This window comes from Nannobrachium achirus (assembly GCF_963921795.1).
Source record: "Nannobrachium achirus genome assembly, chromosome: 9".
Classification (NCBI taxonomy): Eukaryota; Metazoa; Chordata; class Actinopteri; order Myctophiformes; family Myctophidae; genus Nannobrachium; species Nannobrachium achirus.
Window position 1 is genome coordinate 48997484 of NC_137818.1, and position 70588 is coordinate 49068071.

Sequence of the window (70588 nt, forward strand, 5' to 3'; positions counted from 1 at the left end):
TAGGACATGAAAGAGAAGAAGCTGTTTACCTCACTGAATGCTGGGTGCTGAACATGGTCATAGCTGGGAGGGACACAGTCATCTGAAGTGAAAGTAATAGTTGGCAGGCTGGGAGGTTGATGTTGCATCATTTCCTAGCAAACAAGAACACAGTTTGACCATTTTAGTTTTTTTTACAAAGTCAAGCCGTGATCAGGAGTAAAAACAAAATGAACAGAGAGAAATCCCATGTTAAACTTTGACCGGGGTCCAGATATAGTGTTAAGAAGAGACAATGCATGCACAATCTTTGTCCCTGGACAGATGGTAGAACAACAGTCAAAAAATAATAAAGACTGGTTCACTTTAACGTAAAAGTATACCTCCTCTATCTGGTTGGAAGCCGGACGTGGTTCTGACGGACATGGTTCTGACGGACGTGATTCTGTAGATGACATCCATTCTTCCAAAGAAGATCCCATCCAGCCAAAACAGCAGAGACAAATCAGCAGAAATATGATGGCGAAAGTCAGCTTCGCCGTCATCCCTATCACAGGCTCGTCTAGAGTGGGGAGTGAACCATGACATAAATCACTTTTCTGCCTGTGTGCTCTTTTGAATTATTCCTTGGATTGTGTTATGAGGTAAGTGCAAAACAACCTACTGAACACACTCACATATTGTCTAACATTTATCTTGATACTTAAAGGAGGACTTCACCACTTTTCAACCTGTCTTCATATAGGTCCTCACTAATGTTCATGAAAAAATATCAAAAAAAAATTCCTACTCAGTCTGTCGGTCTTATAGGAGAGCTGTGGGCGGGTCAAATCCTTCCACCGGTGACATCATCGTTTGACAGATATTTTTTAAACAACATTTTTGAAAAAAATGTTTCGATTTTTATTATTGGCTTCCACTTTAAAGCTATACTGTGTAAGTTGCTCAACTGGTGGTCTGTAGCAGTATAGCAAACCGCGGTCGCGTTTGCTTTTTTCGTCCGTTTTTCGCTCGCGGACCGGGCCGTTAGACCACCGCGTCCGCCTCGCCTCGCCGAGACGCTTTCAATGAGGTCTCCCGTGTCCTTCTACGAGCAGTGGTTGGAGAGTTACATGCTAGACTCCTCCAGTGTAAACACTGCAGTGTACTTCCTGATGGCGTGTTTCCTAAACCCACCAGAGAGCCCGGCAGTGTATGTTCTGCGCTGTGATTGGCCGGCAGTGTATAACCCTCGCTGTGATTGGCCGGTAGTGTGATGACGCAATTTTTCCGCGAAAACCGGTCCCGGGCAGGGATCATAGAAAACATATAAAGAGAAGGCTTTAGAAGCTGAAAATAACGGAGTGGGGGTTCTAAAACTTTAGCGATTTAACAGCTAGGACCATTTTAAGATTTGTTTTATAAAAAAAGTTACATGGTACAACTTTAACATTGCAACTTTTTAGGAATATAAAGCCTGCAGTTTCTATTAGCTTGGATTCCCCATTGATGATGTCACCGGTGGAAGGATTTGACCAGCCCACAGCTCTACTATGAGACCCGGACTGAGTAGAAAGAAAATGTGAGATTTTATCATGAACATTAGTGAGGACCTATTATATGAAGATAGGTTGAAAAGTGGTGAAGTCCTCCTTTAAAGCTGCACTATGTAACCTTCCTGTTCTACCCTGAATTTGAACCTGATTCTCGTGTGCGAGTGCTGACATTCTTTACCACAGAGCTAATACTGTAGCTGCTGGCTCTGGGGAGAACTAGACCTACCCTTAGGTCAGCATTTGTGTCAAAATAGAAACAGGATTGTGTCAAAAGTCATGTTCAACCTAGACGCAGGATCTAATGTCCCAATAAAAGAGCCGGGAGTCCAAATACAACCAGTAAAAGTTATATTGTATTAACATACTCTTAGATAAATCACCAGCACTGACTTAGTCCTTTTAGGATTTCTTGTTTATTTAGTCAAAAGCCCCAGCAGCAGAGACAACGGACGTTTCGGCCAGCGGCCTTCCTCTGCGTGAATCTTAACATACTCTACCTTACAAATTGGACATAATAGTATTTTAACGCCTCTCAAGAAAATTACATAATACAGCTTTAATGACATGAAAACAATTGGAAACACTTCATTTACATTGTTAGTTGTTTTGTCATTGGCAAGCAAATCAAGCATTTAAATTAAAGCAATTAAATATAGATTGATTTGAAATGTCTAACTGTGGCCTAGGCTGGACAGTGTGTTGCGGGTTTGACTCCCGTTCCCAATGACCTTTGCTGAGTGACTCATTACCCATCTCTCGATCTCTCCCCATTGTCCGTCTCCTGTGTAATATCTATTTGTACTATCAATAAAGTCAGAAAAAACAAAGAAAAAAAAACAATATAAGATATAACTTAAAAAAAAGTCTAACTGCCATAGTCCTTGGCTTGGTGGAAAGGTTGTTTAACGGAGGGAAATTCAAATGTCCATGACTTGCACAGTTATGTTTGTTCATACAATAGTATGAACAGAACTTAAACAAAGACAAAGTCTTCAAGCTATCAACAGGAAAATGGGGTCCAAGGAAAAAAATGACCATGTCTCATACCAATTTGAGGCACATCCTCCAGACACTTTTCAAAGTGGGACGACGTGCATTCTGCTGCCTGGATGGTGTTACCATCCACAGTGACAGAGAGCCAGATTCTTTCTTATTGTCCTCCAATATCAGCAGAAAAGTACATAATTCTTGGACGTATTAGGCATGAAAGTTTTGCAAAATGTTAAGATTATTCATCAGGTCTATTGAAGGTAGCCTGTGATATCACATGAAGCATTCTCGCCTTTAGGGCATCTTACTGGTAATAAGGTGATATTGTGATGTCACGTGAAGCATGACCTCACTTCCCACATTGACACACCAATGGTGGCAGGCTGACACCGACCCACTCATCGGAGCCAATGTAGGGTTCAGTGTCTTGCCCAAGGACACTTCAACAAATGGACAGGAGGAGCCAGGATTCGAACCGCCAACCCACAGATCACAAGGGGTGAGGAGGTTTCTGTTATGGTGGCTGGCTAGCACCATTGATTTACTCCTTCTTACCTGCCTGAGTCTCAGTGGGATTCCTGGTTTTATTCTTTTTTTTATTCTTCACTGAAAGATAAAAGATATGTTACAAATTAACATTCTCTAGCTGTTTTAGTCAAACTGGCCAAATATGTATTGTTCAAGTGAACTCTGACACCCCATAAGTATCATCAACCAGCCCACAAGTGAGAAACTCAGTGATTATGAGTAATAATGTTCAAGCACAGTTCAAGCACATTTTTACACATTTTTACTATATGGATTCACCTGCCATGTAATGAAATTGACCTCTATAAAGGACCTATATAGTAGCTAGGTTTTGGTATTCACTGGAAAGAGGATCTTTAAAGTAACTGATCTTTAAAGTAACTAACTATATGATTTGGTGTTCCTAATAGGACATTTACAATAACTCAATGGTGTGGTGTTTTTAATTTGGAACAGAATTTTACAGCAACTCTTTCTGGTGTGTGATATAAGACTCAGTGTTGTGATTACCTTGCACAAAGACCTGGAACTTATAGATTAGCCTGCCATCTTCTCGCCGGACCACATACATGCCCTGGTCTTTTTGGGTTGCTCTCAATTTCCGGACGCGCCAGATCTCTCCTTCCCTGTTCCTCCAAGACAGTCCAATCAAATCAATGGTTCTCCATTTGATGCCATTTTCAGCCTTAACAAACCAATGGCAGTCCAAGTCTATTCCGGTACTACACCCTTCGAGGGTGGGGAGACTGTTAGAGCTCCAGAGCTCGATCCCCTTTGAGGTGTCATTGGTCGGGTAGAAGTGATGTTCGTTGGCGGGGTAGAATAACAAGCGGGTGGGTGCCACTGTCAAGTTGAAGTCTAGCTGATCACCGTAGTTCACCGTCCTTGTGTCTGTGCATTCTGTGGAGTGCAAGGAACATCAGCGTACCACATTGATAGAGTGAAAAATATGTATTCATCACTCTGATATAGAAGATATATTTCAGTTGTATGTGCTTGTGCATATTAGGGAGACAGCAAGCCTCTATAGCAGTGTTTCTCAAACATTCAAATTTCAAGGACTACCCTTAACTCTGACAGTGTACAAATGGAACCAAATGAACCCTAACGGGCAATATTGAAATGCAACTTCTTTTATGTTTTTCGACATTTGTCTTTAATGGTGTACATGTTCAGTCTTCACTTGCTATTTAGGTTAAATACATTATCTTGAATTAGTTACACTGAACCTCCTAAGTCCTGACACTTACAGTAGATATCCATTGTTTCATATAGGTCGGAGAGGTGTTATCATCCAGTGCGTATAGAACCCTGGGAGATAGATTGCTGGGGTGGAAGGGCAACACGACTTGCCGTGCCATTCATACGAGTTGGTGGTACCCGGGATGGGACCCAATAACATGTGGTCGAAAGGCGAGTATTCTACCGACCGAGCTCCCTAGACAATATTGCTATATTTTTTTATAATCTTTTATTGTATTTAATAATTTTCATTTCTCCAAAACATGAATTGAAATCAATGAAAATTGTTATCGAAAAAACACGGCCTGCTCAAGTATTCGGAGGGTGTCAGGAGTCACCAGAAAAAAGGACAGGTGTTTTAATTGAATCTATCATGGTTAAAATGGAGTTTTAAGTTATAATGGGTTTGTATAGGAAGGTCCTGGAAGGGGGAAAATCGGGGGGGAATGAATATCAAATATCTAAATACTGAATGAAGACATTCAAAAGCTGTCCAGGGTGTTCCCAAAAGCCTGACTAGATGATAAAATGACAAAAGGTTTTTTTTTTAAGTGAAATGTCCCTTTAACATACATTTTACAATACCCCTCAAAAAGGATGCAATTCCACAGTCATCTGGTCCGAGACTGAGACCTTCAAGCTGTGGTCTTGACCTCGCTTGGCTCAATTAACAGTGAGGATGTTACTTTATGCCTACCTGTAACACTGAGTCTTAGGAAGGTAACGGTTTGGCGCCAGGTTGATCCGGACTGTAATTTGTATACTCCAACATCCTCTTCTGTTACATCTTCAATAACAAGTGAGCCATCATCCTCCCACGAACAACCAGGCTTCTGGACACGCATGCACAAGCACACACACGCACGAACGTGTGCGCACGCACGCACGCACGCACGCACACACACACACACTCAGTATTACTGTGTTTAAATAAAGAGAAGGAGATTAATTAAGAACATCCATTGGTAGAAAGTAACTAAGTACAAGTACTCAAGTACCGTAATTACTGTAAGTACAACTTTGTGGTACTTTACTTCACTGGAGTAGGCCTATTAACAATTCTCTATACTTTTACTCTTACTCCACTCAGAGATATACGTGTGTGTGTGTGTGTGTGTGTGTGTGTGTGTGTGTGTGTGTGTGTGTGTGTGTGTGTATATATATATATATATATATATATAGTGGAGTAGTAATGAGTGGAGTAGAAGTAACACTTGTATATATGTGTATACTTTTGTAGATATTATTGTAGTGTGATACTTACGGTTTGGTGTGGATATATCTCGAATGATTTATATGATGAATAGCTTGGAACAAACCACACCTTTTGTATCACGTCCCACGTCCCTCTTTTTCTTACTCTCATAACATGAGTAGAGCCATAACAGACCGTTTTAATTCTTTGACTAAACTTTTCAGACACTAAAGAAAGAAAGAAAGAAAGAAAGAAAGAAAGAAAGAAAGAAAGGACATACCTGTAACAATTTAGTAAACAATTCCTAATATGCAGTATGCAAATTTACTGTAGAATTGTATGGAATTAAACATAATGCTTAAATAACATACATACATAATACTACGAGTAAGACTCCCTAAATCAGGAGATAAGCGACCGTCAGGTTGCATACACAAACTTTAAAAGGCAATGGTAGGCAATCAGGACGGAATATGGAAAATGGGACAGATCCATGTTGATGACATGACTGTAGAGATACTGTGTACCGCTTTGCGTGATTTTGGGGCAAAAATTGTAGGAGCCGTGTCCAAAAATGTGTTTTGCAAGAATTGGCCTCATGGTGGTGCTAGAAGAGGTCCATGTGAGAATTGAGGGTGGAGGTTTGGCAGGCAAGGAGTGTGTGTGCAAAGTTTGGCATCGATAGGGGCAACGGTGGCGGAGATATGAGTAGGGGAAAAGTGTGACGTGTGATGTGAATGACAGACAGACAGACAGACTGACTGATGGACAGCCAGTGGAGGTTGTGATAGTAACTGCGACCTGACGGTCGCAACAAATAATACATAATATAATTGAGGATATTTCATTAATGCAATCCCTGACTGTACCATATCTCTATCCACTTTACTTACCTTCGGACGTCATTGGGACATCAACAACAGTAGCACCCACAAAAACCCATGTAAGTGTGGCCTAGAGAGAGAGACAGTAGTTAGTCATTGAGAGTGAGAGAGAGAGAGAGAGAGAGAGAGAGAGAGAGAGAGAGAGAGAGAATGACAAATGCATGAGTCCTGCAGCTGAAGCACACTGCAGGGGACTGGGACCTAGGGGGCCCTCAGAGTTACTACAGGTTGTTGTCCCCCGCCCCCCCCCCCTTCCCCCCACACCAATTGTTATTAGCAAAGATAATTTGAAGAAACAAAAAAATATATATAGGCTATATATATTTGTGCCTTAAGATTAAGGTGCTCTACAACTACATTTTTAATTAAAAATAACTTAAATATTGTATTTATTTTCACTCAATAGGGGCCGCTCCCATCATGTATGGTCCAGCCCTATGGAATGTTATTAGCATGTGCTAACTAAGCAACTAATATTCTTCCTATAGGCATCAAAACAATATTTTAAATACTTTTTTATTTGCACATGCATTCCAAAGATTCCTCAGGGCTGGATCAGAGTTTTCTACTTCTCTGGGCTGGACGGGGTCATGCTCAATTTCCCTCAGCCCTATGTTCCCTCACTGAGGTTAGGGTTAGGGTTAGGTAGGCCTATTGTGGTTTAACATTGAGGGAACATAGGGATGAGGGAGCTGACAAATGTCATCATCAACTTGCGAGAGTTGTCCCTTGAGCAAAAGATGAGCTGTCTATTTCTGAAATAAATAAAATATTTATTAAGGTGTTTTTAATTTTCAATCTTAGTTATAGAGGGCAATTGTAATGCATTAAGATAACGGAAGATTAGCCAGGGATCCTTTTAACAAAGGGGTCCTTGAAAAACATTCCAATTCTACTAGTGAAATCCCATCCTGTCACTCGAAATTGTATTGAAGAAACCTGAGACCAACAAATGCAAATCAGCTCAAGATGCTTAATTCATTTACACTCCCAGACTGAAAGGTCTACAAGCTCACAGGACTACTACATAGTTCTTAATAGCCTATCTATTAGACTATCTATTAGGCTACTACAGTGACAAGCTGACATCATACTCACGATTTGAAGAATGAATGTCTGGTACATCTTGTGCTGGCAAAGTGGCAAACCAAACAAAACATAGGTGTTGTGCCGAGATCTGTGACCTGTCAGGTTGTGTGACTCCAGATGTCACTGTTTTGCAGTCATTCACATGCACGAAGTGGTGAGACAATCATCCTTGGTGGGAGAAGTAGGCTTTTGCTTTGATTGATTGAAGACTTTATTAGAAGTTTGCATAGGAAAAGGTACAGTTTCATGACGGTACAGTTCACTGGTACAAGGTCTACTAAAAGGAGATCCATGAAAAGACTAAGCTTATTTCCACTGGAAACCATTGAAGTATCTCATATAACATTGAATGACAGACAAATAGAACACAGTACTATGCAGTAGATATGTAAAGAAAAACAAAATAGAAGACAGTAAGTCAAAACAAACAGTATATACAAAGAAGGGGCAGGGGAGGGTAGGGTTGGGCTAGATTCTTTTTTACCAGTTGCGAACGGCTGCTGCCTGTAAGTGGTTTTTCAGGGCAATTTTAAAGGATGCTAGTGATCCACACTCCTTTGTGGCCTTCGGTAAGGCTTTCCACATTTTGGTGGTATAGCAGAAAAAAGAGTTTGACCCTTTGTTGGTTTTGACTCTGGGTTGAAAGTGATCTGTGGCGCTGCCTCTGGTGTTGTAATTATGGACATCCTTAATGTTTATAAAGTATTTTGACAGGTACTTGGGTATCATAGTGGTGTAGTGTATCTTGTACACCAGGCCCATTGCAAGTTGCTGTACTCTGTCAACTACTCTGAGCCACCCCACTCTTAACTGGTGAGTAGCGGTGAGGTGAGTCTGATAGGGAAGTCTAAGCAGGACCCTAATTAGTTTATTTTGGGCTGTTTGTAGTTTAGTTTTCAGGGCTTGTGGGGCGTCACAATACCATACGTGGACTCCGTAGTCAAAGAGGGGCTGGATTATTGCACCAGCTATGGTCTTCAGTGTGTTGGAATTGACCATCGGGGCGATCCTCTGTAGGAAACGAGTTCGTTGGTTGATTTTATTTATTACTTTAGAAGTCATCTTTTCACTGGAAAGATTAGCTTCAAGGATACATCCTAAGTAAGAGATTTCGTTTTTTCGTGTTATGACCTTGTCACCCACTTTGATTGTGAAGTTATCAACTTTTTTGAGGTTATGATTTGATCCAAAGAGGATGGACTCTGTACTCACACAGGCCTACTCAGTACTCACACATCAGCACTTGAGTCAAACTACAGATAGGCCTACTCCTTGTCAAACATTTCTCAACTATTTTATGTCAATGTGACACCGAAAATGTAATGATGCAGCGTTTGTCCAGCTACCTAGCTACATGGTGGAGAAAATGTATTAATTAATTAAAATTACTTTGAAACGTTTTTAAAAGTAGTGAAGCTACCTACAAGCTACCGGGAAATCATGCCACAAACTGTAACAGTGTAACAGTGTGATGTGACATCATGCACCACTTAAACAACATTGGAATGGGGGATAGGCCTGAGGCATTCTACCGAATTGGTGCAAATTGCAGTCCCCCTATGAAAAACCCATTTTAAAAAACATTTAATATGTAGCTAAAAGAGTTAAGAATATTTGCTATAGGCCTACTGTATTGTTACGGTAGTGACCATATTGTATTAATTCAATGCTATGGTCACTACCGAAACAAAACAGTCACTACCGAGGTCCGAAACAGTAGGGTCACTACCGAAACACCAGTTGTTTTATCAAAAATAAATAATAATGAATTATCAATTAATATTTAATGATAATGATTGGTTAGGAGTATGTGTAATTTCAACTATCCTTAAAGGTGAAATAAATTTTATACATTTTACAAAGAATATAGAGTTTTGAATTTGATGAGTCCTAAAAATACAACATTACAAAATATGTTAACATATTAATTTAAATGTAGTTAATTGTGGAAACCACTTACATTAATTTTTAAAAATAGCCTGTACATGGGGGAATAGAACAAAATATGAATAGATTAATATAATTATCTTAATTCTGAAGGTAAGTTCATGTTTCGGTAGTGACACATTTTGGGAGAGGAAATATATTCCAAAAACGTATGAAAATACAATATGAAGATTGACTGTGCTTTTACTAAATATGTGTTCCTTAGAACTGGTACTACATGGATATGGTAAAAGTTTTTAGCCTACAAATTTCACACAATTTCCAACTCTGAATTTGAACAAATTCGGTAGAATGCCCCACATACAATATGTAAACGTTTTTTCTTTTTTTTGCTGAATTGGTACTTGGTGCTTAGTTTTTCTTAGATAACAATTTCTTTGCATTTGATGATGTTGATATATTAGCTTGCTATTATAAGTCACTCTGGATTAAGAGCATCTGCTAAATGCTAAATTGTAAGGGGGGGCACTAATAGATAGATAGAGATCTCCATATATGGTCATAAATGGGGCCTGACACATTCACACAGACAGATAATTATGAATTTTCGGTTCTGTACAGATCCAACAGACTTACCCATCAACAAAACACCTCAGTTCTCTTAATACACACAGCAAGTAGAAACAACACACAGCGATGGGTGGCAGTTATAAATACCTTTATTGATCACATGCTCATATAGTGAACATAGAGAATTCAGTGCAGACAAAGGTCACATTCACTCCAAATAAATATAAAAACTGGCACTGTTGGTTCACATGATTATGCCTTGTTTGGTGTGGTATCAATGATGTCATGAATGTCATGTGTGATCTATCCCTATGGAATGTGCAAAAAAACACAAACACATTTAATATTGATTTGATGCTCATATTAACCATAGGAAATATTACGTTTGTTTTTATTTGCACATGCATGCCATCAATTCCATAGGGATAGATCACACATGACATTTATGACTATCAACTTGCGACGGGCATTTTCCCTATTGAGTGAAAGATTCGCTATTTCTATAAGAAATAAAATAATTGAGGTGTTTTTAATTTTACATTGTAGTTATAGAGGACAATTATAATGTATTAAGGCATATTTGTCGTATTAGCCAGGGCAGATAGAGTCTAGCTGCGCTAGGCTAGTTTTCACACCACAATCACCATAAATGTTGCAGCTGATTTTCATCATAAAGTACATCCGTGCATGCATATATGTCAATATAACATTTTAGGAGCAGGTTAAATGTTCTCGTTGCACTATGGCCCAAATTGTCATTAAATAAACAAAGGAGAAGACACTGCAGTGTTGGCACAGTCTCTGATTACCTCTCTGTCTTTTTACAAGCTCTTCTCTTCAGAAAACAGACAGCAACTACGCTGACCATGCAGACTTGATGTTTGTCATGCATGGGCCCCATTTCTCTACTGCTCACACTAGTCTAGTGGACTGCTTACACCTACTGTACACATATTCACACAGCTATATGACAATGACACAAATAATCAAGTGTGGTCAAGGTTCTGAATCATGAAGGACAAGTTAATTTCTAAACACAGAGCAACATGTTAATAGTAATACATTATTATGTATGTCAGTGGATCACTTGTGAATTTTGATTTAAGGCATTTAAGTGTTAGTGTTATAGTTAGTGTTTGTGTTAGTGCAATCTTTTGTCTACTCTAGAAGTATAGCAGGTCTATGTACAACATCTCTTGAGGAATGAATGCAGGAGTACTGATGCATTTGGTTGTGGTGGAGGTAGCGCAATGGTGCTATTCTTGTGCACACAGAACTGTCTCTTGACATTGCCGCTGATTTGGTGTTATGCGTGAGGGCAATGGGGGAACTAATGTTTAAAGGATGCTGATCATTATTACCCGGCTTGGTTGAACGCTTGATTCTGATTGGTCGAGCGCTAAAATCAGCTGTGAATTATAGGCGCGTATAATGACCGCTCCGCTCTATAATTCACCGCTGCTCATCAGCGGCTCAGAGCACCTGCTGCAGTCAGGATGCACTATGTGAATTTAGTACGGTATCCAACATGTCAGCCATGTAAACAAACACACAGCGTCATTTACAAATTACAACTAAGCGTTGCTCTCAAGATTGTTTTTAAAAACATTTGAGGCGAGAAATAGACGACGTAGTAAAAGAAAATGGATTTATTTGATCAGCACTTCCTTGTTTTCCAAGGCGACCCGTGGGGGGACGCCCAGCGCAACACTTGTGGAACACTTTCAGCAGTCTGTAAACAAGGAAATACTTCATTTTGTTTTTAGTTTTGAGTCAAATTATTAATTGTATTTATTAGCCGAGTAATAAGTGCTATAAGGTCTTGCTGCTTGGTCATTATGGCGTATATGGACACTTCAGGCTGATAATTCCCCTCGGCTCCACCTAGGGGAATTATCAGCCCGTCGTGTCCATATACGCCATAATGACTGCACAGCAAAACCTTATCGCATACTTAATGACTTATGTCAGTTATGTTTGTACAGGTCAAGACTGGGAACACATCACGGCAGGAATGAATAACTCCAACTTTGATCTCCATAGAGCAATGTCTCTGTGAAAATGTCCACCTGAAAAGATTGATGCTTTAATGCCTGGTGTTAGAAAGTCTTCAAACAGCATCAAAGGTGTGATTTAATTACCTTTTTTGTGAGAAAGGTCCTTTGGAAAGGTCCGGTTCAACTACAAAAGGACATCACTCGCAACCTCTGAAAGCATTACCCAATACTGCATGTCAGAAAGTCAGACCTTTACGACAAAAACGTTTGGTGGTCGGAGACAGTATGTACAGACCTTAATTGTCCATACTGTTATATGTAATGAATGGTTTTCATGTTAGTATATTTGGTAACCATTTTATAAAAGTTGAACAATGCCCCTTGATAATAGGAAGAAAACAAAATAGCAGTCAGAGGAGCGTAAAATTTGGAGATTTCTGCTCAGAGGGATTATTTCATCATTGGTTTATCTCATTATTTGAAGCTTTGGCCATGTTCAATATGAACATCCAACATTGTCCCCTTTAAAGGACCTACACCATGAATTTTCACTTTTTCTATTTTAAATCCTTTTTTTGGGGTCCCACTGGCACCTTCTATCCTCACAAAGTCCTATTTCTGACCATTGTGTCTTTCTCTGTTTTTGGGAAGGCAGAGTTGAAAAGCTTTCCACGGGTTCTCAGAAGCACTGTTCTGAGAGTTGATCCGTGTGACGTCACACGGATCCCCCCCCCCCCCCCCCCCCCGCCCTTCGGGTAAAAACCAGAGCTACTGTTGTAAACCCAGCCCCTCATTTGTTTCTAATTTGCTTAGCCTCCACCTCCATCTGCAGCTGGCTTACTGTTCTGGGGCCGCCATTACTGCTCACTCAGTGCTCTCTCACTCTGCCTCCCTGTATAGTAGACAGAGTCATTTCCTTCTTTTATTCTATCAACATTTTTGCTATGAACATGTCCAAGGAGAAGTCTTAACGTTCCTGGATTGCACTATAAATGTGACGTTATAGACTGCGAGGACCCAAGCTTCGTCCCTTCTAACAAGGAAACAAAAGACTATTTTTAATGGCAATGGTCCTGTGGTTGTGAAGAAAACCCTACCATTTAATTTTGGACAGTTACCTTTCCCACAAACCACAAACCAGCCCCGGCCCGCGGGCGAGCTCCGGAGCTCAGCTCGCCGCAGTGGCCGAGTGGGTGCTCGCCGCAGAGCGAGCCGCGGTGGCCGGGTGGGTGCTCGCCACGGGGCGAGCTCCGGAGCTCGCCGCGGTGGCCGGGTGGGTGCTCGCCGCCGAGCTTGCCGCGGTGGCCGGGTGGGTGCGGAGCTCCGCAGCCAGACGGAGGTCCACCGTCTCGGGCTGCGCGAGCAGGGCGAGTGCCCCGGAGCCCGCGGTCAAAAAGTTTGGGAACCCGGCTAGAGTGAGCTAAAACACCCTGGTCCTCCCTTCACTATCCCCGGCTATAGAGAGCTTAAACACGCCGCCTCTTCTATCACTGTCCCCGGTTAGAGGGAGCTGGCCACTCCCTTCACTATCTCCGGCTAGAAAGAGCTCCACACCCGCCTCTCCTCTCACTATCCCCGGCAACAGAGGGCACACACACCCCCGGTCTTCCCTTCACTGTCCCCGGCTATAGTGGGCTAAAACACCCCGCCTCTCCCCTCACTGTCCCCGGCTACACAGGGCCGCTGCTGCCCGCTGCGCTGCGGATGAAAACGCTCCAGACAGGAGGAAGAGGAGCGGGTAAGCGACCAGACCGAGCGACCAGACACCGGAGCTCGCGGTCAAAAAGTTTGGGAACCACTGTTCTATACTAGGCTATGATGTCCTTGGTTCATTATCGCCAAAATAAACATTGTTCTACCGTGAGTGATACGTAGTATGCAGTGAAGAATATAGCTCAGCCATCGCCGATTCTGAACGTACTTTACTATTAAATGGATGCTTCCCTCTGTTTCCCAAACACTGGGTCGGGACCCATTTGTGAGTCGCGGAGACAGTTTTATGGTTTATGGGCTGTTATATTTCATACATTTTTATACATTATACATAAATACAATGCGGGTGGGGTTGATTGTCTAATGTAGATTAACGTTCTCTAATGTCTGGTCTAGCAACGGTCGCCCTGTGTCATTTGACAGTAGGCTTATATCATACAACATAGGCCTACAGTAGGCTATAATCAGAGCTGCAACATTATCCTATTTTTGTATTGGCCCAATATTAACATTATTTGTTGTCAACGTTGGGTCCGGGGAGGAGTGGAGAGGAGAGGAGGGGAGGGGGAGGGTGGAAAAACCCCACTAGATGCGCCCCTGAGCAAACAAAGGCCGTTTTGGTATTGCAGCTGGAGAGCCTCATTATAGTAGAGCTAGAAGAAACTATAAGGAATGGTCAGAGTGTTTGTTGGGGGTTAAGACCTGTCTAAGACTCAATTTTGAGCATATATTTATACAAAAAATATAGTTTTAAAAGCATGGTGTAGGCCCTTTAAAGCACATGCCAATTCCAGGTCTGATATCAGAATGGGTTCATTCTCTACCAATCAGTGCAAACTCTTGAAGAGACTTTTTAGGACGGAGGAGACTCACATCGATGACACTCCCACAAATTCCGAGCCCTTAAAGGAAGTTGAATTTGTCTGAGGTGTACACGTCACAAGTGGGAGCACTTGGGCTGAGGGGGACCTGAAAAGTTGGGAGGTCATCCGGCTCAGGGGCAGAATGCATGGTGTAGCTGGGACCTTCGTCATGCATACCTGGATCCTGTGCATCCTGAGAATCAAAACATAAATAGAGCTTCACGATTACAGCAAAAACTATATTCCTGATTATTTGGGGCCATACTGAGATCACGATTATCAGTAAAAATGACAATCTTTTTAAACAAAATTTGGGTCATGGGTTTTGGTTTTATCTCTACTTATATTGCTTAATCTTCTTTTCCGACAGTATGACAGTATTAGACAGACCTTTTTATTTAAAATAACAACATGCAACAACTAACAAGAGAGAGTGACCCAAGGATTTGAGGTAAAGACTTCCATTTAAAGTGCAGGTGTCCATTCATAACAACAGATATCCCTCTTAGATTGAGTGTTAAGTGAGATGGGAAGGTTAAGGAGAGGGAATGATAGGACAATGAAAGAGAAGAAGCTGTTTACCTTTAGCCGTTTACATTTACTGAATGCTGGGTGCTGAACCTGGTCATAGCTGGGAGGGCAACGGTCCTCTGAAGTCAAAGTAATAGTTGGCTGGCTGGGAGGTTGATGTTGCATAATTTCCTAGCAAACAAGAACACAGGAATTTTAGTTTTTTACAAAGTCAGGAGTAAAAACTAAATGAACAGAGAGAAATCCCATGTTAAACTTTGACCGGGGTCCAGATATAGTGTTAAGAAGAATGCATGCACAATCTTTGTCACTGGACAACAGTCAAAAAAGAATAAAGTCTGCACACTGGTTCCTGGCTACTTTTTCCCCCCCTTTTTTTTATTGCTGTTCAACGTTTGGTTCTCTCAATCTTGACGAGAGATCAGCAAAAGCTCTAATCCATATAAAGCTAGAAAAGAATTAATATCTTTGTTGTTTTACATGCAGGCCAGGTGTTGGAAAGTAAATCAAGTGCAGTGTTCACTTTAACATAAAAGTATACCTCCTCTATCTGGTTGGAAGCCGGACGTGGTTCTGTAGATCCCATCCAGCCACAGCAACAGCACAGACAAATCAGCAGAAATATGAAGGCGAAAGTCAGCTTCGCCTTCAACCCTAACACAGGCTCGGCTAGAGTGGGGAGTGAACCATGACATAAATCACTTTTTGGCATGTGTGTTCTTTTGAATTATTCCTTGGATTGTGTTATGAGCTAAGTTCAAAACAACCTACTGAACACATATTGTCTAACATTTATATTGATACTTAAAGCTGCATTATGTAACCTTCCTGGTCTACCCTGAATTTGAACCAGATTCTCGTGTACGAGTGCTGAAATGTTTTACCACAGAGCTAATACTGTAGCTGCTGGCTCTGGGGAGAAATAGACCTACCCTTAGGTCAGAATTTGTGTCAAACTAGAAACAGGATTGTGTCAAAAGTCATGTTCAACCTAGACGCAGGATCTAACGTCTCAATAAAAGAGCCGGGAGTCCAAATACAACCAGTAAAAGTTATATTGTATTAACATACCCTTAGATAATATCACCAGCACTGACTTAGTCCTTTTAGGATTTCTTGTTTATTTAGTCAAAAACCCCAGCAGCAGATACAACAGACGTTTTCATGAAAACAATTGGACACACTTCATTTACATTGTTAGTTGTTTTGTCATTGGCAAGCAAATCAAGCATTTAAATTAAAGCAATTAAATATAGATTGATTTGAAATGTCTAACTGTGGCCTAGGCTGGACAGTGTCGCGGGTTCGACTCCCGTTCCCAATGACCTTTGCTGAGTGACTCATTACCCATCTCTCGATCTCTCCCCATTGTCCGTCTCCTGTGTATCTATTTACTATCAATAAAGTCCAAAAAAAAACAAAAAAACAATATAACTTAAAAAAAAAAGTCTAACTGCCATAGTCCTTGGCTTGGAGGAAAGGTTGTTTAACGGAGGGAAATTCAAATGTCCATGACTTGCACAGTTATGTTTGTTCATACAATAGTATGAACAGAACTTAAACAAACACAAAGTCTTCAAGCTATAAACAGGAAAATGGGGCCCGTCCAAGGAACAAAAAAAATGGGGTCTTCAACATACCAATTTGTGGCACATCCTCCAGACACTTTTCAAAGTGGGACGACGTGCATTCTGCTGCCTGGATGGTGTTACCATCCACAGTGACAGAGAGCAGGGAGCAGCAGGACATGGAGAGACACTGAGAGGCAGGGGTCATGGAAAAGCTATAAATGTACAGTGGCAAAAACTGCCTGTCTCCCACCCAAGTCCATAAAAGAGGTGAGGCGGTTTCTGTTATGGTGGCTGGCTGGCACCACTGATTTACCCCTTCTTTCATGGACAACCTACCTGACTGAGTCTCAGTGGAGTCACACTTACATATAACGGTCAGCTCCAGGGTCAGAAACAGGTAGCCCTCCGCGTCAAAGGCTTGGTACGTCCCAGAGTCCTCATACTGAACATTCTTGAGGGTCACCACAAAGGGCATTACATTAACGCGGTCCGACGTTGGCATGCCTTTCTTCACCAGTTTTATTATGTTTTGTGGCTGGTCCTTTGGGTGGAATATAAGATCATACGTTCTGACAAAGTACTTAAATGTTATTATGACGTCCTGGCTGTCGGTGACTTTCCTGGTCACTGGAAGATAAAAGATATGTTACAAATTATTAACATTCTCTGTTTTAGTCAAACCGGACAAACCCTACAAGTATCATCGACCTTGCCCGCAAGTGAGAAACTCAGTGAGTAATAATGTTCAAGCACATCCGCTTACAAAGTAACACATATAGTTTTTTCTATATGGATTCACCTGCCATGTTATGAAATTGACCTCTTTAATTAAAGGACCTTTATATAGTAGCTATGTTTGTATTCATTGGAATGAGGATATTTAAAGTACGGTAACTATATGGTTTGGTGTTCCTTACGAGGACTTTGGCCATCATCTGCAACACTATCATTCTGATGCCGTTCTTGAGAGTGCGGTTGGGATATGTTTACAGGTGTCTAAGCAGCATGACAGGTGCTCCTACTTTCAGTTTCAGGTTATGGTCAGGGATTCCAGAAGTCGTCTGTGAATTTAGGAAATCTATAGTTACAGATTCTTTCTTATTGTCCTCCAATATCAGCAGAAAAGTACATAATTCTTGGACGTATTAGGCATGAAAGTTTTGCAAAATGTTAAGATTATTCATCACATAGGTCTATTGAAGGTAGCCTGTGATATCACATGAAGCATTCTCGCCTTTAGGGAGTCTTACTGGTAATAAGGTTATATTATGATGTCACGTGAAGCATGACGATATTGTGATGTCACGGTCCAGTTGAGACCAGCGTCCTCACTTCCCACATTGACACACCAATGGTGGCAGGCTGACACCGACCCACTCATCGGAGCCAATGTGGGGTTCAGTGTCTTGCCCAAGGACACTTCAATAAGTGGACAGGAGGAGCCAGGATTCGAACCGCCAACCCACAGATCACAAGGGGTGAGGAGGTTTCTGTTGTGGTGGCTGGCTAGTACCACTGATTTACCCCTTCTTTCATGGACAACGTAACTGACTGAGTCTCAGTGGAGTCACACTTACATTTAACGGTCAGCTCCAGGGTTAGAAACAGGTTTCCCTCTGCGTCAAAGGCTTGGTATGTCCCAGAGTCATAATACTGGACATTCTTGAGGGTCACCCCATCAGGCTTTACATTAGCAACAACACGATTCGACAATGGCACGCTTTTCTTCACCAGTTCTGTTATGCTTTGTGGCTGGTCCTTTGGGTGAAATGTAAGATCATATGTTCTGGCAAAGTGCTCAGATGTTATGTTGACGTCCTGGCTGTCGTTGACATTCCTGGTTTCATTCTTCCCTGAAAGATAAAAGATATGTTACAAATTAACATTCTCTGTTTTAGTCAAACTGGCCAAATATGTATTGTTCAAGTGAACTCTGACACCCCATAAGTATCATCAACCAGCCCACAAGTGAGAAACTCAGTGATTATGAGTAATAATGTTCAATCACAACCGTTTACAAAGTAACACATTTTTACACATTTTTACTATATGGATTCACCTGCCATGTAATGAAATTGACCTCTATAAAGGACCTATATAGTAGCTAGGTTTTGGTATTCACTGGAACGAGGATCTTTAAAGCAACTGATCTTTAAAGTAACTAACTATATGATTTGGTGTTCCTAATAGGACATTTACAACTAGTAAGACACCTGAGGGTGGAATGCGACCTCAGGGTGACATGCGACCTCGCCCTAACTAGTAAGACACCTGAGGGTGGAATGCGACCTCAGGGTGACATGCGACCTCGACCTAAAGGGCGAGGTCGTGCCAATTCTTGACTATCTGGCCAACCACAGCGTTTCTCTGACGATTCTAGTTAGTGTGGTTGCCAGGGCAACCACATTATTACTCTGGGGAATTTTGCAGTTTTTACAATTCTTAGTCTCATTGACTTGAATGGGAAACTCCATATATAGTGAGTAACTTTTAGTGATGTAAGAGTAAGGTAACTTTTTAGGCAACCACACTCGCAATTTCCCAAATTGCAATTTCTCTAGTTGTTATCATTCTGGGGGGAGTTTGTTCATGTTTTTGTGAGGGTATCCTAGGAGACAGAACATGCAAACTCCACACAGAAAGGCCCTATCGCCAACCCCACCTAGGGTGTGAGCGATAGGGCCTAAACATGGAGATGTGGAGAACACTATATATGGAGATAGTCCAGTCCATCATGTCATATGGGACTACCGTCATAGACAGTAGCCATTGTTAGGCCGGAGTCAATGGCTGTCTGTCTGACTGTCTGTACAGGAAGTGATGTCACATGACATACTTTTTATGCCCATATATGAGTCATTCTGTACCACATCTCCATGTTTAGGCCAAACAGGTTCGCTCCATTTCTCCATGTATACTGTAGGTCCAAATGACCAACGTCGAGCTTGACAAGGAGGATACCGCACATTGTACCTCATCCACCCTTTCTTCTCTCTCCTTTTGGTATCTTTATCCTCCTCCTCCTTTTTTTCTTTTTTATTCTTCTCTTTTTTTCACAGCCACCCCCATATTTACTTTAGAAAATATATATTAAATTCTAAGAACGTTTCGAGTACCAGTTTGATACAAGAGCGAATAAGCGCTACACTTCTGGAATCCTGTGTGTCGACTTAAAGTCGGATCCAGGCCTAATAACTTTATCTAACCGGCCCCCTTGCCACCTCCTTTTCTTTTCTGAGACACACTGTACCTCATCCACCCTTTCTTCTCTCTCCTTTTGGTATCTTTATCCTCCTCCTCCTTTTTTTGTCTTTCTTAGTCTTGTGTAGCCTTCTCTTTTGGCTACTGTCTATGACGGTAGTCCCATATGACATGATGGACTGGACTATCTCCATATAGTGTTATCCACATTTCGTGTAGCCGCCCCTTACAGGAAGTGATGTCACAACTCGCTGACATCACACTGACATCACAGAGGTTACGGAAGGAAGGAAGGAAGGACACTCAAGCGACACGGTTTTTCAGAGTATATGCGACCTTCGGTCGCAATAACTCTATGGTGTGGTTTACAGCAACTCTTTCTGGTGTCTGATATAAGACTCAGTGTTGTGATTACCTTGCACAAAGACCTGGAACTTATAGATTAGCCTGCCATCTTCTCGCCGGACCACATACATGCCCTCGTCTTTTTGGGTTGCTCTCAATTTCCGGACGCACCAAATCTCTCCTTCCTTGTTCTTCCAAGACAGTCCAATGAAATCAAGGGTACTCCATTTGATGCCATTTTCAGCCTTAACAAACCAATGGCAGTCCAAGTCTCTTCCAGTACTACACCTTGTAGTGAGGAGACTGTTAGAGCTCCAGAGCTCGATCCCCTTTGAGGCGTCGTTGGCGGGGTAGAATAACAAGCGGGTGGGTGCCACTGTAACTTTGAAGTCCAGCTGATCACCGTAGTTCACCCACCTTGTGTCTGTGCATTCTGTGGAGTGCAAGGAACATCAGCGTACCACATTGATAGAGTGAAAAATATGTATTCATCACTCTGATATAGAAGATATATTTCAGTTGTTTGTGCTTGTGCATATTAGGGAGACAGCATGCCTCTATACTGGGTATCCGTTTGGTTACAATGTCTGTGCTTTTCAGGCTGTTATCAATATTGTTTTGGTAGAAGGTCTCACAGAACGCCATAATATCAAGTTGTTTACAGTCACTGCAACCCTGGTTGCCTCGGAAATGAAGCACATTGATATGTCGACTGACGTCTTGATGTAAAGAGGTCAGCCACAACCTGCTATATAAAACCTGGATAATGAAGGAAGAATGGATCTGGAATCATGCTTTTTCAATGCTTGTAACATCTCTTTCCTGGAGTAAACCCATTCCAGATGTTTCCCCTGTTTATTGATGTAAATAATTGTTTCACTGTCGGATAGATATGGGGTAATCAATTTTAAGCTATCACACATGATTCTTGCTACATTCATATTGGAGGAAAGGTGGACTCACTGGCATTTACATCCTGTGCACTAAAAAGGGTCAAATGTCAATATTGAAATGCAACTTCTTTTATTTTTTTCGACATTTGTCTTTAATGTTGTACATGTTCAGTCTTCACTTGCTATTTAGGGTAAATACATTATCTTGAATTAGTTACACTGAACCTCCTAAGTCCTGACACTTACAGTAGATATCCACTGTTTCATATAGGTCGGAGAGGTGTTATCATCCAGTGCGTATAGAACCCTGGGAGATAGATTGCTGGGGTGGAAGGGCAACACGACTTGCCGTGCTATTCATACGAGTTGGTGGTGCCCGGGACCCAATAACATGTGGTCGAAAGGCGAGTATTCTACCGACCGAGCTCCCTAGACACTATTGCTATTACATTGCTATTAACATACATTTTACAATACCCCTCAAAAGGGATGCAATTCCACAGTCATCTGGTCCGAGACTGAGACCTTCAAGCTGTGGTCTTGACTTCTATTGGCTCAATTAACAGTAAGGATGTTACTTTATGCCTACCTGTAACACTGAGTCTTAGGAAGGTAACGGTTTGGCGGTTTGATCCGGACTGTAATTTGTATACTCCAACATCCTCTTCTGTTACATCTTCAAAAACAAGTGAGCCCTCATCCCACAAACAACCACGCTTCTGGACACACATGCACGAGCACACACACGCACGCACGCACGCACGCACGCACACACACACACACACACACACACACACACACACACACACACACACACACACACACAAAAGTGTGAGTATAAAATACATATACTATGTTTAAATAAAGAGAAGGAGATTAATTAAGAACATCCATTGGTAGAAAGTAACTTGGTATCCATTGGTAGAAAGTACAAGTACTCAACTACTGTAATTACTGTAAGTACAACTTTCTGGTACTTTACTTCACTGGAGTAGGCCTATTACCAATTCTCTATACTTTTACTCTTACTCCAGATATACGTGTGTATATATATATATAGATATACGTGTATGAGTGTGTATATATATATATATATATATATATATATATATATATATATATATACATTATATATATACACACACACACACACACACACACACACACACACACACACACACACACACACACACACACACACACACACACACACAGTATCCATCCATCCATCTTCAATCGCTTATCCGGAATCGGGTCGCGGGGGTAACAGTTCCAACCGAGACCTCCAGATTTCCTTATCCCGAGCAACTTCCTCCACTCCCTCAGGGAGTATACCGTGGCGTTCCCAAGCCAGTTTGGAGATATATCCCTCCATCTGGTCTTTGGTCTGCCACAGGGTCTTCTCCCAGTGGGACGCGCATCGAGGACCTTCCTAGGAAGGCGCTCGGGGGGCATCCGTACTAGATGCCCGAACCACCTAAGCTGACTCCTTTCCAAGTGTAGGAGCAGCGGTTCTACTCCAAGTCTCTCTCGGGTGACTGACCTTCTCACCCTATCTCTAAGGGAGATACCAGCCACCCGTCTGAGGAAACCCATTTTGTCCGATTGCACCCGCAACCTTATACTTTCGGTCATGACCCACACTTCATGACCGAACGATTGCTCAGTATATATATATATATATATATATATATATATATATATATATATATATATATATATATATATATATTGTGTAGAAGTGGAGTAGAAGTAACACTTGTATATATGTGTATACTTTTGTATATATTATTGTATTGTGATACTTACCGTTCGGCGTTCATATATCTCGATTGATTTATGTGAAGAATAGCTTGGAACAAACCACACCTTGTGTATCACGTCCCACGTACCCCATTTTCTTACTCTCATAACATGAGTAGAGCCATAACAGACCGTTGTAATTCTTTGATTAAACTTTTCAAACACTAAAGAAAGAAAGAAAGAAAGAAAGAAAGAAAGAAAGAAAGAAAGAAAGAAAGAAAGAAAGAAAAGACATACCTGTAACAATTTAGTAAACAATTCCTAATATGCATTATGCAAATTTACTGTGGGAAATGGGACAGATCCATGTTGATGACATGACTTTAGAGATAGTGTGTACCGATTTGTGTGATTTTAGGGCAAAAATTGTAGGAGCAGTGTCCAAAAATGTGTTTGAAAGAAATTGGCCTGATAGTGGCGCTATATGGGACAGATGCATGTTGATGACATGAGTGTAGACCTACTGTGTACCGATTTGTGTGATTTTAGGGCAAAAATTGTAGGAGCTGTGTCCAAAAATGTGCTTTGCAAAAATAGGCCTCATGGTGGCGCTAGAAGAGAGCCATGTGAGAATTGAGGTTGGAGGTTTGACAGGCAAGGAGTGTGTGTGCAAAGTTTGGCATGGATAGGGGCAACGGTGGCGGAGAGTAGTGGAAAAGTGTGATGTGTGACGTGACTGACAGACTGACGGACAGCCGGTGGAGGTTTTGATAGTAACTGCCTCAACAAATAATACATAATATAATTGAGGATATTTGATTAATGCAATCTTGAAATGTAATATCCAGTTCTCCCCCTGACTGTACCATATCTCTATCCACTTTACTTACCTTCGGACGTCATTGGGACATCATCAACAACAGTAGCACCCACAAAAACCCATGTAAGTGTGGCCTAGAGAGAGATAGACAGTAGTTAGTCAGTGTGAGAGAGAGAGAGAGAGAGAGAGAGAGAGAGAGAGAGAGAGAGAGAGAGAGAGAGAGAGAGAGAGAGAGACTGACTAGATGCACAAATGCATGAGTCCTGCAGCTGCACACTGTGCAGGGGACTGGGACCTAGGGGGCCCTCAGAGTTACTACAGGGGGGCCCCCTCCAATTGTTATTAGCAAAGATAATTTGAAGAAACAAAAAAAATATATAGGCTATATGTATTTGTGCCTTAAGATTAAGGCCCTCTACAACTACATTTTTAATTAAAAATAACTTAAAATTGTATTTATTTTCACTCCCATTATGGTCCAGCCCTATGGAATGTTATTAGGCTAGCATGGGCTAACTAAAAAACAAATGTATTCTTCCTAGGTTAACATAAGCACCAAAACAATATTTTAAATACTTTTTTATTTGCACATGCATTCCAAAGTTTCCTCAGGACTGGATCAGAGTTTTCCACTGCTCTGGGCTGGACGGGGTCATGCTCAAGCTCCCTCAGCCCTATGTTCCCTCACTGAGGTTAGGGTTTGGGTTAGGGTTAGGTATAGTCTGGACCACACATGGACAAATGTCATCATCAACTTGCGAGAGTTGTCCCTTGAGCGAAAGATGAACTGTCTATTACTGAAATAAATACAATATTTAAGGTGTTTTTAGTTTTTAATTTTCAATTTTCGTTATAGGTAGAGGGCAATTGTAATGCATTAAGATAAAGGAAGATTAGCCAGGGATCCTTTTAACAAAGAGGTCCTTGAAAAACATCCCAATTCTACTAGTGAAAATCCCATTCTGTCACTGGAAGTTGTATTGAAGAAACCTGGGACTAACAAATGCAAATCAGCTCAAGATGCTACATTCATGTACACTCCCATCCCATATGACTGAAAGGTCGGAAGCTCACAGAACTATTACATCATTCTTAATAGTCTGCTGTCCATCCAGCTTGCATGCCTTATGTATTTAGGCTATCTCGTGCTACAGTGACAAGCTGACAAGATCCTCATCCTCATACTCACGATTTGAAGAATTAATGTCTTCTTGTACATGTTGTGCTGCTGGCAGTGGCAAGTGGCAAACGTCTCTGTGTTGTGCGGAAGTCTGTGACCTGTCAGGTTGTGTGACTCTAGATGTCGCTGTTTTGCAGTCATCAGTCCATTCATGCTCATGGTGGCGATTGATTGATTGATTGATTGATTGATTGATTGATTGAATACTTTATTAGACGTTTGCATAGGAAAAGCACAGCACAGGACAGTACAATTCAGTTAAAAGGTCAACTAGGATTTAAACCCAAGAAAGCTCAATGGCTGGTTTACATTGGGGTCCCTTCCTTTTGTAGGCTACTCAGAGAATGTTTATTTTGATCACAGTCATTGGTGGTAGACTCCTTGTCAAATATTTCTCAACTTTCTCAGTCAACAGCACCACAATAGAAACAAACCCTTGGGCGTTTTGTGTTCTCCTTTAAGCACCATTAATCGTACCATTGTAGCCTACTATTTGCAAATTGTTAATAAAGTATTAATCAATCAATCATGATTGATTGATAAAGTACTGGAGTAGCATACTTGCTAGCTACTCAGCTACATGGTGGAGAAAATGAATAACTTAATTATAATTAGGTCTACTTAAAATAATAATTGTTAAAAACATAATTATTAAAAGTATTGAAGGAAGGTATACCCGAAAATGTTAAGTTGGTAGGCCTACCTTTTTGTATTTTTAAAGGTTGAAGGTTGCAGAGATTGAAAATAGGCCTATATTTTATAATTGTGCGGAAAGATAACAAAAATAGACAATAGCTATGGGTCTGTCTATATTGTAAATCGTTGTTGTTCACAGTCAAATTATCTTGTACATATTTTTAATTAAAACCTGTAAAATGCATCTGCATGCTGACATCACGGATACTACACTCTGCCCAACGGGCACTCCAACATTACTTCTGAGACGCCTACATTCAATCTCTTAGACACTGTGCACACGTGCACACCCCCTGTGCAGAGGACTAGTTCATTTTGATTTTACCATTGCTGTGATGTTATTTGTTATGGTTAGAGGGTATATACATTATACAGACTACATTATTATACATATATACGTTTTGGTTTCATTATACTGCGTATTGTGTAAATACTGGTTAATTATATGCCATAGGCATACATAAAGCACATGGTCTGCCCGTGGCATAGATAGAACTAGTAACTAGGCCCCCTTTTGTTTAAATAAAACTCAGTTTAAAGGCATATTTCTGCTGGCATGTGACTTTTTTGTGGGAAATTATATTTCATACACAGCAGATTTACATTCTCAAAAAAACTTTTCTCCAGGGGTAATAAATGTAATTGGATCAAATTACTGCCATGGCATGTAATTCTACAAATTACGCTTTCAAAGTAATTGACCCAACATTGATTGTCAGCGTTTTAAAATCTGTGACCTATCGATTTGTGTGACTGCACATACAGGGGCGCAGGAGGCATTTTAAAAGTGAAGGGGATACATCTGGGAGGTATGTGCGCGCGCATAGCGCGCGCGAAAAATTTTGGGGTATCCCCCCCACTTTTGGTGATATCCCCCCCACTTTTGCCCCGAGGAGGGGGGGGACATATCCCCTCCACTTGAGCTGAATTACACAGTTGTTTTACGCAGATTTCAAGGCATTTTTTTTTCTTGTTACTGTATCCCCCCCCCCCCCCCCCACAGTAACAAGAGGAAACGTAACTTAAAATGTGTTGACAAACGAAATTGCATTTCCATTATGCATCTGTTCAAAGGTACTTACATTGTTGCTTGATTTAAAGAACGACGTTATCGTTTTTTGGTTTTTTGACTGAGAATGATGTGAGACTAGCCTACACACACCAGCAGCAGGTCCAGCACCTGCAATGACGGTCTCCTTCTGCCACTGCCTGCCTGCTTGTCACTATCGCGTTGCATTAATTAAACTCATTCAGAACAGCTGAGCTGAGCTGACTGCACTGCACTGGTGGGACTGTGCCTCTAGAGGGCAGTAATACGCCTTGAAATGAGAACTACTCAGGGCCCAATTAAGAAGGCGGTAATTAACGCCCGTGCTAAGGAGATACCGACTGCCGACGATCGCGTTTGACGCATGAATAACGCTCAGCAGCTGATTATGTGATTTGCGATGATCGTAATTGTGCGCTCACCACGTGAAAAATTATTCATGGGTGTGTTTTCATGGAAACGTGTGAGGAAACCGATGGCATGACTGCTGTAGGTACATTCACCAATCAGAAGCTTGTCCGTCATTCCATTTAACTGGCATAAAACCAGAGGATGGGGGGGCTAATGCTTATTCACATATCACAGTGATATCATGCTTGTAAATATCTCACACTCAATAAGGTCTGTTTTATTAGAACCGACATTGTTTGCGTATAGAGAAAAAAAGGCGAGAAAGAGAGAGAGAGAGAGAGAGAGAGAGAGAGAGAGAGAGAGAGAGAGAGAAGGCTATATTAATATAATACTTTTTTTTGTCACGTCCACATATCTATTTGTCTCTCTCATCTCATGCCAGCGTGTCAGTGTGACATAGGCTGGCCTTGTTGAGTGAACAATGGACGCATAGTGGCCTATTAATTAATAGGCTACGGAACGGCGGCCTCCTGCCAAAAAAAAGGGAATCTGATGGAACCAGTAGCCTAATTAAACGAAATAAAACATATCCCACCTGATTTAGTTTGATATTGAGTACAGTAATAATAAATACATTTCATTTATTATTTAGAAATTTACATTTGTAAAATTAGACCAAAAATGACAGAGATGTAAAAGAATAGGGCTGTTTAATTACTTAATTCAGCGCCTAGGTAATGGCAGCCAGACGGCTGCTGCATGTCCTTGAACTGTAGCACATAGGCCTACTGTACATGTGTGTGTCCGAAAAAAACATATTTAGACTTAAAAGCTGTCAACATGCCATGTATAGCCTATAGTGCTTCGAGAGCTTTTTTTCTTTTCTTATTTGGCTAAATTGGCATGACGCATCGCGATCAGCGATCACGCATCTATATGAAGCAAAGCAAAACTGCAGATTGATTCCTCATAGATCGGGCAATTATGAAGCGATTTTAAAAATTTAAAGAGCTCCTGAACACTGGAGGGGATATCCCCCCCACCCAAAAAAAGTGGAGGTGTTAATCCCCCCCGTCCCCCCCTACCCCCTGCGCGCATGTGCACATAGGTCGACAAGGCATTTTGCTAAAGACAGTCGCACCTCCTGTCGCTAAATGTTACACGGTTGTCCTAAAAGGGACGTATACCGGCATACAAAATAGAGATCTCCATAAATGGTCATAAAAGGGACACACTCACACAGACTTTGGGAGTTTTGGTTCTGTACAGATCCGACAGATTTACCCATCAGCACCCTATGGTTCTCTCTGTAATACACAAGTAGAAGCAACACACAATGAAGAGTGGCAGTTATAAATGCCTTTATTGATCACTTAGTCTATAGGATACATGTTCTCATATAGTGAACATAGAGAATTCAGTGCAGACAAATGTCACATTCATGCTAAATAAATATAAAAACTGGCACGATTGGTATGTTCACAGAGAAACAACAGAGGCACATAAATACAGAATATATATTTCATACTTCACACTGCATACTATTGTATACTTCCAGTGCTTCATACAGTATACGAACTGAGGCTTTGATTGATTGATTTATTGATTGAAGACATTAGAAGTTTGCATAGAAAAAAGTACAGTTTCATGACGGTACAGTTACTGGACAACTGGGCACTTGTACAACTAACTGGGCACTTGGGCCATGTGGGCACTTGAGAGGTGGGCACCTGGACAACTGGGCACTTCGGACATGTGGGCACTTCGGACATGTGGGCACCTGGACAACTCGGCACTAGGTCCATGTGGGCACTTGGAGAGGTGGGCACCTGGACAACTGGGCACTAAGGACATGTGGGCACTTGGAGAGGCAGGCACGTGTACAACTGGGCACTATTAGGGACATGTGGGCACTTGGAGAGGTGGGCACCTGGACAACTGGGCACTTGGGACATGTGGGCACTTGTAGAGGCGGGCACCTGGACTAATGGGCACTAGGGACATGTGGGCACCTGGACAACTGGGCACTATGGACATGTGGGCACCTGGACAACTGGTACTAGGGACATGTGGGCACTTGGAGAGGTGGTCACCTGGACAACTGGACACTAGGGACATGTGGGCAAGTGTGCAAGGACTGACTGGAGATACAGATCTCCAATCCATATATGGGCATATCAGTTGGATCACTGCTGCAACGTAGCCAATCTAGATGTGAGCAGCCCGTACCGTAGGGGTGTGAACTTCTAGTTATTTGAAACTTTGTCCATGTTTAATTACATTTTTTTTTACATCAGTGCAAACTCTTGAAGAGACTTTTTTAGGACGGAGGAGACTCACATCGATGACACTCCCACAAACCCTTAAAGGAAGTTGAGTTTGGGTGCGTTCAGTGTAGTGAGTGCAGTGGGCGTGACGTTGTAAAGTGCGTTCAGTGTGGCTTATTTACGAACGACCAGTTGAGAGGCAGCTGTGTGCTTTTTCACTCTGAACTCTGAAGGTAAACTTTCTGAAAAGCAGCAGTAGCTAACTTAACGTTGATATTGAAAGGAGATGTAATTCATAACATTGGCATACCTGCTGTTAGTTTACACGTTGATGCGTGTGAAACTATCAAGCCCAAACGACCAAATAAGCTGCAAATGCTGCATTTTGCGGTAATTTCCTCCATTGTTCACAGCTGAGAAGCGCTCGAGACATGGCCATGAAAACCAACCAATCAAAACACCGCACTGACGCACCACACTGCCAAACACCATCTTCTGAGTAGGGTCGGTGAGTGCATGCACTCAGCACACCGGTGCGCCGCGCACTGGATTTCCGAACGACAACGCACCAAGTGCACCGAATAAACGAACGACAACATGGCACAGCAGTGCGTTGAGTGCGCATTTCCGAACGCACCCCTAGTCTGAGGTGTACACGTCACAAGTGGGAGCACTTGGGCTGAGGGGGACCTGAACGTTTAGGAAGTCCTCCAGCTCAGGGGCAGAAGGCATGGTGTAGCTGGGACCTTCGTCATCCAGACCTGGATCCTGTACAGAGAATTTTTAAATATAAATAGAGCTACACGATTACAGCAAAAACGTCCTGATTATTTGGGGCCATACTGAGATCACGATTATCAATAAAAATGCAAAACTTAAAAAATAAAAAATCTGGGTCATGGGTTTTGGTTTTATTATTTTGAAGAAGAAAAATACTCTACTTATTTTACTGTACTAGCAAAAGAATAAGGTTTTCCTTTTCCAACAGTATGACTGTCTGACAATATTGAACAAACCTTTTTCTTTTAAATAACATGCAAGAAGAGAGAGTGACCCAAGGATTTGAGGTAAAAAAAAATCCTTGGTGCATTCATATGTCCCTCTTAGATTGAGTGTTAAGTGAGATGGGAAGGTTAAAGGCCCACTTCACCTTTTTTTGCATCATATGATACAAAATGCATCACTAGTCATGCTGAAATACTAAAATATCTCAAAACACAGATTGTACACCAAAAATAACTGTGTTTGTGTTGATCGTGTCCCAAACAACAATAAAATAAGATCTGGTTGTCCCATAGGTGAAGTGGGACTTTAAGGAGAGGGAATGATAGGACAATGAAAGAGAAGAAGCTGTTTACCTCACTGAATGCTGAATGCACAACTTGGTCATAGCTGGGAGGGACACAGTCATCATAGCTGGGAGGGTAAAAGTCATCTGAGGTCAAAGTTGACAATCTGGGAGAATGATGCAGCATCAATTCCTAGCAAACAAGAACACACACAGTTTGACCATTTTTGTTTTTACAAAGCTACAAGTCAAGCCGTGATCAGTTTGACCTTAATGCGTAAAACCATAATGAACAGATAGAGAGAAATAAACTTTGACCGGGGTCCTAATCAAAAGTCCAAAAAAAGAACAACAGTCAAAAAAAGAATAAAGTCTGCACACAGGTTCCCGGCTACACTTTTTTTTTTAAAATTGCTGTTCAACATTTGGTTCTCTCAATCTTGACGAGAGATCAGCAAAGCTTTAATCCATACAAAGCTAGAAAATAATTAATATTTTTGCTGTTTTTCATCAGAGTGGGGGGCCACATTAGTTATTAAAACACCCAAGGGACGACTATATCTCCTGACAAAATGTACTTTCGGGCGGACCATAACAAAGTCACATAGGCCTACATATGCATCGCAATTACACCTATCATCATCAATATTTAATATCAATGGTCTTTTGTCAGGTGTGTGCTCTGAACAAAACACAAATAAAACAAACACAAACTGACCAAATGTAATCAGATGTGCAAGGTAAAAAAAAAACACCAATAAAATAGCCTTTCTTCAGAATGAGACAACAGGGAAGGAGTCCTGACAAATTATTCTTGTTTGGTGGTGCTGGTGGCCGTGGCGGGCCATTTATAGCACTGGTTCTCCCAAATTATTTTGGGGGATCTCCAGATGATTAACTTAACCCATTTAGGCCTAACCTATAGTTAGGCCTAAATCAGAAATTAGCCTACAAAAACAAATATGCTGCTACATACTGTACATGTACTGTAAGCCCCTCCCATACCGTACCCGGCCTGAATGGGTTAATGTGCAACATTGTTTTCTCTCTCAACAGTAAACAAACCAACATGAAGTTTAAGTTTATAGAAGGTATCTGCACATTTCTAAAGTGAACATTTTAGGACTTTTTACTACCTCTAAATTGACAAATGAAACATTGGTCAAATTGTCAAATATTAGAGGCAGAAATTGTAAATATAGCAGGTCTACATGCTCACAACGCACCGCGATGCGAGGCGTTGTGAGCATGTAGATCTGCTATTTTCACAACAGAAGTGTTAACAAAATGTAAGTCCTCAACTCTTAGTGCTCGTCAGGTCGGCGGTCCCCAATTAAAATATGATTATTTTGGGGGTCACGGCCTGAAAACGTTGAGAACCACTGGTTTATGGTATAATTCAGGAATGAAGCGATGGGTCGTATAAGATGTGTTATCAGGCCACATTTGGCCCCCTGGCTGCACATTGGACACCCCTGTTTTACATGCAGGCCAGACTGCATTACATGTCAGAGACAACATCAGAAATCAAACACAGTCCTGTTCACTTTAACATAAAAGTATACCTCCTCTATCTGGTTGGAACCCGGAGGTGGTTCTGGAGGTGGTTCTGCATCCATCCGACTTTTCAACTGAGATCCGATACAGCCACAACAGCAACAGCAAAACAACATGGCAGCGAAAGCAAGCATCACAGCCCACCATAACCAAGGCTTGGTAACGTTGGTTACTGAGTGGGGAGAGAAACATGAGATAAATCACTTTTCTGTATGTTCTTTAAAATTAATGCTTGGATTGTGTTATGAGCTAACAGCAAAACAACATGCTGAACACAGATCATCGAACATTTATATTGATACTTAAAGCTGCACTATGTAACTTTCCTGTTCTACCCCAGATTTGTGTTGATTATTATTTTTTAACCAGAGCTAATAGCTGCTTGCTCTGGGGAGAAATAGAAGTTTGACCCTTAGATCAGAATTTGTGTCGAACTAGAAACAGGATCATGTCAAAGGATATGTTCAACCATATCAAACAGTATCTAAATGTCTCAATAAAAGAGCAGGGATTCCAAATACAACCACCCCAACTGTAAGAGTTATATTGTATTAACATACTCTTAGAAAATATCACCAGCACTCACTTGGTCCTTTTAGGATTTCTTGTTTATTTAGCCAAAAGCCCCAGCACCAGATACGATGGACGTTTCGGCCAGCTGCCTTCCTCTGCGCGAATCTTAACATACTCTACCATTGGACAAAATAGCATTTTGTTCAGTAATGAAAATTACATAATACAGCTTTAATGACAGGAAAACAATTGGACACACATCATTCACATTGTTAGTCGGTTTTGTCATTGGCAAGCATTGAGCATTTAAAAATGCAAATCACTGTAAATTGGTTTGAATGGTCTAGCCGCCATAGTCCTTGGAGATAAGATTGTTTAACAGAGGGAAATATGTAAATAAACTGTATAAACGGTCAATAAAGTAATCAATCAATCAATCAATCAATCAATAAAAGTAGTGGAGTAGCCTACTTGCTTAAAAAAAAAGAAGTAAGCTACATACATTAAATGATGGTAAGTAAGTATGAACATACTATAGTATGAACCAAGCCCCCAGAACCACGGTAGAACGTTGAAGCACTTTCCAAAGTGGGACGATGTGCATTCTGCTGCTGCCTGGATGGTGTTACCATCCAGTGAGCAGGGAGCAGCAGGACATGGAGACAATCAGGGGCTCATGACTGCCTGTCTCCGACCAAGTCCATAAAAGAGGTAAGGAGGTTTCTGTTATGGTGGCTGGCTGGCACCACTGAGTTACTCCTTCTTTCATGGACAACCTACCTGACTGAGTCTCAGTGGAGTCACACTTACATATAACGGTCAGCTCCAGTGACAGAAACAGGTAGCCCTCCGCATCAAAGGCTTGGTACGTCCCAGAGTGATCATACTGGACTTTCTTGAGGGTCAACTCATTGGGCATTACATTAACGCGGTCCGATAAAACCACGCCTTTCTTCACCAGTTCTGTTATGCTCTGTGGCTGGTCCTTTGGGTGGAATGTAAGATCATACATCCTGACATATCGCACAAACCATATGTCGACGTCCTGGCTGGCATTGACCGTCCTGGATTTATTTTGCACTGGAACGCAAAAGAAATGTTACAAATTAACATTCTCTGGTTTGGTCAAACTGGCCAAACGTGTGAACTTTGATATCAGGAATATTTATGTGAAGCCATGTTTTGGATATTGAAGGCGTAAAGGTGTGTACCTGGGACTAGTGCCCGACACAGGTTCAATCGAACCTAATGGTCAGAATATAGAGCTATTCTAGAAAAAAAAGATTACTGTGTGTGTGTGTGTGTGTGTGTGTGTGTGTGTGTGTGTGTGTGTGTGAGTGTGAGTGTGAGAGAGAGAAGTTTAGTATAATTGACTGTGTATCTAAAACTAACTATTGGTTTGGTGTTCCTTACAAGGGCATTTACAATAACTCTATGGTGTGGTGTTCTTTGGAACAAAGAATTTTACAGCAACTCTTCCTGGTGTCTGACATAAGACACAGTGTTGTGATTACCTACCTTGCACAAAGACCTGGAACTTATAGATCAGCCTGCTGCGTTCTCCCCGGACCACATACATGCCCTGGTCTTTTTGCGTTGCCATAGATTTCCAGAAGTAGTAGACGCCATCTTTGGGCATAACAAACCAACGGCACTCATAGTCCGTATGTTGACACCGGCATTCAAAGCGCGCCCACATAGGCTCACACCACACTTCACTTTTGGGGGGCTTGTTAGAGCTCCAGAGCTCGATCCCCTTTGAGGTGTCATTGGCGGGGTAGAACATCAAGAGGGTGGGTGCCACTGTCACGTTGAAGGCCAGATGATCACTGTAGCTCACCCTCATTGTATCTGTGTGTTCTATGGAGTGCAAAGAACATCAGCATACCACATGATTCTTGCTACATTGGAGGAAAGGTGGACTCAGTGATATTTAATTAGCCCTATTCACAGCCCGCCCACTCAGCAACTTCCTGGTGCTGAAGTCACGTTTTGAATGGTAAAACCCTGCTAAAAGCCCATAGAGTTAACACAGAAATCGCAAATTTAATGCAATTTCCGAATAGTACAGTATAAAATACGGCTAGCATGATCAAGAACACAAGATAGTAAAAGGCAAAAAGCATTATAATCTACTTTGCCGTTCGAAATAATGATTTGTTGGCTTTAAGTCCAGCGATTTCGGTGTTATTTTACCCTTCTAAACTGACGTCAGCACCAGGAAGTTGCTGAGAAATTTGCTGAGTGGGCGGGCCGTGAATAGGGCTTATTACTGTTCACTTTAAAGGACAACTTTACTTTTTTACAAGAAGCCAGGGTTCATATTTTAGATATATCCATCCATATATTTTAGATAAAATGCTTTAAGGCATTTTGTCAATGCTGGTCTCAGAGCACCATAAATTATATGCATAGAACAATGTTCAATTTCTGCTTGGGGGCATGCATGCAAATCAAAATCGTTAAAATCACTAAAACGATAGAAAAAAGTAAATGAAAACATTTTAACACTCATCTTTTATTTGCTCTAATGACTTGTATTTTTTTTTACAAAATTGTAAAAAAAAAAGAAAAAAAAGAATTGTCCTTTAAAAATAAATGTTGATATTGAAATGCAACTTTTTTTTATTGACATTTGTCTTTAATGTAGTACATTATTCAGTATTCTTCACTCGCCATTTGGAGCAAATCTTGAATCAGTTACACTGACACACTGACACTTAGATATCCACTATTTCATATACATACTGTAAGTAATAAGTAGTAAGTAATAAGTATACCGTAAGTAGTAAGTAAGTAGGTCAGAGATGCGGTATCTGAGACCTTCAAGCTGTGGTCTTGACTGAAATGGAACAATCCACACTTTTTTTACTATCTCCACCCAAGTATACTTTTACATAGTAGTCATAACAGACCTTTACATTTATTTGATTTTCTTTTTCTTTTTTTACACTGGAAAGAAAGAAAGAAAGAAAGAAAGAAAGAAAGAAAGAAAGAAAGAAAGACAAACAAATCCTATGCACTAATGCAAATTTACTGTGGTAGCATATGGGTTAGGCTGTAAAGCAGAAGCAGTGGAATCATGTGTAATTAAACCAAATACATATAGGCCTAATATAATTAAGGATTAATTAAAAAGAGACCCAGTTCTCACCCAGAGAACTATGTACCATAAGGTCGCTACACACGTACATTACTTACCTCTGATAGGTGAATGAACATCCCCAACAACAGCACCCACAAAAACCCATGTAAGTGTGGCCTAGGGAGAGAGACAATCAATCAGTAGAAGACAAAAGTCTCAGAGTTACTACTACAGGTGGCCGCCAAGTGGGTGGGTGATAGGAATGTCATATAGACCAATTTCTCAAAGCGCGCCAGGGATTCGAACCCAGGTCTCCCACGTGGAAGTCTATAACACTCCGTATTTTATGTCAGAATCTCAATGCTTTTCCTCATGCTTTCCCAGAATGGACCACTTTGCTTGAACTTGGCAAAGTCGGATGGCTTGACTCCAGTTTGCTAGAGGCTAGGCTAAATACATACCGGTAACTCTTAATAGTCTGCTATTCATGATCCATCTTACAGAATTATGTATAGATAGGATATATCGTACAGTGACAAGCTGACAAGATCACGATCCTAATACTCACGATTTGAAGAATGGATGTCTGGTACATTTTGTGCTGGGAATTTGTGGTAATCAAAACATAGGTCTATGTGTTGTGCCGAAATCCATGACCTGTCAAGTTGTGTGACTCCAGATGTCGCTGTTTTGCAGTCATCAGATCAGTCCATTCACATGCACGAAGTGGCGAGAGAGTGACTCTTTTGATTGATTGATTGATTGATTGATTGATTGATTGATTGATTGATTGATTGACTGACTGAAGTATTTATTATAAGTTTGCATACAAAGGTACAGTTTCAAGACAGTACAGTTCTAGCCTAAAGTCATAACACCTGTAGAGGTCGCTAATATTAATAATAATAATAATAATATTATTATGATTTATGGCTAGTACAGTTCACTGGTACAAGGTAAACTAAATGGAAACTCAATAGTTATAGACAAAAACAACAATGCAAAAAAATGTATTTACACAAAGATGGGTCAGGGAGGCTAAGGTTAGGCTGGGTTAAAGTTACCAATCATTGGTGGACGAAGTAGGCCCACTCAACCTCAGTACTTGAATCAAACTAGTACAGATATTCCTTGTCAAATACCAGTATTCATGTCTCAACTTCCTCAGTCAACAGGACCACAATGGAAACAAGCCCTTAGGGCTTAGGGCGTTTTGGTATTATAGGCCCTGCTATAATACCACTGTAAATTTGCAAACTGTCAATAAAGTATTCAATCAATCAATCAATCAATCAATCAATCAATCAATCAATCAATGTAGTGGAGTATTAGGCCTACTTAAAAGTAGGCTACATACATCAAATGATGACAAGTAATAATGTTTTTTTTTTATTTATTTTTTTATTGATTGAAGTATTTAGGCTATTAGAAGTTTGCATAGGAAAAGGTACAGTTTCATCATGACAGTACAGTTCACTGGAACAAAAAGTAAGCACATGACTTATTTAAATTTAGATCCTTTTTTGAAGCTACTGGGAAATTTCGAGTAAACCTGTCCAACACTCCATGGCAATATTTACTAGTACTAGTGATTTAAATATTCTTGTATACATTTAAGGTAACCGGTAGTCGCCGGGAATCCTTCTCGCTGATGTGTTAGGAATACTCACACATAACATAATTAGGCTACAATATGTAATGTAAATAAATAATGGCTATTGTAGAAATGTACAATATCTAGGTCTAAATTGCAAATGGTTGTTGTCTACAGTAAAATGTATTCATAACAACAAAACTATAAAATGAAATGCATTGCCAGTGCTTTACCCAAATCTGTGACCAGTTGATTTGTGTGACTGGCTGCCCATATGTCGACCAGGCATTTTGCTAAAGACAGTCTCACAGTCTCACCTTCTGTCGCAAAATCCTAAATGTTACACGGTTGGCATAAAAGGGACATAGGGCCTATACCAAAAGACAAATAGAGATCTCCATATGGGCATAAAAGGGGCACAGACATACTGACACACTCACACAGACTTTGGTATTTCCGGTTCTGTACAGCAGGGGTTTTCAAAGTGGGTGACAGGGCACCCTGGGGTGCCGCGACGGCAGTCCAGGGGTGCCGCGAGATCATTTGATAATATTTGGAATTCAATTGGACACTTGAAAAAATATTTAGTATCATTTTAAACATGAAGTACAAAGTTATTTTCAGTCAGTTCTAACCAAAATGGCTATTATCTTAACGTTTTCCTTGCAACATAATCACTAAAATATCGTCACTGTCGGGCAGAAACATTGTATCTCCAAGTTTCAAATGTGTACGTCTTTTGGTAAAGCAAAGCCCTGCTTCATAATACAAGACTCTCGCACAAAACTAGTGAAAACAGCCGATCTACAAGCACATACCGGTAACACCTCACGATGCGAGGCGCTGTGTGCTTGTAGATCTGCCGTTTTCACTAGTTTAGTAGATTTTATAGATGATAAATACAAAACGAACGGTTTTGCACACACAAGGTTTCCACCCGACAACGACGATATGCTATAAATATTAGGTGCTGGGAGTGAAAATTATAATGTAGGGGTGCCTCGGATTAAAACAAATATTTATGGGGTGCCCTGAGACAAAAAAGTTTGGGAACCCCTGCTGTACAGATCCGACAGATTACCCATCATGCCCCCCTGGTTCTCTGTAATACACAAGTAGAAGCAACACGCAAAGAAGGGTGGCAGGCACTTATTCATACCTTTATTGATCACATAGTCTACACATGTTCAGTGAACATAGAACTCTAAATAAATATAAAAACAGGCACTATTGGTGTGCTATGTTCAGGGACAAATAACAGAGGCACATAAATACAGAATATATATTTCATACTTCACAATGCATCCCTGCAAGCCAAATGACGTCATGATGACGTTATGATACCGTCCTCTGGTGACGCTCAGAACTAGACCAGATCACAGCCCATGTGGGGATGATTATCTGACTAGTTACTGTATGATATTTATCTGGCCTTGATCTGACCCTCTCTGATTAATCCAGGACGTCCGTTTTCGTGGGCAGGATTTATGTTGGTTGAGATTCTAGGCCAGATCTGACTAGTCATGGTTTGACTTGGTCTGGCCCCAATCGAGACGTCACTGATTGGTCCAGGTCCTGACCGTGCTTGCTGGGATACTAATATACTTCCAGTGCTTTATACAGAATGAACTGAGGCAGTCTGGGAAGGATGGCTAAAGCCAGCAGTTTTCACACCACAATCACCACAAACGTTGAGGCTGTTTTCATCATACTGTACTTCTGTGCATGCATATTGTCAATGTAACATTTTAGGAGTAGGTTAAAGTTTTTCCACTACACTGTGACACCAGACACTGTGGTGTTGACCCAGTCTCTGATTGCTTTTTTTTTTTTTTTTTTTTAAACCAAGCTCTTCTCTTCAGAAACCAGACAGCAACTAGCGTGAAACATGCAGCCTTGATGTCTGGAGTCATGAGCCCCATTTCTCTACTGTTGTCTCTGTAAGTCTCTGCTCACACTAGTGGTGGACTAGTCTGGGATCACTTCACTTTTCGAGGTTTGATCCTGTCGGGAGAGGAAACCACTTTACGTCATGTTGTAGTACTCAAAGGACTACAATTTGCCGGAACTATCAAACCGGATTCAGTTTTAACCCAAAATAATTCCCCTGCGCTCAAGGATATACTTTTAGGGCCTACCTTATAAACTCCTTGATGCGGCGTAGTTTTGCTTTTGAAAAAAAATGTTTGGGATATGCATCTTTTATTCCACCTCGTAGCGACTGGCAAGACTACACTAGGCTACTCGAGCATTTTAATAGGGATTGGGGAAACAAACGGAGGGAACCAAAACAAAGCGACACCGCTTCTTCGGCTTGTGGTTTCCGCCTAGACCGGATCAAACCACCCGTTGTTAACGATCACCAGGCTTTCCCTCAGAAAGCCTGGTGGGCGAGGTTAGTGGTGGACACTGCATGGCTTTACACCTCCACATATTCACACAGCTAAGACAACGACACAATCAATCACTGTATGTATTAACTTCTGTGGCCAAGGTTCTGAATCATGAATTACAGTGTCGACAAACACAGAGCAACATGTTAATAGTAATACATTATCATGTCAGTGGATCACTTGTGAATTCCTATTTAAGGCATTTAACTGTTAGTGTTATAGTTAGTGTTTAAGTAATAGTTAGTGTTTGTGTTAATATAGGCAATATTTTGTCTACTCTAGAAGTATAGCAGGTCTATTTACAACATGTCTCCTGATGATGAATGCAGGAGTACTGATGCATTTGGTCATGGTGGTGCAATGGTAGCTGGCATAGCCAGCCTATATAGGCTCTCCTGAGGATGAATGCGGGAGTACTGATGCATTTGGTCGTGGTGGTGCAATGGTAGCCTGGCATAGCCAGCCTATATAGGCTACTAATGCAGCTAACTAACTGCAGTATATATCATCCCCACCTTGTTTTAACATGGGTGGATTGTTTAGCTGTGCTAGGCTAGTGCAATGGTGCTATTCTCATGCACACAAGTGTACGATGAACTACAATGGGGCGTTCATTGGAGTACAAATGTCCACCAGGAGGCAAGCCCCCACCTCTCTCGACATGATGTTGATTTGTCGTTGTACGTGAGGGCAATGGGGGAATCTAAGGTTTAAAGGATACTGAAGTATTACTGATCATTAATGACTTATGCCTATGTCAGTGTTTATACAGGTCCAGAATGGTAACACTACATGGAATGACTCCAACTTTGGTCTCCATAGAGAAATGTCTCCTGAAAAGGTTGATGCTTTAATGCCTGGTGTGAGAAAGTCTACAATCAAAGGTGTGATTTGATTACCTTTTTTGTGAGATTTCTGTGCCAGTATTAAAAAAAACAAAGCACAACAGACAGAGCTGCAAAATGAGACAAACTTGTTAAAAACAATTCTACATGTGGGGCGCCTGCTGGCCTAGTGGTCCAGGTGCATACCACATAGGCTCTGATGCCTACTGACACACAGCAACGGCCGATCCCGACGGCATTTGCTGCGTGTCACTCCCTGAGTCCCTGTCTCTCTCTACTATCAATAAAGTCAAAAAGCCCCCCCAAAAATAAATAAATAAATAAAATCTACATGTAATGTAAACGTTGCATAGCAACCAACTGGTTCAGAGACTTTATTCTTGTAAAACGTATTTGTGTAATGAATGGTTTTCATGTTGGCATATTTGGTAAGCATTTTATAAAAGCAATCACTCCAGTTCAGGCTATGGAATATTGCATAGCCTCTGGCTGAACAATGCCCCTTGATATAGGAAAAAGAAATTGGACATCTAGCATTCAGAGAAGAGTAAATTTGGAGATTTCTGCTTACATGGATTAATTCATCATTGGTTTATCTCATTATTTGAAACTTTGGCCATGTTCAATATGAACATCCAACATTGACCCCTTTAATTAAAGCACATTTCGATTCCAGGTCTGATATCAGAATCGGTTCATTCCCTACCAATCAGTGCAAACCATAGAGTTATAGGGGTGCAAACTCTTGAAGAGACTTTTTAGGACGGAGGAGACTCACATCGATGACACTTCCACAAACTCTGACCCCTTAAAGGAAGTTGAGTTTGTCTGAGGTGTACACGTCACAAGTGGGAGCACTTGGGCTGAGGGGGACCTGGACGTTTAGGAAGTCCTCTGTCTCAAAGGTAGGGCCGGACGGCATGGTGTAGGTGGGACCTTGGTCTTCCAGACCTGGATCCTGTACAGAGAGAATCAAAATATAAATAGAGCTTCAAGATTATTTGGGGCCATATTGAGAGCACGATTATCAATACAAATGTCAATATTTTTTCAAAATGTGGGTCATGGGTTTGGTTTTATGTTTTAAGAAAATAATTAAATTAAATTCTCTCCTTATTTTTCTTATTAGCAAAAGAATAAGGTTTTCCCTTTCCGAAAGTATGACAATATTGTACAGATGTTCTTTTAAACAACAACCAGCAACAATCGATGTGACCCAAGGATTTGATTTGAGTTTAGGTATTTGAGGTAAAGACTTCAGTTTAAAGTGCAGGAGTCCATTCATATGAACAAATGTCCATGTTACCTCACTGACATCTTGGTGCTGAATTTGCTCATTCCTGGGAGGGCAAAAAGTAAAAGTTGGCTGGCTCGGAGGACGATGCTGCATCGATTCCTAGCAAACAACACAGTTTGACCATTTTTGTTTTTACAAAGCTACAAGTCAAGCCGTGATCAGTTTAACCTTAAGAGTAAAACCAAAAGAGAAAAATCCAATTTTTAACTTTTGATCAGGGTTTTACTGAACTCTCATCACTCTTCATTGACGTGAGTTCAGCAAAAGCTATAATCTATAAACTCAAAAATAATGAATAATGAAATTAAATGTTTTTGTTTTACATGCCTAGTTGCATTACATCAGAGACTTTTCTCAGGTGTTGGAAAGCACATCAAGCACAGTCCTGTTGACTTTGACATAAAAGTATACCTCCTCTGTCCGGTATTCTGGTAGCACGTAGGTAGTTGTTGGTGGTCCTTTATCCGCTGCACTGGAACAGCACTTTGCCAGACAAACCAGCAGAAATGTGCCAGCAAAACACGCCGCAAAAAACATGGGCACCACACGGCTCACAAACCACCATAAGCTCCATAACATCTCTATCACAGGCTTGGCAATGTTGTCGTCTGAATGGGGAGTGAAACATGAAATAAATCACTTTTAAACATGAAATAAATCACTTTTCTGCATGTGTGTTCTTTTGGACTTATTCCTTGGATTGTTATGAGGTAACTGCAAAACAACATGCTGAACACAGATTGTCTAACATCTAACATTTAAAGCTGCACTATGTAATCTTCTTTTTTACTACAGAGCTAATAGCTGCTTGCTCTGGAGAGAAATATACGTTTTTGACCTTTAAGTCAAAATTTGTGTCAAACCATAATAAACAGTATAATAAACATATAAATAACATATAAATAATAATAAACAGTAGGTATAAATGTCTCAAGAAAAGAGCAGGGAGTCCAAATACAACCACCCCAACTGTACAAGTTATATTGTATTATACTCTTAGAAGATCACTGCACTCACTTGGTCCTTTTAGGATTTTTTGTTTCTTTGGTCAAAAGCCCTAGCAGCAGATACGAAAGATGTTTTGGCCAGCAGCCTTCCTCTGTGTGAATCTAAGCATACTCTACCATTCAAATTGGACAAAATAGCAATTGTTCACTAATGCAAATTACATAATACAGCTTTAATGACAACTGGACACTTCTTTCACATTGTTAGTCAGTTTTGTCATTGGCAAGCATTGAGCATTTAGAATTGTAAATATACTGTAGATTGATTTGAAAGATTTAGCCTCCTTGGAGATAAGATTGTTTAACAGAGGGAAAAATCGAATGTCCATCAAACGCACCTTTATGTTTGTTCATACTATAGTATGAACCAAGCCCCCAGAACCACGGTAGAATGTTGAAGCACTTTCCAAAGTGGGGCGACGTGCATTCTGCTGCTGCCTGGATGGTGTTACCATCCACAGCGACAGAGAGCAGGGCAGGACATGGAGAGACAGGCTGGGCTCATGGCAAAGCCATATAATGTACAGTGGCAAAAACTGCAACCACCACTGCCTGTCTCCCACCTTAGTCCATAAAAGAGGTGAGGAGGTTTCTGTTATGGTGGCTGGCTAGTACCACTGAGTTACTCCTTCTTTCATGGACAACCTACCTGACTGAGTCTCAGTCACACTTACATATAACGGTCAGCTCCAGGGTCAGAAACAGGTAGCCCTCCGCGTCAAAGGCTTGGTACGTCCCAGAGTCCCAGTTACTCTTGATGGTCAACTTATCGGGCTTTACATTAACGCGGTCCGATAAAACCACACCTTTCTTCACCAGTTCTGTTATACTCTGTGGCTCATCCTTTGGGTGGAATGTAAGATCATACATCCTGACATATCGCACAAACCATATGTCGACGTCCTGGCTGGCATTGACCGTCCTGGATGTATTACGCACTGGAACGCAAAAGAAATGTTACAAATGAACATTCTCTGGTTTAGTCAAACTGGCCAAACATGTATTGTTCAAGTGAACTTTGATATCAGGAAAATGTATGTGAATCCAGGATTTTGAAGGCGTAAAGGTGTGTACCTGGGACTAATGGTCTACACAGGTTCAACCGAACCTAATGGTTCCTGGTCAGAATATAGAGCTATTCAAGGCCTTTATTGGTGTGTGTGTGTGTGTGTGTGTGTGTGTGTGTGTGTGTGTGTGTGTGTGTGTGTGTGTGTGTGTGTGTGTGTGTTCCTTACAAGGACATTTACAATAACTATGGTTAGGTATTCTTTGGAGCAAAGAATTTTACAGCAAAAATTGTGTTTAACGTAGAACTCAGTGTTGTGATTACCTTGCACAAAGACCTGGAACTTATAGATCAGCCTGCTGCGTTCTCCCTGGACCACATACATGCCCTGGTCTTTTTGCGTTACCATAGATTTCCAGAAGTGGTAGAAGCCATCTTTGATCATAGCAAACCAACGGCACTCATAGTCCGTATGGTGACACCGGCAATCATAGCGCGCCCACATAGGGTCACACCACACCTCACTTTTGGAGGGCTTGTTAGAGCTCCAGAGCTCGATCCCCTTTGAGGTGTCATTGGCGGGGTAGAACATCAAGAGGGTGGGTGTCACTGTCACGTTGAAGGCCAGCTGATCACTGTAGCTCACCCTCATTGTGTCTGTGCGTTCTGTGGAGTGCAAGGAACACCAGCGTACCACATGATTTGTGCTACATTGGAGAGAAGGTGGACTCACTGATATTTAATTACACTTAAAAAAGAAATGTCAATATTGAAATGCAACTTTTTATTGACATTTGTCTTTAATGTATTACATATTCAATCTTCTTCACTTGCCATTTGGGGAAATATATTATCTTGATTCTTGAATCAGTTACACTGAACCCTGACACTTAGATATCCACTATTTCATATACTGTAAGTAATAAGTATACCGTAAGTAGTAAGTAGGTCAGAGATGCGGTATCTGAGACCTGGTCTTGACTTAAATATTGAATATCTTGGAACAAACCACACTTTTTTTTACTATCTCCAGTATACTTTTGTACTTCCATAACATGAGTAGAGCCATAACAGACCGTCATATTTCTTTGATATATTTTTTTTACACCAAGACAAAGAAAGAAAGAAAGAAAGAAAGAAAGAAAGAAAGAAAGAAAGAAAGAAAGAAAGAAAGAAAACAATTTTGTAAACAAATCCTATCATGCACTAAATGGTACTGTGGTAGCATGTGGGTTAGGCTGTAAAGCAGAAGCAGTGGAATTGTGTGTAATAATGCTATAATAAGACATAGTCATAGATAGATACATAATACAAATAATAGATGCTTATAATATAATTAAAGGGATATTCCACTTTCAACAGGGAGCAGTGGTAGGGCTTCTCTCCACATACACACCCATTGTAACTTCAAATTCCATTTTAACCATGATAGATTCATTAAAAACACACATTATTTTTTCTGGAGACTCATTTTACCTTCCTAATACATGAGCAGGCCGTGTTTTTTCGATAACTTTTTTCATTTATATTTAATAATTATTTGGAAAAATGGAAAAAATGAAATACAAAAAAAATATTATTAAAAATAAATGAAACATTTTATCGAAAAAACACGGCCTGCTCACATATTAGGAGGGTAGTATGAGTCACCAGAAAAAATAATGTGTGTTTTTAATTCATCTATCATGGTTAAAATGAAGTTTGAAGTTACAATGGGTGTGTGTGGGGAGAGGCCCTGGGCCTGGAGGGCCTGGTAACATTTACATCAAATATCTAAATATTCAATCAAGCTAATTAAAAACTGTTCAGGGTGTTCATAAAAGCCTGATTAGATGATAAAATTACCAAAAGTTTTTTTTTAAAGTGAAATACCCCTTTAAGGATATTTCATTAATGAAACGTATCATTAAAAAAAAGACCCAGTTCTCACCCTGACCAGGGATGTAGTGGAGGGGGGGAACGCGGGTACGGAGTGCCCACACTTCTCTCAAGTCAAGTCAGTTGATATTATATTTTCAGGTCGTTCTGACCCAGCAATTGGTTGAAATAGGCTCGCCAGCCGTGCTGAAATGAGCATCACTAACAGCAGATGGTAATATAAGATTTGAAAATGGATTAATTAATTGGAAATATCAGTTGTGGAGCTATTTTGCATGGGAAGTTTGGCTGATGATCCGGTCATCAAATTATTGGTTGAGAACCACTGGTCTAAGGCTATTTCTGCTGCCGCGCAGACCCGTTTTAAGCCAGAGAAAACGTTATGTGCACGCGCACGTGCGTGCACGCGCATTGACGCGCGTGCACGTGCGTGCGTAGGGAGTGCCCACACTTCCAAATTTAGCACTACAACACTGACCCTGACCGTACCATAAGGTCGCTATACACATGACTTACCTCTGGACTTGATAGGTGAATGAACATCACCAACAACAGCACCCATAAAGACCCATGTAAGTGTGACCTATGGGAGAGAGACAATCAATCAGTAGAAGACATGCCAAAGCATCTGCATGAACTTGTAATTTCCGACATTCACTTTTTGCCATATCACTGCCAAACCTTTCTTTAAAGCTACAATGTCACATGCATGAGTCCTGCACAATGTAAAGCAGGGGACTTCACCATGGGGTCTCTGACCGAGGGGGTTGATAAGATAAGAATTATGATACATAATTCATGATTTGTGTATGAGGCTCATATGACCATATAATATATATTATGAACTGAACTTACAGTATAAGAGACCACATTTTGGTCGGATACTCTAGGTTCAGGCTAATAGATTACAGGTCATAGTAACTTTGGTTGCCCTGGCTACGAAATCATGATATACTGTATGTCACTAGTGGAAAATTACCAACTACGTGTCACTGTCTTCTTTGTTATGATCTGGGAACAAATGAATGAGTCCCACGACTTATACTGTTATAACTGTACTCTTTATATACATGTTCTCTTCCATCTTGGAAGAGAGAGAGAATTAGAAAGCTGCCAATAGGATGGTATGCTCACTGTCTGTCTTCCTTGTATGCTCTCTTAAAATACAGCAATCTAAGATATACGTCCTTTGGTCTCTTTGTCTTATTTTAATTATGGATTTATAGATCCATACTTATTTAACTTTAATTAATTTATTTAACAGGGGTCCTCAGAGTTACTAGTACAGGTGGCCGCCAAGTGGGTGCAGGGTGATAGGAATGTCATATAGACCCGTTTTACAGATAGGCTATTGATACTGTTGAAGTTTTATTATTATTATTATTATTATTGTTCAAAAGTATCGAAACGAGGTATCGTTCGTTTTTACGATACTCGATAGTATCGACATCATGGATCGATACCATGAAAAGTATCGCAGACGATACCCATCCCTATAGAGTCTAGACCCCACCTATATATATAGGTCTATATGACATTCCTATCACTCAACATGTATGGGGTCCACTTCATCTCTCCTTCCTTGGCCTGAAATACATTTAAGATCCCTGCTAGTTGCGACCGTCAGGGAGCAGTTTACTATGAAAACCTCCACCGGCCGTCCGTCCGTCCGTCACACGTCACACCTTTGCCCTGCTCATATCTCCGCATCAGTATGACATCACACCACATGTGTACACAAACCTTTGTGTACGTTGCTGTGGCAACAGTCTGTTGTTGCTGGTCTGTTAGTGTACGTTAGCAACCACCTTAGCAACCATGGTTTTACCCTAGCAACCAACTGTTTACCCTAGCAACCAACTGTTTACCATAGCAACCATGTTTTTTTTACCCTAGCAACCAACTGTTTACCATAGCAACCAGATACGCAGAGCAGGGATCTCCATATATGGGCATAAACAGGTGACATCACACTGATGTCAGATACTCAGAGCAGGGATTTCTCCATAATATATGGGCATAAAAGGGATTCTGTTAGGGATCTCCATATATGGGCATAAAAGGGATTCTGTTAGGGATCTCCATATATGGGCATACAAGGGATTCTGTTAGGGATCTCCATATATGGGCATAAAAGGGATTCTGTTAGGGATCTCCATATATGGGCATAAAGGGGATTCTGTTAGGGATCTCCATATATGGGCATAAAAGGGATTCTGTTAGGGATCTCCATATATGGGCATAAAAGGGATTCTGTTAGGGATCTCCATATATGGGCATAAAAGGGATTCTGTTAGCTGTTAGTGATCTCCATATATGGGCATAAAAGGGATGCTGTTAGGGATCTCCATATATGGGCATAAAAGGGATTCTGTTAGGGATCTCCATATATGGGCATGAAAGGGATTCTGTTAGGGATCTCCATATATGGGCATAAAAGGGATTGTATCCCAGATGATGCCCTGTTAGGAGATCCACACTAACAGAATCCATATATGGTCCTACCGACAGCTGCTATAAGCCAACCCTGGCGATAAGGTCTGAGTCGAAGAAATGCTTCTTTCCTGGCAAGAATTGCCCCTTTATACTGTAGGGCTCGTTTGTGTATTGTATGACATCACGCCACATCATCGGCTGAGGACTGTGTGATGTCATCATATCTCCATATATGGAGACATAAGTTGCTCATGCCCAAATATGGGCTGGTGAGGTCAGACTTAGTGTGATGCGTAGGTTATCTCCATATATGGAGATTCAACTTCAATGAGTAACCATGGCAAACTGTCAACTGCCCGTATGTCTTGATAATTGGTAAAACAAACTTTTGGCCTATTTGTGGAGATAAGCGACCAACGGTCGATTATCTCCCGATTAGGGAGTCTTACTGGTAATTTTACAAGTGAAAATTCCATCCTATCTCTGGAAATTGTAATAAAGTAGGCTATATGAAGAAATCTAAATCTGGGGCAGACAAATGCAAATCAGCTCAATAATGTTTAATTAATTCATCCTCCTACCAGAATATGACAGATTAAGTTAACAAATTCACAACACCCGTAGATGACTCCAGCGATAATAATAATAACAATAACAAGGGTAATAATAATATAATAATAATAACAAACTTTATTTGTATAGCAATAGCACCTTTCATAAATGCAGTGCTCTACAGTGCAAAAATAATAAAGAATAAAACAGGAAAGAAAAGAAAAAACACAGAGAATGACGTTTGCACTCTACGAGCGTTTTAGGGTATTACAAGTTAAAAGTTTTAATCCAGCAAGTGTCAGAATCTCAATGTGTGTCATGAATCCATGCATGAATCTCAATGCTTTTCCTCATGCTTTGCCAGAATTACCGTAATGGGTGGGTGCAACTGCGCAACAGCGGCAGTCACAGGCTCACAGCAGCAAGGACGAGCTCCAAAAACATTTGTTTATTGAAAAATACGGACCAATACAAATTGTGCAAGGATTCGCGAGTCTCGCTAACATTTGGCAGAAGACTCGCGGAATCCTATATTTTGCATTTATGTATGTTTAGAGCCCCTTAGACCACTTAATTTGAGGCTAGGCTAAATACATAACTCTAGTCTGCTGTTCATCCATCTTGCAGAATTATAGATACTACTAGATAGGCTATCGTACAGTACCCTACAGTGACAAGCTGACAAGATCAAGATCCTAATACTCACGATTTGAAGAATGGATGTCTGGTACATTTTGCGCTGGCAATTTGTTGCAATCAAAACATATGTGTTGTGCCGAAATCCATGACCTGTCAAGTTATGTGACTCTAGATGTCGCTTGTTTGCAGTCATCAGATAAACCTGTTTCTGGCAAGGGATTTGCAGTTTGACGCCACAAACTGTAACTGTTACTGTAACAGTGACATCATGCTCTTAAATGACAACATTGGAATGGTGGATATGTCTACATGACATAATTACAATATGTAAATAAATAAAGGGAGGGGCGTTAAAGGTTGAAGGCTGCAGAGATTGCAAATAAGACTAGCCTATTGTATTATTGTGGGGAAAGATAACACAAAATCACAAATGGACAATAGGTAGCTTATAAATAGCAAATGGTTGTTGTTTTACAAGCAACATTTCTTCATAACAACATCTAACCTATAAAATGAATTGCAAAGAGTAGGCTAATACAGAACAGGACACTAAACCTTCTGTGAGATAGCCTATCAGATCCGCACAATAACGCATTGCCAGTGTTACCCAAAACTGTGACCCGTCGATTTGTGTGTCTGCACATAGGTCGACCAAGTATTTTGCTAATGACAGTCGCCGAGTCGCACCTTCTGTCATTAAATGTTACACGGGAAAACAACAGTGACTATTACGACTTTATAACACAAACACACAATGGATGGGATGAACAGGTTCCCGGCCTAATAGGCCACACACTTCTTCATGATGTAGGCCTAAGACATCTTAGGATTTGCCCGAAGGATTTGTCCCAAGAACTGATTGGGACAACAAAACATCTCACCACCATGCATGCACCATGTGAATGAACCGACGATGTGTGTGGACTGGAGTCACACAGCTTGACAAGTCACCGATTTCGGCGCAACACCATTATGCTTTGAAGGCTAATAGCAGCAGAAACCAATTAAAATGCACCAGGCATCCGCTCTTCAAATTGTGAGTATATATTTTATGATTTACACTTAATTTAATATCATATTGCTTAACGTTATCTACATGCAATTCTGTAAGAGGGACGGACAGTCCCGGACTGGGCGTAGCCATAATTTCAGAAGATAGGGGGACACATTCTTCTATGTTTATTGCGTTATTTATAAAGTTCTCCAATACAATATTATCAAACAGAAATCAGCAGATTTAAAATAACCCACTATTAGGCCTATTCACCTACACGAACTAAATTCTAAAGCCTGTCTTATTTGTTTAGCATAATAGCCTATAGCTTATTTTGTTCCATCATAGGCTAGAACCATATGTTTCACCATATGCCATGATTTAGTGAAATAACATTTCAAAAATGTAAAAAATAAATACACTATTTTGTTATAGCCTAAGCGAAAATCTTAATAACCTAATAATAAATAGCCTAAATAAATTCGCTGTCAGAAGGAGTCTGCATCTGCCCATATAGGATGATGTAGACTATAGCTGAGAAGCCAGTTTGCTAATTGTAGACTATATCTCTGTGGGATAGAGATATGCCACACATCACTGTTGAACTTAGTGTGTCATTGTGCTTCCGGAGAAGAACACTAAAAGATTCCAACAGCCTCAGCAGGTGGCTGCAGGCTACAGTGAAAATGAGCAATTGTGCAAGAAATTCCACTTAACATGATCTGGAAACATTCCTTGCATGTTCCCTGTCAGACTGAATGTGTAATCCTGACCTGAACTTGAACTTGAACTTGAACATTGCTAATTGCATTTAATAGAAGCCACATCAAGAAGGACAAATATAAAGATAACTTTAATGATGTGAGCATCCACACTCATAATCTGATTGTAGGCATATGCATGTTTGTGAATGTGTTGAAAAGTGATGCATTGTAAATTCAAATGGCTTTTCATTGGCTTAAGTGTTTCTATCATTCAGCAAATCTCTCAGAAAGTGATTCCAACAATATCATTCACCTCAGTTTGTTATAGTTGTGGTGTGGACTCTGCCATGCACCCCCTTGCTACTGAACAAACACTCAATATAGCAAATAGAATACTATCAGAATAGTGCTTTGACCTTTTAAAATGCACCAGACCAAAACATATATCCTACCTTTAAAAGTTTAAAATTATCTTTATAGGCGGCACTCACGTTGGGTGCTATTCATAAATGAAACCACACCTGCATCCAGCTTGGCTGAGCATCTAATCTAAATGCACACACTTGACGGAAGTCGATCTTTGTCACTGTGCTAGAGATTCCTAAGGGCTGTGGCAGTGGAAGGCTCAGCCCAGGGTCCTTTAAGCGTGTCAGATGTGTAGACCCAGATTAGATATACAGTAAGTGAAGTATACCTTCATCAGACCAGACCTGGATTTTTCGCCTGTTTGGGCTGGCCTCCCAAAACACTTGACCCAGGATCTGGAAAGTCTGCAGAGAAGGTGCTGCCACTGTGCAGTGCCACATCATTGGGATACAAACTGATTCCGTCACTACTCTAGCGCCAAAATAAGCCTGGGTTTCGGAGGCTACTACTCTAGAGGCGAGGAGAGAGGATGCCACTCGAGGAGAATTTGATCTGACTGCTGATAGAAGAGACCAGTCCAATGACCCAGACCCTGTCTACAAACACAAATCACTACAATCTATAAAGGTCGCTCACACAAACTGTGAGACACAAAAAGGCACCGGATGTTCTTCCTCCCAAGAGCATACGAGCTTCAGAAGTAATAGAAAACCTTTTACTGTTTGATGTTTTTGTCATTTTTAAAATGTTATCTAGGGCGATCCTCTTAAATCTGTAAGAAACATCATATTTGATATTGTTATAATGCAATGATGTTTTTCAATACATCTGAAACTTAAATATTTGATACGAAATGAATACTAAGATATAGAACTCTCTCTTTCTGTCTCTCTCTCTCTTTCTCTCTCTCTCTCTCTCTCTCTCTCCCTCTCTCTCTCTCTCTCTCTCTCTCTCTCTCTCTCTCTAGGCCACGCTTGCATGGGTTTTCACATGTGCTGTTGGCGGTCGCCGTTATGGAGGTAATGTGTGTGTTAAGTACACATAGAGGGCCCTTGAGTCTAAGAGTCACAGTGGTAAAGTAACTTGGCCTGTGTTCGGGGTACGGAAGCCGGGTGGGGAGGGTGATATTTGTCACTGTACAGTGTACAATGTATTCCTACTGGCTGGGACAGTAGGAAATGTTGAATGGGAGTAGAAAGTCCACGGTGGGGACTCCTCACTGGCAGGTTTACGGTTACAGTTTACAGTTTAGGTAGCCTATTTAGCAGGCGCTCTTAGAACCCAAATATCGATCTAGACAAAAATAATGTAGGTAGACCGAGCACCTAGTCAGTAAAAAAAAGTTATATAAAAACCTAAGAAAAAATGCTATGTAGCTTATTGTCTAGGACGAGTGGACTTTTGTCCTGGGGTTTTTAGCGAGGGTTCTGTCAGCATCCCTGTGTTGGCTGATCTGAGGTGAGCCAATAGGGTACAAAATCTGTGACAACACACAGAAATGTGTTCAGTGGAGAATTAATTGTCATAATGACTAAATTGGGGTAAAAAACGAAATAATGTTATATGAGATTGAGAATCCAAAAATGTAAACAGTCTGGCTTCAAGTGGGTGCACATCACTTCTCCCCACTCCAGGATTTCACCCACTCAAAGGACTATTGTTTTCCTGCCCATATCAGTAAATATCAGTTACATGTACAGTACCGTCCGTATATAGACCAAATCACCACGACCAAATATCTATTTCCAGGTAGATAACGCCAGCCGCGTTGCATCTCGCATTGCAGTAGTATTATTCTTTAAACTTATTTCTGGAAGAAATATATTTTTGTTCTAAATATTCACAGATTGACAAAGTAGACATTGCTAATGTCCTGGGTCTGTGTGCTCTTCTATAGTGTAAATATCCATAGACATTGTACCTGGACTGCCCTATGCAGGTCTATAGACAAACATATGCATGTTTGTCTAATAGACGTACTAGTGATTCATCTCTGTTTTACTTCCCATTCAGATGACGAGCCCATGGCAATGTTCATTGGAAAGCGTGTGTTGGGCTTATTCATTTCCATAAGTGTCCTGGTTTGTATGTATAAGTGCTGCTGTGGCGGTGACGACAGCGATACCAAACCACCAGAGGATGCAGAACAACCTCCAGCTGATGGAAGAGAGGTAAACTCTTATGTCAACACTTACTTGCAAATTAATCAGTTCAGATCAAGTCCCAGCCCTAATAATAATACTACAAAATATAGTATAATCACCAACATAATATGACAACAACATAAATGGCTCCTACAATGTTTTATTTCATACATAATACTTTTGGTGATTGAACAAGGTAACATCTAGACCCTGCCTAAAGTTTATTTTTGTTTGACTCTGGTTCACTCTGGTTGACTTTTAGCTTTCTAAAAACAAAAATGGTCAACCTTCTTGTTCTTGTTTGCTAGGAATCAAACCAACTTCATACTCCCAACAAGCCAACGGTTCCTTCATACAACACTTGCCCTCCCAACCCTTCCAGCTATCAGAGTCCAGGATTCAGTAACGTAAGAGCTCTATCAGTGCAAATGTCTGTTCATTCCCTCTCCCTAACAGTCCCATTTGACTTAATTAACTCTTAGCCCAACAGGGACATTTGTTGATATGAATAGAGACATTCATTTCAAATGGACGTCTACCTAAACTCAAATCTCTTGTTGTAGGTTGCTGTTCATATGATGGTCTCTGGTCCAAAAGACACTGTGACCGTTCCCTACCCTACGGTTTGTTTATGCATTAGACACACACACACACACACACACACACACACACACACACACACACAGTCACACAGTCACACACACACACACACACACACACACACACACACACACACACACACACACACACACACACACACACACACAAACTATACAAAACATCCATCCCAATTGGCCAGTTGGTCTTCTGTTTAGTGATAGTCTCTTCTTTAGAACTTTAGACTTTTGAAATGATTTAACCAACTTATCAAAAAACAAACAAACTAATTTAAGACTGAATACATAACAGCTTAATATGGACTTGCAGTACATCTACCCAAACCAGCAACATGATGAGAGTCCATTTATAACCCTGAAATCATAAAAGCACTGAAAACATACCGGTACACATCCTAACACACAGAAATACTCTGCAATACATTCAGGAGCTAACATTTACATTACATCTATGCTAGCAGCCTCAGTACTCTACTGATTTGTTCTATTATTGCTCCACACAGAGTCCGGCTCGGAGTCCCGGTCCACGGAGTCCGGCTCCACGGAGTCCGGCTCGGAGTCCAGGTCCACACAACGTGACCGGTGCTTCCTCACCGTTCCGACAGGTACTGTGTCTACAGTGGTGGTAACCGAAGTAGATTTACTTAAAGGATTAGCTCACCCTCAAAATGATTTTTTTCCTATTGATTACTCATGTCATGGAGACTTGAGTTCAATAATATTCTTTGGTTTTTGTCGCATTCCTAAGACAATATTTAGATTTTAGTCAAGCCAGGGGATGTGTCTTTCTGCAAGGAAACTCGCCAGCACAATAATATAGTTACTGATGAAGGGTAATGACTGCTAAAAATGTATATACAGGGCGCCTGGTGGCCTAGTGGACCAGGCGCATACCATATAGGCATTGCCATTACGGCATCAATGCCTGTCGGTGTCGCCGGTTCGATTCCCGATCTGAGCGACCTTTGCCGCATGTCACTCCCTGTCTCTCCCCCATTTCCTGTCAGTCTACTGTCCTATCCAATAAAGGCAAAAAGACAAAAAAAAAATCTTAAAAAAAAAAAAAAAAACATGTATATATATTTTTGAATAGTCTTAAAGTTATAATTCCTTTAAGGTTTTTCCATTGTTGCTCAATACAGAACCCTGTGCCTGTGGCGAGCTATGGCATCACTGCACCCACTCCACGGAGCCCACGCAATGTGATCGGTGCTTCCTCACCGTTCCGACAGGTACTGTGTCTACAGCATGGTTCTCAATGTCCAGAGTAGATCTGCTATTTAAAAAATATACTGTGTTTGTGCAGACTGTGCACAGAGCATAACCCAAACTTTGCCAAACTTGGAATGGGTAAGGACTACTCATATTAATCAACTGAGTCGATTTTGAAAACTCATGAATAAGAAGTTGATTCACTGATATAAATGAAATTGTGCTTTTCGATTATTCAATTAATGAAAATAATTGAGGTTTTCTTAATGATATATTACTATACAGTATAAATGTATTTATATTTAAATTGTTTTGTTTTATCATCTGTGCACAATCTGCACATAGAAAACCCTTCAAACGTAACAGACGTGGCCGGTGTGTGTTTGATTCTCTCTGTACAGGGCCCAGGTCTGGGCGACGACACGCCCCGCTTTGAGCCAAAGGAGCTCCAGAACGTCCAGCTCCCGCTCCACTCAGACTCTCCCTCCTGTAGCGTGTACACCTCGGCCAAACTCAACTTCTAAGGCAGCACTTTCCATACCTTTTATAGCAAGAGACCCCCAAAAAACTGTAATTTGATGCCCCCCCCCGGGACCCAAACTTGTGAAAATACCAGATCTACAAGCTCACAACGCGTCACGTTGTGTCACGATGTGATGCGTTGTGAGCTTGTAGATCTGGTATTCTCTAACCTGACTTGCGTCAGATGGTGGCAGTAGTGCATAGGCTACCGCTCTACTTTACCATCTGAGATCTCTCGGGCAGACTCGATGTAAGGGGCGGGACATTTTTTGAAATTCTTTAGCAGGTGATTGGATGTGGCCGTCTCTCTGTCACAGTCTGGGAGTGCCAACTCCAACCACTCATATTGGCCTGTCTGCATCCACGTGGTCTGCAATCAGACTCTATTGGCTCAGAGCCGCTCAGAGCCCGCCCGTAGCTGCCGCTGATTGGTCCGGCCCGAGGCTTTACGAGCGTTATCAACTCCCACCGAGAGATCTCAGATGGTAAAGTAGAGCGGTAGCCTACGCACTACTGCCACCATCTGACGCAAGTCAGGTTAGGTATTCTCGCAATTTCTGAAACATTACTTTTTCTAATTCATGAAATATCTTAGATTTTTTATCTATGAAATTATTTTGAAACGAGTTTGAATTTAGTTTTTGATTTATGAACAATTGTGAATTTCTTTCTAGGTTTTTAGGAGTGTCATTGGCGTGAGATCAGACCTGAAATAAGGTATCTGCTTTAAAGGGGACCTATTCAAATCAAAATTTAGACTGCACTGAATGCTTCTAGTTTTTATTTATTTATTTTTTGCTTTTTTACTTTCAAAACGAGCTGCCGGCAACTCGTGATAGATAACCTTTTATTGTTGTTATGCAACGTTTATTTTTACAATTTACTTAAAGTTACTTTAAGTTAGACTTCATAGCCCATGGTATATTGTTAATATACCACACCTATCAACAAATAGACCAATCTTGTTTTATATAATGCATTATAAGGTTAATAATAATCTTTGTAGGACACATTCTGAGTGTTATGGCTGATGGGAGACCACTTAAACGAGCTCCTGTAACGTACTGTAACATAATGTAATGCAACGGATGAGGGGGCTCTCAATTATTGAGGCATCCGAATGATCTCCACCAGGCCAAAAGTGCTGGATGATAAGATAGTGAGATAATAAGATAATGCTGGGGATTACTTTTTTGACCTTGTCTGTGTGTCTGTATTGTATTTGTTGAGTTTATTTTGCAAACCACTGGATCAATCACCTCCACTTTTTCTGTGCACACTGCCAGTAGGCCAAGGAAAAAACACTACATTTTTCAAATCGGCCTCATGGTTGCGATATACCAGCCTGATTTACATTTTGGCCTGTAACTCTTGAACCGTAGGTCATACAATCCAAAGCTTTCCCCTGGATTCCTTGGATCATTTTACAACTCCACCTGCCTAAATAGATTTCCTGCCATTTTTATTCATAAAACACACTTTTTGCTACTACTCCTACATATTGTGTCCAAGGCTCACACAAATAGCTACACATTATCTCTGGAGGCTATAGCATATTATTGCTATAATTGACTTCCAAAGTTTGCAGGAGGGGCCTATTTACAAAAAATGCCAGAAATCATAATCGTAAAATAGATCTTTTTCCATTCAGTGTTTTTCTCTGTTAACAGCTTTTAAATTCGCATTCATTCCATAAAGTGTATAGTTCCAAAGCTAGCTGTTGGGTCAATCTGAACAATATCTAATTCTACAGCTCTGATTCCCTACTTTTATATGAAATGTAACAATGAATATGATAACAATTTGAATGATCAAGACTTATAGGCCAAAACATGAAGTGATCCAATATACAGTAGTGACACCATGATGCCGATTGGTGTTATACATTTTTCCTGCATATAGGGCCTCAGATTGTGAACCTCGCTATTAAATCGTGTGGTTGAATAAATAAATAGGTGCCTTTATGGGCAATCACATAAATATAATATTGGTATTGAACCAGTGTTGATTTTGTCAACTAAAATATGTCAAGTCGACTAGCTTTTTTCACTGAAGAAAATGAAATCAAAACTAAGCCATGAAAGACTAGGACTAAATATATTGACAATTTCGTCAACAAATAAAAACTAGACTAAAATGTCAGGGAGGGACAAGTGGAGAAGAGATCCAGTAGAAGTCATTTTATGCTTGGTTGCGCTCTGAAAATAGCAGATCTACAAGCTCACGTGTCGCATGACGCATTGTAAGCTTGTAGATTGGCAAAATCAACTGTAGATTTAGTCAACTAAAATCTTATATTTAGTTGACTAAAACTAGACAAAATCAGATGACTAAAATTTGACTCAAACTAAACAAAAACGTACTCAAAAGACAACAAAAGGAAATGTGCTGTATTGAACCGAATGGAGCCCATTGCTGCGTGTTCCCATAAAAGGGGGGGAAGGCCACAGTGATGTAGATGAGGAAGTTTTTCTTTGTTAAAGCAATTGATTGAGATTGTTGTATGTTGTTGTACCTCAATGTATTCCTTCTGCACCGTGCATGAGAATAGCATGACTGATCCTCACCACCACGACCAAACACATATGGTACCCCCTCAGGAGACATACTGTACTGTAACTATACACTCAGTCAAATGACCTGGAACCACTTTAACCATTCTTTTATGCTTTAAAATAGCAGATATACAAGCTCACAGCATGCCATGCTGCAAGCTTGTAGATTTGCTTTTTTTAGTTTTTTGGGCAAATCTTTTAATATATCTTTTTTTAAAGTAAACATTTATAACTCAAATATTTGCTTCTTGGAGGGTCCCCGGAACAACATATTTTGAGATGGGAGTCTGTGGCCAAAATCGCCAAATACATGTAATTTTGGGGGTCGTTGATTTATGAGAAGGATTTAGAAGACATTTATAGAATCGGGTCAAAAATATTCAAAGACTTGCACAAATCATCACAATTTTTCAAAAATAGCAGATCTACAAGCTCTCGGTGCCACACTGTGAGCTTGTATATCTGCTGTTTTTAAGTTAAAGCATAACATAACGGTCAAAGTAATAATGTGTAATGCGTTCCAGGTCTAAATGGGTTAAAGGGTTTCATTTCTGGTTGAACCTTACCTGGTTTAAATATTGCACTAACACTATAGGCACTAACTATAACACTACACTTGCCTTAAAGAGGAATTCACAAGTGACCCGCTAAATGTAATGAACTACTAATGCTATTACTAAACTACTATTAACTGTTAATGTTTGTCGTTGCTTAGGAATGAACTTGTGGTCGTTGTCTTCATGATTCAGAACCTTGACCACAGAGGTTAATTAATACACTGATTGTTTGTGTCGTTGTCTTGGCTGTGTAAATATGTGAAGCTTTAAGCCACTAGTTTGAGCAGAGATTGCAGCAGTAGAGAAATGGGCAGTGGTGTAAAGTAACTAAGTACATTTACTTAAGTACTGTACGTAAGTACTTTTACTTCTACTCCACTTCATCTCAGAGGCAACTATTGTACTTTTACTCCACTACAATTTGTTTAAACTTTAGTTACTAGTTACTTTTCTTTATTCTTTAAGTACATTTTGATACCAATACTTTATTACTTTCACTCAAGTACATTTTGAATTACAGACTTTTGCTTGTTACAGAGTATTTCTACATTGCAGTATTGATACTTTTACTGTAACATTTGAGTACTTTTTCCATCACTGGAATGGGGTTAGGGTTAGGACTCCAAACATCAAGGCTGCATGCTCAAACTAGTAACTGTCTGGTATCTAGAGAGAAGAGCTTGGTAAAAACGTCAAATGTCCTGTGTTTATTTAACGATAGTGGATCGCAGTGCAGTGAAAGACTTTCACCTGCCCCTGAGAGAAATGTTACATTAACATTTCATGCATATTGAAGTACAGATACGATCAGTCACAGGATTTTGGTGATTGTGATGTGAAAACTGCTGGCTTATGCCATCCTTCCCAGACTGCCTCAGTTCATACTGTATTTGTATTTACTTTGTATTTACGTATGTGCCTCTGTTGTTTGTCTCTCTGTAGAGCACACCAACAGCGTCAGTTTTTATATTTATTTAGAGTATATGTGACCTTTGTCTGCACTGAATTCTATGTGTTCACTGTATGAGAACATGTATGGAGTATAGACTCTGATCAATAAAGGGAATTACAACTGCTATACCCATAGTTGTGTATTATTCCTAAATGCCACAACGTTTCTTGCCTCTGTGTGGGATGAAACACAGAGCTGATGTATCACATCACACAGCTTGTCTATGCAAATCTAACACCCCAGAAACAGGTTTGATTACATATAAATAACAGGGTATACAAGGTAACAAGCTATGAACTTGTTCCCACACCATATGGACTCATTCAAACAAAATAACAAAAGATCATGTTCCATGAGAATAAAATCCCATCCCACATTTTAAATTGTCTTTCAATTCAATCATTTAATATTCAGGTTGTGTTGAGCCAATTGGATTGCTGTTTGAGTGCAAGTTTTATTATTTTTTAACTTTCTAATTGAAGTGCCGAAATAATACCTGTATTAATTGCTCTCCTACTAGATCATAAAGCTGGTTGAGTAGCTCAGTGATCCTAAGAAAGCGGAACTATATCCTTTTCCTACTTTGAAAACATGTTTTCCAAATCTTCAGATCCAATAAACAGATCCTTGAAATATGTTGACCACATTAGGTGTCTCAAAGATCCTACCTTCTTTGACATGACCGAAGAAGTCCCTATTAATTGAATTTGATATGAAGAGCCACATGACAGAAATGTTAAGATGGTTAATATATCTTAATTGATGTTGTTAACCCTTGGCGTCTTGTTACTCATATATCACAATTACTAAAAACTCATGGGTCATTTCTTGACCCAAATCATGGGTCATTTGTGTTAGGTCAAATTTCGGGGTCATTTCTCAGAGCCACAACCCTTCCTTGAGTTATTGGGATATTATTTTGACCCAATTCCAGGGTTGTTCGAGTTAGGTAATATTTATCTGGGGGTGACCCGTTTTTGGGGTTAGTGGTAACCCATATACTTGGGTCAGTGGTCTAGCTTTGGGCCAATCAGGGGACAGGCACCATAAACCTGTTTGCAAAGCATGCTGGGAAAAGCATTTGTCTAGGTTTCCAGAGACATTTTCTAAGCTGTTGGGAGCTAAAAATGCTAAATATGTCATATCCATGTGTCTGCCTCGGCAAGCTGACTGTCATATGTCTGAATTTGATTTGTCAGTATCTGAGCCTAAACCCTAACCGTAAGTGTTTGGCTGCTAGCTTAGGGTTGAGCTCCCTCCCCCAGCTGGTCTGAAAGAGAAGAACTCATGGTAATTTTGAGATTATTTTGTTTTTCTTCTTTAAACTATTCTGATTATAGTATTATCAACATTGTTGCAAATATATTTAGTCATGCACTTTTATGTTGATATTACTAGACTTTAAACAAATCATCTGTGAAGAAACCCTGAAACATTTCTGATATTATGTTAATGTCAGATAATATTGGCATTGTCATTCTCCAGACCATGCATATGTAGGTTGTATTCATTTAGCCCACTCAACCCAAAACTTGGGTTATATTGACTACAATCTTGGGTCATTTTAAACAAATAATTTGGTTATTTATTTGACCCAAATTATGGGTCAAAATTCATAACCAAATTTCTTGCGTTAAAATAACCAAACTGGGCATCGGTCCCTATTTGACCCGTGAGTTGGATCAAAAATAACCCAAGTTGAGTTGTTTTTGACCCAGCAGTTTTTAGAACAGGTAAATAGGCCTACTGTACATCTTTGCTGTAGGTAGAATCAATATCAACCAGAACTGCACTCTGTTGAGGTGACAACAGGTGTGCTCACCACTGGCATCACCAGGAATGCTGGTCCCTCATTGGCTGTTAATGATTATGTTGCCACAGATGCTGGTCCCTGATTGGGCTACGGGCTTAAACAAGAAGAACACCAACATACATACATTATACGCAGCCGAACGCAGTACTTGCGCACTCTGCTGGCGCAAGTATAATTAGTATATAATAATATAATAATTAGTAGTTTGTTTGCACAGTATCTATTAATGATTATGTGACTAGCAGGTTTACCATTCTGTCAGCTTTTAGGCAATGTTGGTAGTAAAACAAAAGCATACTTCAACACTGCTTTCTGTGCATTTTCATTAAGCGCCCCACGAAGCTTGGCCATTGAGACAAATGTGGGACATACGGTACACATAAACAAAGGCAGGTGTAGGAGTGGTGAGCACCGCTTACAGCTCAATACAAGGTCTGCTAAGAGACTTTGAAACCCCCAAAAGCCTATGGCTTGTTTCCATTGGGGTCCTTTTTACTCAATTCATCAGAACATTTAATGAGAGACAAATATACAATAGGCTTCAGGGCCAGTTTCGAATTCTATAGCCTCCTGAAAGTGCTCTTTTGGAGCCGGGAGAAGGAATTTACACTCCTTTAAGACTGCCTTGACGCTTGTGTCATCACTATGATATCACTATGATGTCAGCCTTGTGCAAACCATGTCCATGTTGGAGGTGTACAAATATTCTATGATGTCAGACTGGTTTCTAATCGCTATTTCTGAAAACCATAACAATTCTGATATCAATCTGGATGCAGTGAAAGGCACCAAAAGGCCCCATTGTGCCCCCACGGGTGACGTTGCTTTGTTGATGAACCTGGTCCTTAAAAGGCAGGTCACAGCCTGTGACTCATTCATAACAGTAGCTACATTTTGCCGAAGGTCTTTTACTACACCAGCTGCCGCTATGTTTCGTGGAACAGCAGTCACAGGTGGCACAGGGGGAGCCCCGGCCAACAGGCCAGAGTTGTATGAGGAGGTGAAATTGTACAAGAACGCGAGAGAACGAGAACAATATGACAATATGGCTGATCTGTTTGCTTTGGTCAAGACCCTGCAAGCCCTGGAGAAGGCTTACTTCACGGACTGTGTCACACCTACTGTGTACACGGCATCGTGTTCCAGACTTCTGGTTCAGTATAAGGCTGCTTTCAAACAGGTGCAAGGCTCTGATGTGGGCTCCATCGATGACTTCTGCAGGAAGTACAGACTGGACTGCCCACTAGCCATGGAGAGGATCAAGGAGGACCGGCCGATTACCATCAAGGACGACAAGGGCAACCTGAACCGCTGCATTGCAGATATCGTGTCTCTCTTCATCACGGTGATGGACAAGCTGAGACTGGAGATCCGGGCCATGGATGAGATCCAGCCGGACCTGCGGGAGCTGATGGAGACCATGAACAGAATGATCACCATGCCTCCCGACTCGGAGGCCAAGGAGAAAGTCAACCTCTGGTTGACCACGCTTAGCAGTATGTCCGCCTCCGATGAGCTGGACGACTCCCAAGTGCGACAGATGCTGTTTGACCTGGAGTCGGCCTACAACACTTTCAATCGCTTCCTCCACTCCCCCTAAACCGGCCTCCTAGTCCATGCATCGATCCAGATTCTTGCCTGCTGACATCCGTTTCGAAAAAGGGAACAAACACTCACTCTAGCTTTCGTTTGGTGGTGTGTATGTGCCCCAGTTGCTTTATATGCCATGTGTTCTCTGCCATGTCAAATGAAAAGCATTCCACCGTCCGTGTCTGGTACGGAGGTGGCACCTTGTCTTCCCGTTGTCCCCCCCAGACCAGCAGTCCACACAACCTTGTTCAACAAACTTCTTTCTGCAAGAGGCCCCATTGCTGCTATTTGTAGCCAGACCCATGTGATTACATCTTCTGCATTAGATCTTCTGTCAATCGTTAAGCTTTTTCATATTGGTTCATTGTGGGTGGCCACAAAACTATTCTGCTAACTGATGTCACTGATAAAGCTAAGACATTTCATTTTACTATACAATGTTTAATCGTGATCACTATCTTCTGCAAGCGGTGGTGACTGTTGATGGAATATGTTCCCTGTACCAATCTGGGAACCCATTCGGCAAAATTAAAGATGGGGGAAACACCTTTTTGTGTAGAAACAGGAACTTGGGTTGGCTCCTCCCCTTTCTTAGTCCACTTCCTCCGGGTGCTTCTATGTTTATTCCTACTAACAACAACACTACATGTTTAGGGAAGTGGTGCTTGCTGACAGATTCGGCTATGAGCAGAATCTTGAGCGATTACTAGTCCAGTGAAAGTCATAGGTGTGTGTGTGTGTGTGTGTGTGTGTGTGTGTGTGTGTGTGTGTGTGTGTGTGTGTGTGTGTGTGTGTGTGTGTGTGTGTGTGTGTGTGGAAGGAATGTTGTCACCTTCGGTATGGTGTAAGGTGTATTTTTTTGTGAATGTTACTTTATATTTGAAAGAATTCAGTAAAGATAAGAATTCAATAAAGAGGAAAAGGCAAGAAATTAATATATGAAATGTTTTGTTTGTAATGAAAAAAATCACACCTAGGTGTGAAGTGAGTGGTGCTATTTCTGAGTTAATTTCATCAAGCGTCCCGATAGCCAATCACAGCTCATCCTGCGAAACTTGGCCAATGGGACCCTGGGCATACAACAAAAAATACAGGGACACGGTGGCGCAGTTGGTCATCAGCGCCCACACCCTAGGTGGGGTTGGCGAAAGGGCCTTTCTGTGTGGAGTTTGCATGTTCTCCCCGTGTCTCCTAGGGTAGATGCCCTCACAAAAACATGCAGTAATCTCTATAATGCCCCCCCTGCACAGCTGGGGCACCTGATGGAGGGGAAAGAAACTGGTTGGAATAACGTGCTCCTTTCAAGCGCTATGTCCAAACCGGGGAAAAATCCCCTGTCAGGTGAAAAGAAGCAACTTGCTACTCATGCATAGAAGGAAGCATGAGGTCAGTCCGTTGTCTCCCCAGGCGCGGCAGAGGGAGAGCAGCCCAGGATTACAGCTTAGGCAATTGGCACTGGGTGAAAAAATGGGTTACAAAATCGTGGGATAAAAATGATGATTAGAACAAAAAAAAAAATATATATATATATAAACGTGATAAACATTAAATCTCTGGCATACAAAATTCATGCCAGAGATAAATGATAATGTTAATGTGTAAATGTTCTTGACTCCTCAGTGTTGGACAGTTTACAATGCCAGCATGTTTATGCATTCCATTTAGATTGAAATCATGTTTCCTGTTGGAGATACAGAGGAACACCCAGGGCCACAAATAAATACAACACTTACACATAAACCTCACTTGTGACACGTAGGTCTCTGGAAAAAGAAGAAAATAAAATGTTTTAGGACGTACTTAGGTAACCAGTCCCAGGGGCAATTCCTGGCAAAAAATGATTGTGCACAAAATACTTTTCGAGTGGGTAACTTATAATACTGACAATATTATCACTACTGTATAAATATGGGTGTTTCATAGTGTGGCAACTGAACAGTGGGCCTCATTCCCCAATATTCTTTGTAAGTTTCTTAATGTTCTTTGTAACTACGTAGAATCTAGTAGCTTGAAAGGCTGCTATTTTATTCAGTTGACTTTTTTAATACAAATTCCCATAAGTTGTCCCTTAATTAGAGTAACTCTTTTTAGGGACAACTTATGGGAATAGACTACTCTGTCAACAGGGGTGGAGCCATACACAATCCTCCAGCAGTAGATACAGGAATTTAAATGAGACTTAATTTCTCCACTGTGCTTCCTAGCAGACAGTCCATGCTAAACAGAGGGTTTGAGCCAACAGTTCCCTACACTCTGAACATAAAGGTAGGTCTTTGAAAACTTGTATTTATGTGTGTTATGCAAAACTACTGAATTTGTTCATATCGTTGTTGGTTGATTTAAACTAGTGAACATAGCGCACAACGCTGTGTGCTTGTAGGCATTGTGTGCTTGTAGATATTCTGTGCTTGTAGATCTGCTATTTTATCTATTTTTGTGCGACAGTCTTGTATGATGAAGCATGGCTTTTACGAAATAACTTACACATTTGGAGATACAAGGTTTCTGCCTGACAGTGATGATATGAGCTAATAAGAGCTAATTCTTATCTTGTGATGGCCCTAAAGCCTTGTAATTTTGAGATACATGCTTTAAACTGTATTCGTCATTTAATTGATTTAATTACATTACTACAAAGTTGCTTTAACTCCAGACAGTTCAGTTCTCTTGAATGCGTCATTTGTCTCTACGTTTAAAATAATTATCTGAATATTCATAAAACTTACAAACCACCCCTTTTTTATCACATATCCTTCCATAGGTGTACGATGGAAGTGAAGGTATATGTTGATGGTTTCCCACGTGTGGTCTGTGGTGTTACCGACAACACAACCTGTCAAGAAGTGGTCATTGCACTGGCTCAATCCCTTGGTATGTATTTGAGTGGTTTGAAAAGGAAGGGGAGATGGATTTGAGATGTTCAACCCACGATAATGACCTATGCCAATAATTCTGTCTTACATTATGTTCAGGTCAGCCAGGCCGTTACATACTGAGGGAGAGATTCAAAGGCTTTGAGCGGAGCATGGCCCCCAATGAACACATTCTGGAGTCACTGAAAAGGTATGGAGAGCAGGCAAGGGAGGTCCAGCTCACTCTCCTTCACACCACACCCTATCATCACCTGGATGGAGGGAGCAAAGCGAAGGGCAGCAGATACCAGCCTGGCCCACAGCTGAGGAAGAAAGACGCCGGGGCTAGGATGCGGCGGGGCAGCGGTTTGCAGACTCTGCGTCGCCAAAGCTTGCCCCCGCTGTCCCGCCTTCACCAGGAGGACGGAGAGCAGCCACCGGAGGACGTGAAAAGGCCCAAAAGAAAATCTCTGACGCTGATGGAGGAGGCCTGGGGATGGCTGGAGAATCTGGGAAAGGGGAGAGCTCAGTATTCAACGTGTGACAGCAGCAGCAGCAAGAACTGCAGCTCCATGGATGTGTCTGTCACTGTTCACAGTGGCACCTCTGCCTCAAGCACTTTGCAGAGAAAAGGGAAAGGTAAAAAAAGTGGGCAATCCCTATCCGATGTGGATCAGCAGATCTCCTGCTGCATGAGAAATCAGCACAGGGATAAGGAACGCAAACATTCTGAGGAATCGGCAGCAGGGACAGCTATGATGAAAGCTGAGGACCCATCGCGCTCGAGCAGCAGCAATGAGATTGAAGAGAAGAAAAATAAACTCAGAGAGACCATTAGGCAGCAACATTCTTGCTTGCAAGAGCTACAGGTTCAGATAAAGATGACAGACAAACGAATAAGGGAGCTGGAGGAAAAACAGAGGGCCAGGAAGGCCGAGGAGGATGCTCGACAGAAAGTTATCGAAGAGGAGACGGAGCAGCTCTTGTTTTGGGAGAACGAACTAAAGGCAGAGGAGGGTTACGGGAACGATTTGCAGGTTCAGTTCATGGAGATGAGGGGTAAAGCTGTGGAGTGCAAAGCCAGGTTGGAGGAGTACAAAAGCAAAATGCAAGGGTTTGAATTCTCTAGGGTTCACAATGTTGTGCCAGAGAGGCCCGAAATGACTACTAGAAGTTGTTCAGCTAGCACAGCCACAGAGAGTCTAACTGCTGCAAATAAAGCCCTCAACCAGCAGAGATCACATCTCGCCAGCGATGTAAATATCGACAGGAAGTTCCCACCCAGAGACGATTTAAGTCTTCCTCATGCTCTAGTTCAACCAAGCGTGATAAAGCCACGCCGGCCCACAGGCCCAACAGAGCTTAGGGAATGGTGGACACGCTGGGCTGAAGCGCAAAGCCCTCAGTCTGAGGCTAAATGTAAGACTAAACCCAAGGTGGTACATCGCTCAGAGCTCACAATATATCTCAGTACCCATGATGTTTAGATCTGGTCAGGATTCCCACGGTCATGAAATTCCTGGAAATATTTTTAAATTAGAAGAATATTTTTCCAGTACTGGAAAAGTTTTGGAATTTATCAACAGTCCTGGAAAAAATAGCTATGCATTGTCTTTGGTTATTGATTTTGTTAATACCTCTGAAATGACAAATTAAACATGGGTTGTGAGCATGTAGATCGGCTATTTTCACAATAGAACCGTGTTATACAAAATTCCTCAACTCTTAGTGCTGGTCAGGGTGCCGGGTCCCCAGTTAAAATATGACTAATTCGGGGGTCACGGCCTGAAAAGGTTGAGAACCACTGGCATACACTACCTGTCTTTGGGCATTGCGCATAGAAGTAAGCGACCTGTTATTGAGCTAAATTATTGTTAATAGTCCTGGAAATTGGGTTAAATATTCTGGAAAAGTTTTGGAAATTAATTGGTAAAAATGTGTGGGAGCCCTGAGTGGTTTACGTCTGTAGTTTTGTTCATTTAAATTTCTTGTGTTGCCACTGATGTACACATAAATCCTTCAAACGGTTTAACCACTTGAAGGAGTAGGTCACCGCTAAATGACTTTTTTCCTATCGATTACTCACCCTATGGAGACTTGAATTCATTGTTTCCGAATGGAGACACAAATGCATGTGCAATAAAGAATATTGAACTCAAGTCTCCATGGGGTATGTAATCGATAGGAAAAAAGTCATTTTGGGGGTGAACTACTCCTTTAAGTGCATTTTGGGAAAAAATAAAAGTAAAATCCGTATTATTTAGCCACAGGGGTCCCCTGGGATCAATCCAGCACTTTAATTAACAGTAAATACAAATATCAGGTGAGGTGGGTTGCAAATTTCATCCATCTACTAATCAGCTCAATGTTAAATGTTCTATTGCAATTTTGCCTGCCAATTTATTTGTATTCCCTTTCCTGTTTGGGACTAATTAATCTTTCAAGAACAGACTGAGCTGCTGCAGTTAACAAAACAGAGAGGGGGCTGTTTTCCCTTTTCTTTGATTTGATGATGGCTAGCCAAATTGGTGTCTAATTAATATTCTCAAACAAAAATCTATTTTATTTGTTTACTAGAATATAGATCTATTGATTACACTTGTTTGAATGCTTGATTCCGTTTGGCCCATCATTGAATTCAGCAGTGTCCCCTTTCTGAATGACAGCTAAGCTCAATAACAGAACGCTGTGTAATCATAAGACAAAGCAATTTATAGCAAAACATTGCTCTCAAGAATGTCGAAACATTTGAAGCGAGAAGACAATGCAGTAACCAAAAATGTAATTCCCGATTATTAGATCCATTCTACACTGCTGTGTTCCGATGCACCAGTGGCGTCAGTTCAGCAAAAGCTAAGGTATGGCAACATGACTGGTGTCGTCATGTTGCCACATCTTAGCAACAGGCACATTTTATTATTTCCCCGTAGCCAAGGTATGGCAGCTGCCATACCCAATTGACGGCTCTGCACTGGATGCACCGTGACCTGGCATACATGAATGGACTACTTTCACAACTGTAAGCAATGAAACCATAAGGCCTACTTTATCCACCTATTTCCGCAAGACTTTACTGTAGCACTAGAAATACTGTTCCTTCGAAACAGTGTGGGCTCGATTCCAACCCAACAAATAGGATACTTTAAGGTACTGTAAGGTACAGTACCCTACAGTATTGTACTGTACCTTACTATACTGTACTGCACCTTACTGTACTGTACTGTACTGTACTGTACTGTACTGTACTCTACTGTACTTTACCTTACTGTACTTTACTGTACTCTACTGTAACTTACTGTACTTTACTGTACTCTACTGTACCTTACTGTACTGTACTTTACTGTACTCTACTGTACCTTACTGTACTGTACTGTACCTTACTGTACTGTACCTTACTGTACTGTACTTAACTGTACTCTACTGTACCTTACTGTACTATACTGTACTGTACTCTACTATGCCGTACTGTAACTTACTGTACTGTACTCTACTGTACCTTACTATACTGTACTTTACTGTACTCTACTGTACCTTACTGTACTCTACTGTACTTTACTGTACTCTACTGTACCTTACTGTACTGTATTGTACTTTACTGTACTGTACTTTACTGTACACTACTGTATCTTGCTGTACCTTACTGTGCTGTACGTTACTGTACTTTACTGTACTTTACTGTACACTACTGTACTGTACTGTACCTTACAGTACTGTACTTTACTGTACTCTGCTGTACCTTACTGTACTTTACTGTACTCTACTGTAACTTACTGTACCTTACTGTACTGTACTTTACTCTACTCTACTGTACTGTACCTTACTGTACTTTACTGTACTCTACTGTACCTTACTGTACTGTACCTTACTGTACTGTACTTTACTGTACTCTACTGTACCTTACTGTACTATACTGTACTGTACTCTACTGTGCCGTACTGTACCTTACTGTACTGTACTCTACTGTACCTTACTATACTGTACTTTACTGTACTCTACTGTACCTTACTGTACTCTACTGTACTTTACTGTACTCTACTGTACCTTACTGTACTGTATTGTACTTTACTGTACCTTACTGTACTGTACTCTACTGTACCTTTCTGTACTGTACCTTTCTGTACCTTACTGTACTTTACTGTACTCTACTGAACCTTACTGTACTTTTACTGTACTCTACTGAACCTTACTGTACTGTACATATTCTATGTGTTCTAGATCTACATTTTTGATTCTGTGTTTGGGAACCAGCAACTGTCAAATGGACTCCAACTGTAGTGGAGTATATTGAGTGCATATACATATTGGCTAACAATCCCAGATCACATCTGTCCTCCACTATGTCTATAACCAAGGCGTTCTTCTATGTGGCCACTCCAGACTGAGGAGTGGAGCATGGCTTTTATTGTGTTTGTGGATCTGACTTGGAAATGCATTGGTTTTGATATCTCCCTGACAACCAACAACAACCACTAATATGGCTGACTGTCCCTGCGGGCTCTAGG

The 70588-nt window shown here is 40.9% G+C and overlaps 5 protein-coding genes across 6 annotated transcripts; 3 read left to right on the forward strand and 2 right to left on the reverse strand.

Moving 5' to 3' along the window:
• Positions 1-29757: 29757 nt before the first annotated feature.
• Positions 29758-32673, reverse strand: LOC308290928 (uncharacterized protein; the record flags this gene model as incomplete). The annotated part of the gene is made up of 4 exons (XM_080732844.1): positions 32550-32673; positions 31972-32135; positions 30477-30599; positions 29758-29886 (listed from the first exon to the last, which is right to left on the reverse strand). The coding sequence occupies exons 1-4, from the start codon at positions 32647-32649 to the stop codon at positions 29758-29760; spliced, it is 516 nt and encodes a 171-aa protein (XP_080588970.1). The 5' UTR covers positions 32650-32673.
• A 5831-nt stretch (positions 32674-38504) lies between these two features.
• Positions 38505-49311, reverse strand: LOC308291857 (uncharacterized protein). Of its 2 annotated transcripts, XM_080733988.1 has the most exons (8): positions 49276-49311; positions 46098-46164; positions 44028-44369; positions 43372-43635; positions 42102-42298; positions 41700-41789; positions 41172-41351; positions 38505-40405 (listed from the first exon to the last, which is right to left on the reverse strand). In XM_080733988.1, the coding sequence occupies exons 1-7, from the start codon at positions 49300-49302 to the stop codon at positions 41202-41204; spliced, it is 1137 nt and encodes a 378-aa protein (XP_080590114.1). In that variant the 5' UTR covers positions 49303-49311; the 3' UTR covers positions 38505-40405; positions 41172-41201. The 2 variants fall into 2 exon arrangements, with proteins under 2 accessions (XP_080590114.1, XP_080590113.1); XM_080733987.1 differs by having other exon boundaries at positions 38505-41351.
• Positions 49312-52285: 2974 nt separating this feature from the next.
• LOC308290929 (uncharacterized protein) lies at positions 52286-55769 on the forward strand (the record flags this gene model as incomplete). The annotated part of the gene is made up of 7 exons (XM_080732845.1): positions 52286-52291; positions 53369-53443; positions 53725-53823; positions 53980-54039; positions 54537-54638; positions 55176-55265; positions 55647-55769. 7 exons carry the CDS (start codon positions 52286-52288, stop codon positions 55767-55769), a joined length of 555 nt encoding a protein of 184 aa, XP_080588971.1.
• Positions 55770-62572: 6803 nt separating this feature from the next.
• On the forward strand, positions 62573-63244 carry LOC308290930 (vacuolar protein sorting-associated protein 28 homolog; the record flags this gene model as incomplete). Its single annotated transcript, XM_080732846.1, has 1 exon — positions 62573-63244. One exon carries the CDS (start codon positions 62573-62575, stop codon positions 63242-63244), a length of 672 nt encoding a protein of 223 aa, XP_080588972.1.
• Positions 63245-66002: 2758 nt separating this feature from the next.
• Positions 66003-67573, forward strand: rassf11 (Ras association domain family member 11; the record flags this gene model as incomplete). Its single annotated transcript, XM_080732847.1, has 2 exons — positions 66003-66105; positions 66207-67573. The coding sequence occupies 2 exons, from the start codon at positions 66003-66005 to the stop codon at positions 67571-67573; spliced, it is 1470 nt and encodes a 489-aa protein (XP_080588973.1).
• Between the last annotated feature and the right edge of the window lie 3015 nt (positions 67574-70588).

Excerpts from the sequence above, each read along its gene's own strand:
- LOC308291857 (XM_080733988.1), bottom strand. The coding sequence starts at position 49,302 with ATGTACCAGACATCCATTCTTCAAATC. Across the intron at positions 42,299-43,371 it reads CCTGGAGCTGACCGTTATAT|ACGACAACATTGCCAAGCCT; the intron begins GTAAGTGTGACT and ends CTCCCCATTCAG. Across the intron at positions 41,790-42,101 it reads CAGAATACCGGACAGAGGAG|GAATCGATGCAGCATCGTCC; the intron begins GTATACTTTTAT and ends GTTGTTTGCTAG.